This window comes from Schistocerca serialis, chromosome 6 (assembly GCF_023864345.2).
Source record: "Schistocerca serialis cubense isolate TAMUIC-IGC-003099 chromosome 6, iqSchSeri2.2, whole genome shotgun sequence".
Classification (NCBI taxonomy): Eukaryota; Metazoa; Arthropoda; class Insecta; order Orthoptera; family Acrididae; genus Schistocerca; species Schistocerca serialis.
The window spans coordinates 292145412-292217500 of record NC_064643.1 but is presented as its reverse complement, the minus strand read 5'-3'; the positions used below and the strand labels follow the sequence as shown (position 1 = coordinate 292217500).

General features: G+C 37.6%; 1 protein-coding gene across 2 annotated transcripts; it reads left to right on the top strand.

The window, feature by feature from the left end:
- Window positions 1–24468: 24468 nt before the first annotated feature.
- On the top strand, window positions 24469–66953 carry LOC126484263 (transcription factor SPT20 homolog). 2 transcript variants are annotated; one of them, XM_050107684.1, is made up of 7 exons: window positions 24469–24569; window positions 30290–30744; window positions 32631–32793; window positions 50068–50367; window positions 55707–55748; window positions 61737–61861; window positions 66703–66953. In XM_050107684.1, exons 2-6 carry the CDS (start codon window positions 30298–30300, stop codon window positions 61850–61852), a joined length of 1068 nt encoding a protein of 355 aa, XP_049963641.1. In that variant the 5' UTR covers window positions 24469–24569; window positions 30290–30297; the 3' UTR covers window positions 61853–61861; window positions 66703–66953. The 2 variants fall into 2 exon arrangements, with proteins under 2 accessions (XP_049963641.1, XP_049963642.1); XM_050107685.1 differs by lacking the exon at window positions 61737–61861.
- The last annotated feature ends 5136 nt before the right edge of the window (window positions 66954–72089 follow it).

Sequence of the window (72089 nt, the reverse complement as noted above, 5' to 3'; positions counted from 1 at the left end):
AACATGTCCTACTAACCGGTCCCTTCTTATCGTCAAGTTGCGCCACAAACTCCTCTTCTCCCCAATTCTATTCAATACCTCCTCATTAGTTATGTGATCTACCCATCTAATCTTCAGCATTCTTCTGTAGCACCACATTTCGAAAGCTTCTATTCTCCTCCTGTCCGAACTATTTATCGTCCATGTTTCACTTCCATACATGGCTACACTCCATACAAATACTTTCAGAAACGACTTCCTGACACTTAAATCTATACTCGATGTTAACAAATTTCTCTTCTTCAGAAACGCTATCCTTGCCATTGCCAGTCTACATTTTATATCTTCTCTACTTCGACCATCATCAGTTATTTTGCTCCCCAAATAGCAAAACTCCTTTACTACTTTAAGTGTCTCATTTCCTAATCTAATTCCCTCAGCATCATCCGACTTAATGCGACTACATTCCATTATCCCCGTTTTGCTTTTGTTGATGTTCATCATATATCCTCCTTTCAAGACACTGTCCATTCCGTTCAACTGCTCTTCCAAGTCCTTTGCTGTCTCTGACAGAATTACAATGTCATCGGCGAACCTCAAAGTTTTTATTTCTTTTCCATGGATTTTAATACCTACTCCGAATTTTTCTTTTGCTTCCTTTACTGCTTGCTCAATATACAGATTGAATAACATCGGGGAGAGGCTACAACCCTGTCTCACTCCCTTCCCAACAACTGCTTCCCTTTCATGCCCCTCGACTCTTATAACTGCCATCTGGTTTCTGTACAAATTGTAAATAGCCTTTCGCTCCCTGTATTTTACCCCTGCCACCTTTAGAATTTGGAAGAGGGTATTCCAGTCAACATTGTCAAAAGCTTTCTCTAAGTCTACAAATGCTAGAAACGTAGGTTTGCCTTTCCTTAATCTTTCTTCTAAGATAAGTCGTAAGGTCAGTATTGCCTCACATGTACCAATATTTCTACGGAATCCAAACTGATCTTCCCCGATGTCGGCTTCTACCAGTTTTTCCATTCCTCTGTAAAAAATTCGCGGCTCTGTTGTGGTAGATTCTCCTGAAAACTGTACGTGTAACACTGCGTCTCTTCCGGAAACTGATTATCTTCCTCGTCACTGAGGCGCAGAATCAATTATTCTTGCTGTGCTCCTCAGCGACGTTCTTCTTCAGAGTTTTTTTAGAGATTGGGTGCAAAATCTGCAAGTCCCTCTGACTAAATGATCTTCGTAAATTTTTTTGAAGTCCTGTAAGCGAGCTATGAAACAATTATCTCTACATAAAAAGCTCTGTTTTATTACAAACGTAGTACGTCATTCAAGTATAGCATTAAATGTAGAGGAAATGAGTCACCGTGGACCAGTTTTCCACACAAGCAACGTAACATTTCTCGCCTGGCGCCCCCCCTCCCCACCAATTTCCGTCAGATATTAACTACGTTTTCTTGACGTCTTGGTAGCACCTTTAAAAGTTTTGGTTGGTCCCAAGCGACGGTTTGGGTCTTCAAACGACCCTGTCTATGATACATTCGATACTATAATTCAGCACTGCAGCGTCTCATGATATAACACATAACATCTACTGCATTATAAATGAATGCAACAAAAAGCAGCTCACCGGACAACATGTTTTGCCGTGATCCTCCACTGCTGACGTTTAATCATCGCAGCGAAGTGCTAGTAGGTTCCACGAAATTAGCGCATTAAAATGATTTAACGTAGACACGTGTCAGAATCGTAGAAAGGAGCTATCGTATTTGGACATGCCCATGGCCACGCTTTATATGAAGTTACCCCATCTGTTGATGTATGAATGCGGATTGTCCAATGTATCTACAAGGAATTGTGTACCATTCGCTGCTATGTAATGTGGCATGAGAACTGTGATGATACAGATTCGAGCAATAACTGAAAATTTATACCAGGGCTGGGATGCAAAGCCGGGTCTCCTGTTCACAGCAGATATGCGCCTGAGGTGCTATTGCAATCCAGTTGTGGAGCTTCTGCAATGATGTTCCACTTTAGGGGGAATATCAGGTGGGCTGAGGTGTGAACTGGAATTTAGACTGAGGAGGTAGGTGTGCGACGGTAGTCTGCAGTTGTTCAGTGCCACTACGCCAGGGAAGGGTAGTGGTTAACATATCTGCCTAGTGAGCAGGAGACCAACGTTTGAATCCCGGCCTTAGTAGAAATTTTCATTCGTTGCTTCAGTCTGCATGTAAATATCATAAAATTTTGAGACTTGAAAAGTTGTCCAGAACCATATAATTTCATTTGATAAGAACTGTGGTCACAGAAAGATCCTAACTAGTCAAAGACAATCGATTTCAAACCGAGCAGGAATTTATGCTGCTGGGAATGCAGGTTCATCTCAGCCAGTTTTCAGACATTGCAAAGGAAAATTACATGTACTACTACTACTACTACTAGTAGTAGTAGTAGTAGTAGTAGTAGTAGTAGAACAGTAGTAGTAGAAAGTACTAAGAGCACCAGTTTTATTCATCCAATACTGTTACAAGAATATTGAACATGTCGTGGTATTGCAATTAAAGAACCAAAAAATACCACAGTATATATATGGGAAGATGGATAGGCCGTAGAGGTGCTGTGGAGTATCCACCACGTTCCCCAGACCTAACTCCTCTGGATTTTTACCTGTGGGGAACACTAAAGGACGTCGTTTATCGACAAAAGCCACGCACATTGGATGAACTTCGAGAATCCATTGTACATTCATGTGCAAATATCCAACTGAACACGTTGCAGTCAGTAGTTCGTACTGCAGTTCAGTGGCATCGTTTGTGTGTGGATGTTAATGGTGACCATTTCGAACACCTACAGTGATATTTTTAAGTTGGACTTTAAGCTACACTTTCACCAAAGATCAGACAATTCCATCAATTAGTTCGCCAGTTATGGACTTTTAAACAATGGATACATTTTTTGGACCCCTCTGTATATAGGCATTTACATGCTTGAACATCTGAAATCAGGTGCCTCGCAAAAATACCACTGCTCACAGCTTCCCATAAAACAGCACATCATCTTCAAAGGCCCAAAGAACACAGAGCCCGAGTGGGGGCATGTGTGTTGTGATGAGTTGCGAGTTTGCCTTTTTTCATAACGTCGACTACACCGACAGCCCAACGAGGCACTTAATCCGCGGTGAGGAGGGTGTGCTGAAGAGGGTTATATGATATTTGGAGGCTTTTTCGTACCATGAATCCAATCAAACTTACTATGAACATGAACCAGTACATTTACTTCTACACTCGTTGGCCAAGTGTTGGCCTTTTTCAAGATCTTTACGGACATTCTTCTCCCCCAAGAATACGACAGCCAGCCATGTTCACTGAGCTGCATGCATACATTCCTGGTTTGATGAACACTAAGGCACCCTGTCGCATCTTGATTGGGCATCTAAATTTCCAAGTCTTAATCCCATGGAAAATGTGCAAAACTCTCTGGAATACCAGATGAAATGCAGCAGTCAGTATTCCCACAGTTTGGCAGCTTTACAGGATCTAATCACCAATGTGTGGTTTCATCTGCACAAGTCATACCACGAGAGACTTGTGAATTTCGTTCCTCGTCGAAATGAGGCGATTATGAAGAATGAAGTCCATGTTAAACAGCGTTAGCTTGACATCTCCTGGGGCTGACAGATATTTCATCTGATGTGCTTATGTACTCGTACATAATTAACTGAGTGGCCGATTGTCACAAGACGGGATGTCCTATTTAAAAATGAGCAATATATACGCCTGGATTTGTGGCTATACATGGCGTATGGCGCGAGTTTAGCCACAATATGAGAGAACAGATGTGTAGTGAAAGAGTTGCACATAGATCTTCGACATCACAGAGACAGTTTTCACATATGAAAACCGCCACGCACGGCAACAACAAGCGTTCAACGAATGGAAGTCATGTCACCTTCTCAGAGTCATATGGGGCTGTGTGACAGATAGCAACTGATCTATATGTGAGGTATCAGGAAACCATTTCTACCAGAGGTGTGTAGAGACAAATTCATCGCATAGGCTTCAGTATCTGATGAGTTACATCACATCCAGTAGCGTCCTCTGTCTTCTGGCCACTCTGAGTATGCTGTATTGGACGGGGATGCAATGACCACAACTGGATGGCGGGAGCGGTCTTTATGTTTGCTAGAAGATGATCGACTCTTACCTGCGGCGTCCTGGATTTGTATGATAACAGTGACTCCCATCTTAAGTGTCGTAGGAAAGCAAGGGAGACAGACTGCAGACCAACATAAGTGTGAACAAACAATTCTTTATTATTCTCTTAGGCTCGAACAATTAATGGAGCAAGTCTTCATCCCTAGCATGGCCTGGCATTGTCCTGTAATACTCAAGCATCGGTGTGGCAGTGGTGGTGCAGACAGCTCTGCAGTGAACCCATGGAGTTGCATGGCAGCTTGCTTATTGACACTGCTGATATGCCAGTTGCTTAGTCGACAGAGGTGGTCACAGCTCTGTGGCTGGCCACCACCAGTAGGTAGTGAAGACTTCTTACATTGTAGCCCAGTGTCCCAGTGATGTAGCAGAGGAATATTTTGCCCAGAGTAAAACTCTGAACGTTGACTGGACAGCAGCGGCGGGTGGATTTTAGACTCCAGCGTCACAGAGCCAGGAGGTCTTCTGTTCACGTTTCAGACAACAAGATGGCGGCAGAGTGGAGGGTGCCAAGGGTGCAAGTTGTCAGGTGACTGTCAGCGGTTTGAGGTTCCGTGATGGTGGTGGCACCTGCGTTGTGTAATAAGTATGGTAACAACTGCCACAGGCTGAGCGTTACAGCACAGCAGTCCCAATTACGACTGCGTCAGTAGTATGTTGTCAATCTTGCGGTGGCAGCCGATGCACAGCAGGTGATGTAACATAGGCTTGCAGTACCAATAACCCACCCATTTGGGTCCGGGTGTTTAAATTCAGCTGTCTGAAGCTGACAACGAGAAAGACGCCCCACACAGAAGTTTCCCAAATGGTTGTCAGTGTCGTGCCCACACGTTTTGCAACAGGGAAGGAGGTCGCCATGGTTTTGACTGGTTTCAGCTGAGTTGCTGTGTCAGCAGCTCATTGACTGCAGCAAGGCTCTGAGCTCCTCCTTCAGCCTTTGTTGTCACAAGATTGTTAAGCTTGTAACACAACTTTCATTACCTTTTTGTGGCAAACGTGTGAATTACAACAACTTCAGTCCATGGTTACACATATGTGAATTTCGAGAATTCATGTCATAAAATTAATAATTGTTTTTTACTAACTCGGGACCTATATCACATGTCTGTGTAGGTTGCGTAGTTTCAAATTTTGTCGTTAAATCGCACCAAACTCTGCTTGGAAGGAAGGAACATTCGGTTTAATGTCCCATCCACATCAAGGTCATTAGAGATGGAGCACAATCTCACATGGGGTGAATGGGGAGGGGTTGGTCATGAAGGAAATCGGCCATGCCGTTTCAAAGATACCATTCCATCATTTACCTGGAGTGATTTAGGGAAATTATGGAAAACCTAAATCTGAATGGCTGGACCTGGATTTCAGCCATTGTCCTCCTGGATGTGAGTCCAATATGCTAACCACTGCGACACCTCACTTGGTCAACTCTGCTTCCAGTGCCACTTATGACATTTTTGAAGGTATGACTCAGCTGAATAGAGAATAATCCCCAAAATGTAGTTATGAAGGGTTTACTTCAAGCACAAGAACGATATAGAAGAAGTGAAATAATTACACACACGTCAAAAAAGGTTTTGCATCACTCCAGTTCCCAGAACTCTTGAAGATAGATATTGACTGTGGATATTGCATCACAGACTGTCCCTTTGACTGTTCAGAGATGTCACTAAACCTGCCCTAAGATGTAAACAACAATGCATGAGCAGCACCTATTAGATGGAGGGGGTCTGACAGCCGATCAGTTCCAGTCATTCCACCAGGAAGGACGTACACGGCTTGTGTTGTCTGAAGTTCAACCATACCTAGACAGTCAATACTGTGGCTCAATCACATCTGCGTTTTTACTTTGTGCCAGGAAGGGCTCTCAGCAAGGGAAGTGTCCACGCGTCTCGGAGTGAACCAAAGTGATGTTGTTCGAACATGGAGGAGATACGGAGAGATAGGAACTGTTGCTGACATCACTTGCTCAGGCCGCCCAAGGGCTACTACTGCAGTGGATGACTGCTACCTAGGATTATGGCTTGGTGGAGTCCTGACAGCAACAGCATGTAGTGGGACGAAATTAAGCGTAACCCATCCACCAAAGTCAGCCCAGTTTGCAGGTGACTATAAGTTTAATTTAGTTTTTGTTTATGTGTTTTCTTATTATTTGTAATAAATGTGAATTATCTAAAAGTTTTGTATTTTTTTTTATGTGTTTCATGTACGGAGAGATCGGCGCAACGAACGGGGACAGCATCTTCGTTGCCGCGACCAGAGAGGAAATTGCTGGCCGCTATACGTCGCGGGTCGACAGCCAAGGAGCAACAGAAGATCCTGGAACCGAGTTGTTGCGTCGTGTTTCTAAAAAATTAAAAATGAATTTTTATACTCTTTTTGTACAACAATGACGTCATAATGAGCTTAATCTTATTGAGATGTTAGTCACTGTCTGTCAACGCTCAAGTTCACATCTGTATGTGTAGGAAGCTAATAAAATAGTGTATGCTACTAAAGTTGAAACACGTTTCTTGAAGATTTATTTATGAAGAGTTATGTGAACGGATTAATAATATATTTGACAAGATTATTGATTCAGACAGCGTTGGCCGAAACTTTGAATCTAAAAGGTTTATTTAATGTGTGATTCTGATATCGATTAGGTCAAGATAACGTGTGTCGATATAATTTTCTGAGGAGAAACAAACGAAATTTAAATTCGAAAAAGTTACGAAAACCAATTGGCCCAAGTGATGTAATTCTCTGCACACGACTCAACTGATGTTTTCCAGTTTCGTTCAAGAACCATTCTATGACAATTTAAAAAGAATATAAATCATTTTTGAAGTGAATGTAACTGACGTGGGTGACGAAGTCTGCACATGGTCATACATATATCAAACGAAAACCTAAAAATACGTCGTCACACCGCACCGTGGCGACCTTAGAAACGGGACTTGTGTGCAACTAAGGCACACAGGTACGAAACAAAACATCAAGAGTCCTTCGGAAGTCAACGCGAGTTTTCGTGGAGCCTTCACCAGCCAGCGGCGCCTTCGTGGGTGTGGGCATCTGACGGAGCCGCAGCCAAGCAGTACGGTCACGCAGTTGTTCCACGAGAAGGCGCGTCTGTTGGGCAGCAGCTGAACGCTGCAAACCCCGACAACCTTTTTTCTCCCTAAACTAATAGGCCCAGTACGTCAGCTGCGGGGCGTTCCTCCGGCTGGTATTAGAGGTGTTGCTGAGGGCTTCGCCTGTCTACGGCGGTGCCGGGCGTGGTTGCAGCCAGCGACGTTTCCGGTGTTCGACTCAGCGTCCTGCCGGTTGCAGAAGCGGGGTCGCAGCATCTCAGCGGCTGCATCGACGGCTGTTTCTTCTGCAGCCCCATAGCAGCACACTGATCATCGAGAACTACAAATTACAATATTAGTGTCCGGTGAGTTTGTTTCAAGTTGGAAGTGGAGTGTTGTACATAGGAAGTGTGCTTTTACAGGATTGTTGATTACAAGTTTGCGTGTGTAAATAGTTAATATCTTACAATAATGTCGGGAAGTGAAATGTCAGACGAAGAGCAATCTATGTCCGATAGGAGCGTGAGATCCCTTTTTAGGGCGATCGCTAAATTGAAACAATCTAACGAAGAATCTACTGCTAGATTAAAAGAGGAATTAAAACAGTCTAACGAAGAATCTATGGCTAGATTAAAACAGTCTAACGAGGAATCTACTGCTAGATTGAAACAGGAACTAAAACAGGAATTAAAACAGTCTAACGAAGAATCTACTGCTAGACTTAAAGGGGAGCTAACAAAATCAACAGACAGGTTGCAGGAATATCTTAATGAAACCAGTCGAGAATTAAGTGATAAAATAGAGTCTTCTAAAGTTGAAATGCAGGAAAAATTAGTAGGACTTAGTAATAAGATTGCTGATAATTGTAAAAGGTTAGAAGAACATATCCAGGAATCGCGCGAGGAAAAAGCTCGCATGCGACATGATATTACTGACTTATCCGAGAGACTAGATAGTGTCAATATCTTAGTTGTAAATGAAATACAGAAAAATAACGATATGTTACGAGATGAATTTTCTATGCAAACAGAAACTGTTCGCAGAGAATTATTGAAATCTATTAAAGAGGTCTCTACCAAACCTGTAGAGATTTCTTCAATAGATAATGTAGAATTAGAAACATTAACTCATCAAGTAGAAAAGGACCATACCGAAATCGAAAACATGAAATTTTTAATTACTGAGATATGCAGTAATCTTGAGACTGCCAAAGATAATAATATTGACGAAGGTACAGAGCGTTCACATCGTGAACACAGTGAAGAATCGATATTAGCTAATCGCGTATCCAATACAGAAATGCGGATACAGGAAATTACGAAACGGTTATCGGAATTAGATAATAACGAGAACATTTCAGGTAGCAGAGGTAATAACATAATCAGAGACAACAGTCGCATCGAATTTGCTAGCACGGACGACAACAATATGAATAAGGCAATCACGGCAAGCCAATCCGATGCAACTCCGTCTCTGCAATCTAAACAAAATCCGACTATTTCTCTCGCAGAATGTCTGGATCATATAACGGCAAATTCAAATGTAGCAAGTCGATTTCCTGTATTCAAACCAGGAGGCGAACTTCATCCTATAATCTTTATAAAAGCTTTTGAAACATCATTATCTCCTAAATGGAGTAATGAAAAACGCATTCAATTTGTAATAGGACATTTAGAAGCAGAAGCTGCGGAATGGGCAGTACTGCATAGAAATGAATTCAGGGATTGGGATGATTTTGTTAAGCAGTTTAAACAAAATTATTGGTCAAGAGGAAAACAACAACACTTAACTTTAGAGTTGTTAGACCCTCCTCCATATTCTAAACGGTGGGGAGGTTATAGGAATTATTTTGAATGGCATTTAAACCGTGCTAAATTAATTGAAGAACCAATTATTGAAAGTCATTTAATACGAGTCCTAATTAGTAGGTTACCGTATTACGTAAAGGAAAGAATGATAGAAAGAGAATGGTCACAGCCGTGCGAATTGTTAGGATATTTAGAGCAGTTAGATATACTTAATAGAGAAAGGGAAGACGAGAAGTTTAGATTTGGTAGAAATGACAATCCTCGAAATAATAATAATGATTCAGAACCACGAAAAGCTAATAACAACAATCATAGTCGGTTCTGCTATATAAAACGTCAATCTAAAGATAAAGAGAGCCAACAAAATCGTGGTAATAACTCTAAAGTGCGGAAATTACACAATAACGATCAGGAGATAAATCATCCTCAAGTAATTAATGAAGGTCAAGTGGTAGGTGACGTCATCATAGAACGTTCGGAAAACTAGTAAAGTCCTTTAGTACGGGTCAACTAAAGGGAACTATTGGTCAAGATTACCCAAGACCCAATTGCAATTTATCATTAAGCTGCCAAAAGGACGATGACTGGCAACAAGATTTACTTCAGGAAGACAATCAGATAAGGGAGAATGTAACATATAAACCCGTTATTAAAGGTTATATTAAAGACACCGAAGTAAATATTATAGTTGATTCGGGTAGCGAAGTAAGTATTTTATCCAAAGAATTATTTCAGCTTAAAAGAAAATATTGGAATTTCCCGACTTTACCTGTAACTGGGGTGAAAATTATAGGAGTTACTGGTAAAAGAAGTCAAAATATTACTGAAGAAGTTTATGTAACTTTTGAAATTGCTGAACAATTAATTGCTCACTCTGTACTCGTCGTAGCCAACTTAAATGTGGCCATAATTTTTGGTATAGATTGGCTGTGTAAATATAAAGCTATATTAGATTTTAAAGATTCTTCCTTAACCATCCATAAGGAGGCATGTACTTTTAAAGTGAGGTTCTCTAATAGTCAAGTACCTGAAAATTGCTACGAGTCCTTACAGATTAAGTACGCACCGACCATGAATCTATTAACAGATTTTAGTGATCTTGGGTATGCAGTATACCAATGTCAGGCTAGTAATAGTATCGAAACCGAAGTGAAAGAAAAATGTTTATCTACGAATTGTCTATCCGAGCAAGAAAAGGAAGAGTTGGAATCTTTGATGTTAGAATTTAGAGTCGTCTTCTCAGATGAACCGGGGAGAATTAAAGATTACGTTTGTAAACTTAAGATTAAAGATAAGAAACCATTCTTTAAGAAACCTTATCCCATTCCAGTACAATTCAAAGAACCGGCTAGTAGAGAAATAAGTAAGATGCTAGAACAAAACATTATCGAACGATCATGTAGCGCTTTTAACAGTCCGTTGTGGGTAGTTAAGAAAGCTACTGGTGGGGTACGACTGGTTCTGGATGCCCGTGAATTAAATAAAATTATAGAGATGGAAAGAGACAGACCTATTCCTATGGAGGACGTACTTCTTAAGATCGCTGGTTCTCGTTATATGAGTACAATGGATCTAACCTCTGGCTACCATCAAGTAACATTACACCCGGATTCACGGCAATATACGGCTTTTCTTTTTGAAGGCAGATCATATCAGTTCCAAGTTTTACCTTTTGGACTTAATATATCAGTGTCAACTTTCATTAGGGCATTAGATTCTGCTTTGGATCAGCAATTGTTACAAAAGATTATTTTATATGTAGATGATATTTTGGTAGCTACTAAAACGTGGGAAGAACACGTAACGATATTACGGGAATTGTTTAACCGTTTAATTGACAGAGGAATTACTTTAAAATTATCTAAGTCTTACTTCGGAAAGGAGGAAGTGAGATTTTTGGGGCATATAGTGGACAGTAAAGGTATTAGGCCAGACCCAGCACGTATTGAAGCTATTGCTCGATGCCCGAGTCCTAGAAATCGGAAACAATTGAAATCATTCTTAGGAATGGTAGGATTTCTGAGAAGATTTCTTCCAGGGCAGGATATTGTTAATCCTACATTACTAGATTTATTGAAAGAGAAGTCAGTATGGCTCTGGGGACAAAAGGAAGAGGAAGTTTTTAATAAGATAAAAGGAGCGTTAACCAAAGCCAAAATGTTATACCACCCAGATTTCGATCAGGACTTTGGTATGTGTACGGATGCCTCTGATTATGGTGTGTCGTGTGTAATATTCCAAGGTGATCTGACCAATGAAGAGGGATTATATCGGCCTATTGGATTCGCTAGTCGAACTTTAAATAAACATGAAAGAAATTATTTTGTATCCGAGAAGGAAGCTCTCGCAGTGGTATGGGGTTTTCAACGATTTAGAGGATTATTAATGGGAAGAAAAACAATGGTATATACTGATCATCAGGCTTTAATTTTTTTTGAACAATTGCCGGTTACTTCACCGTAGGCTATTACGTTGGGTATTATACTTGCAAGAATTTCAGTACGAAATTAGGTATATAAAAGGATCTCAGAATGTAGTTTCAGATGCTTTGTCAAGGCTTCCCGTAGGAATGGAGAATATTAATATTGCAGAAGAACCAGGAACAAATTATCATGTTTATTTCCTTTTGACTAAGGAGAACGAACGTAAGGTTAAACGGATAGTAACTGCTGTTAGATGCAATCAAAGAAATGACGATCAATATAGGGACCTTATATTGTACATAAGATTGTACATCCCAAAGCATTACTTCTTATGGAACCTTCATCAGGTGTAATTAAAGGATTATATAGTGTTGATCAAATGAAACTCTTCATTCCTAAATAAGTTAATATTTAGTATATGTTACATACGGAAGAGCGTTCATAGTTTATTCATGTGAAGTTTTTCGTGATAGTTACGTATTATTTTAAAGAATAGAACAGAAAGCTTAAACAAGTGTTCTGCAATAATCTACTGGTACTTCAAAAAGAGAAAGATAACCAAAAAGGGGGATTTATATGGAGGAAACTTTGCTCTTAGGTCAAAAGGAATTTTGCATATTTTAAATTTACTCGGATAGTAGGAACCAAAGGGGATGGTTAATAGTTTTAGGGACCATGGGCGTCCAGAGCTATATGGCTCACGAGAACATAGCAGAGTGCCTTTAATAGAGGTTTGTAATAGTGTTAATATAGAACACACCAAACGGGGCTCTCTCGCTTGTTTCTCCTAAATAAATGGCCATTACCCAACAAGGTGTCCGAAGGTAAAGAAAGCCGTGCCGAGATTCTAAAGAAAGTTTTGCTTGATTTCTTCTTGACCTCAGGCATAAATAAGGCATTAGGGAAGAGAATGACGTAAAGTAAATAGTACTATTAGTTATTGTGAGAAACTTATTAGTAATATACATTCTTGAAAAGAATAACTCTTGTAAATAAATGAAACTGAAACTAATCTATCACAATTTGAACGCTCTGTCCTAATGTACAACGTTTAAGAACGTACTAAATTAGTATTTATTAGCAACTATTAACTGAAGAGGAGCAATCTCCCTATATTCGGTTACGAATTACCATAAGAGCACAATTAAGAGTAAATGACAAATAGTCACAACGATATCGTATTAAAAGGATTAAATCTATCTAATAGCAAGGACTCTAGGTTACGTAAAATGTGAGGAAAATGTATTAACAGTTAAATATTGTATATTGAACAGTTTTAATTCCGGTTAAAACCTGACAAACTGAGCTTGTGGGTGGGGTATGTAGTGGGACGAAATTAAGCGTAACCCATCCACCAAAGTCAGCCCAGTTTGCAGGTGACTATAAGTTTAATTTAGTTTTTGTTTATGTGTTTTCTTATTATTTGTAATAAATGTGAATTATCTAAAAGTTTTGTATTTTTTTTATGTGTTTCATGTACGGAGAGATCGGCGCAGGTATTTTTTTTTATGTGTTTCATGTACGGAGAGATCGGCGCAACGAACGGGGACAGCATCTTCGTTGCCGCGACCAGAGAGGAAATTGCTGGCCGCTATACGTCGCGGGTCGACAGCCAAGGAGCAACAGAAGATCCTGGAACCGAGTTGTTGCGTCGTGTTTCTAAAAAATTAAAAATGAATTTTTATACTCTTTTTGTACAACAATGACGTCATAATGAGCTTAATCTTATTGAGATGTTAGTCACTGTCTGTCAACGCTCAAGTTCACATCTGTATGTGTAGGAAGCTAATAAAATAGTGTATGCTACTAAAGTTGAAACACGTTTCTTGAAGATTTATTTATGAAGAGTTATGTGAACGGATTAATAATATATTTGACAAGATTATTGATTCAGACAGCGTTGGCCGAAACTTTGAATCTAAAAGGTTTATTTAATGTGTGATTGATATCGATTAGGTCAAGATAACGTGTGTCGATATAATTTTCTGAGGAGAAACAAACGAAATTTAAATTCGAAAAAGTTACGAAAACCAATTGGCCCAAGTGATGTAATTCTCTGCACACGACTCAACTGATGTTTTCCAGTTTCGTTCAAGAACCATTCTATGACAATTTAAAAAGAATATAAATCATTTTTGAAGTGAGTGTAACTGACGTGGGTGACGAAGTCTGCACATGGTCATACATATATCAAACGAAAACCTAAAAATACGTCGTTACACTACAAGCACCATGTTAAATAATGCTTTTCAAGCAGCCACTGGATGTTGTGTTACGACTCAAACTGTGCACGATAGGCTGCATGATGTGCAACTTCACTCCCGACTCCATGGCGAGGTCCATCTTTGCAACCATGACATCACGCAGTGCAGTACAGATGTGCCCAACAACATGCCAAATGGACTGCTCAGGATTGGCATCACATTCTCTTCACCGATGAGTGTCACACATGGCTTTAACCAGACAATCATCAGAGACATGTTTGGAGGCAACCCGGTCAGGCTGAACGCCTTAGACACACTGTCCAGCAAGTGCAGCAAGGTGGAGGTTCCCTGCTGTTTTTGGGTGGCGTTGTGTGGGGCTGACATACACCACTGGTAGTCATAGAAGGCGCCATAATGGCTGCACAATAGGTGAATGCCATCCTCCAACCTATAGTGCAACCTTATTGGCATCATATTGGTGAGGCATTCGTCTTCATGGGTGACAATTCGTGCTCCCATCACGCACATCGTGTGAATTACTTCCTTCAGGATAACAACATCGCTCAACTAGAGTGGCCAGCATATTCTCCAGACATGAACCCTATTAAACCTGCCTGGGATAGATTGAAAATGGCTGTTTATGGACGAAGTGAGCCATCAACGACTCTGAAGGATTTATGCCAAATTGTCATTGAGGAGTGGGACAACCTGGACCAATAGTGCCTTGATAAACTTGTGGATAGTATGCCACAAGGAATACAGGCATGCATCAATGCAAGAGGACATGCTACTGGGTATTGAAGGTATCGGTGTATACAGAAATCTGGACCACCATGTCTGAAGGTCTCGCTGAATGGTGGTACAACATGCAATGTGTGGTTTTCATGAGCAATAAAAAGGGTGGAAATGATGTTTATGTTGATCTCTTTTTCAGTTTTCTGTACAGGTTCTGGAACTCTCAGAACCGAGGTGATGCAAAACTTTTTTTGATGTGTGTATGTTCATGTGCGTTTAATAACAACAGTTTTTTAAAATTCCATTAACAAAATTCTTAATATGTGTTATAAAATATGTTATTATCTACTGCTTAAGATCTGAAGAAGGTTCACATATGTGTTCCTTAAAAATCTTAGAAGAAAATAAAAAATACAATTAAAATAATGTAATTTAGAATGTACCTGTGAAACATCAATAAAGCATCATGTTGAAGAGGTTAAAGATTAATTAACCTGTAAATGTCTGTTTCATAGCAAATACTCCTAAACTAGGTAAATTGCACGTGGTATCTGTGGATTCAAACAGGGCTCCTATGGGCATTGCGTTTCACTATTGTTGCTTACATAAGAAGGCTGAGACATACAAATTGATAACCTCTACAGTTAGGATGAGACTCTCAGCTAATTTAATTACAAACTGTTCTCCTTTGTTCAGTGTGCCAACAGCACCAGTTCCTGTCAGATCACCGAAGTTAAGCACTGTCGGGCTTCGCTGGCATATAGATGGGTTACCAGTTGTGTCTGCCGAGTGCTGTCGGCAAGTGGGGTTCACTCAGCCCTTGTGAGGCCAGTTGAGGAGATACTGAGAAGTAGCTGCTCCAGTCACAAAAAACTGACAATAGCCAGGAGAGCAATGGGCTGACCACATGCCAGTCCAGAATTCACAGTCAGTGATGCCTATCGGATGAGCATGACACGGCAATTGGTCAGTACTGTTGGGCATTTCCAGGCCTATTTGGATGGAGTTTTGTTCTGTGTGAGCTTGCCGGCCAGTGTGGCTGAGCAGTTCTAGGCACTTCAGTCTGGAACCGAGCGACCACTACGGTCGCAGGTTCGAATCCTGCCTCGGGCATGGATGTGTTTGATGTCCTTAGGTTAGTTAGGTTTAAGTAGTTCCAAGTTCCAAGTTCAGATGTTAAGTCCCACAGTGCTCAGAGCCATTTGAACCATTTTGTGTGAGCTCAATAACACAGAAGAGAGAATGACTCACAAACCAACACATCAGATGCAGATAAATCAATGGATCAATGCATTCTTGGATATCACTCTCTCCCCCCCACCCTCCCCCCCCCCCCCCCCCCCCCCCCCCCACACACACACACACACTTTTGATGTACTTTTTCTCTTCCACTTTCTAAATATTCACATGCTGACCCCATGAGATAGACTCAGTAACTCCCGTTTATTTTATTTGAGAAAGAAGTGCATTTACAGCATTCATACATTATGCCTACCACACCATCAGGTGTTGCACCTCTTGACAGATTACATCCATCTCACACCAGGCCAGTGTAAATAATACCAACTAAAAGAAAGCAATGAACATCTGTTCTCTGCGTTCAATGATACTACATACACAGCTGGAATGGTAGTTGCCCTTTTGTTTGTTGGCCAGATTCTTCATCTGACAGAGATTAAAACTGTGGACATACTGTTTCCTCTGTGGCTCAGAGCATACCATTTCCACCAACTTTCTGGGCTGATCATTAGAAGACTCTGCTACCACACTTGATCAGGTAGCAGTTCCATCTATCAAGTTCAAGATGTTCTCCTTGTCATTCCTGACATCCAAAACCGCACCCTCTCCCACACCATGTAAAACATGTTTACGGCAGTTGTCAATTTGTTTTTTAAACATTTAATCTGAATACTATTGACAATTATGTTTACCTGACAATTGTATCTGGTGGAAGGTGCAAATGCTTCCCTAAGAGATAACAAATAAAATGAAGGAAGATGAAGTTTATTGTTTAAAAGTTAAGTGTTTAACATCCTGTTGATGATGACATCATTAGAAATGAAGCAGAAACTTGGATTAGGTTAAGGATGGGGAAGGAAACAAGCAGTGCCCTTTCAAAGGAACCATCCCAGCATTTGCCTTAAATGTTTTAGGGAAATCACAGAAAACCTAACTCTGGATGGCAAGAGAGGTATTTGAACCATTCTCCTTCTGAATGTGAGTCCATTGTGCTAACTACTGTGCCACGTACATACAGAATAAAATACTCATTGGACTGCTACACCTTCTTTCTCATAAGGAACTGCAGAAAAGTGAATGATAATAGTTTACTTTCAGAAAATCAAAGAAAACACTCAATTTTTGGCGATCAATAATTTGTATTTCTTCTTAATTTTGTCAGTCAGTGACATTAGAAGGCAGTACACACATTAGCAATCAGCTTATCTCGAGATGATAGATGACATTACTCTGTGCACTAGCAAGTCACTCAGTGAGTTCATCCTGTGCCATGATAAGTGAGCCATTAGCAGTCTGGTAGGCCAACCTGGTAGAGCAAAGCCCGGCAGGCAGCCTGCACGGTGATACATGAGACACTGACAACCAGGCAGGCTGGTAAGCTAGCCTAATAGAGCAGAGTCTGACCAGCCAGACTGCATGGAGTGGGGCCCGATGACACATAGCTGGACTGAGAGTACACGAGCCAGCCCTCCTGAGTCATTCTGATACGGGTTGGCAATATGCGATGGACACCTCTGTAGGCAATTTTTCTAGTACTCAGTGTAGGTGGTTCAACTCTTGAGAATGATTGTCTATGTCTCAAATAGCTCTAGGTTTATGTATTCCATAACTACTCCAGGCCAACCAAAGGTTACTGAGAGTGTGCAAACAGAGGTCTATATGAACGTAAATTGGAAATAATCCTCTAATGTTCAAATACAGTATTACTGGAGTGCTACTAGACACAGTCACATTGATTAAGTATCTAAGTGGAATGTTGCTAAGCGATACAAAATGGAATGAGTACATAATGATGGTAATGGGGAGGGGGCAAATGGTCGACTTTGGGTTACTGGGAGGATGTTAGTTATCTATAAAGGAGACCACATATATAACACTAGTGTGACACATTCTTGAATACTGCTGGAGTGTTTTAGGCCCCCACCATTTCAGATTAAAGGAGGACATCAAAGAAATTCAAAGGCTTGCTGCTCTTTTTTTTTTTTTTTTTTTTTTTTTTTTTTTTTTTTTTAGTTTTTGCTGGTAGGTTCAATCAACACAAGTGTTATGGAGATGCTTCATGAACTCAAATGGGAATCCCTGGAGGCAATCTGCAAGTGGATCAGAAAAGGGCATGGCTACTTGTGGTACAAGGTACTCTCACTATATACCATATGGTGGCTTATATAGTATGTATGTAGATGTAGACTGGTTTCCTGCACACTTCAGTAGAGACTTTCAGGAGCTGTTAGATACTGTTAAGGTGTCCCAGCTCTAAGGAGGCTGAAGCAGACATAATGTATCCAAAACAAAAGCACTACATTAGGCCCTCAGGTGGTATTAACCACATCTGTATAGAATCTGGTACCAAACTGGTGAATAATGCATAGTGTTTTAGAAATGTCTACATGACTACAGCACTGACCAGTTTCCACAAATGATATTCCACCCTCATGTGATCTGTGCTATAGCTCAGTCATTCATTCCTCATGTGAAGCAGGGTTTTCAAGGCTATGGGTGAGACACTAGTGACTTCGCAACTGATACCACAATTATAATTTTAACAGTGGTGCCCTGAACTACACAGTATTCAGTTACAGTCAATGTTGGCTGACTACAGTCCAAAATCAGTAAAACAGTGCTGAAAGTGATCAAACATTCACGGCATCTGACCTCACAAATTAAGCAACAGTTCATGAAATAAATCAATTTTTCACCAAAACTACAATCTTGCATTATTCATTCTTATCAAATCATTGAGGAAACTACCAAAAGCTTCCTTTACAATCCAAAACAAATATTCACCTCACAAGACCCATTAGCAAATAACACATCAGTCATGTTCAAATTCCATCACTTCTCGTATAAAACGTAGCACAATATGAAGTTGTGTATGTAATGTGGGACAAACTCTTTATAAAACAAAGAAAAAGAGAGAGTGGTAGAGAAAATTTATTAAGCTATGGTAAAGCCAGCGAGCAAAACACAGAAATAGCACTAATAAGCATATGCAAAAAAACACTGTAAAGCAGTGTGTAAGAATAGTTGTCACATCATGTTATTACTGTTTTTGTAGAGGAACGGTAAGGGTCATGCAATAAACATGTTCCCCAAAAAATCAATATTGCCTCTTAAGGTAACACCCTCACTTCCCACAGAACAAACTAAGAATCCCTCTTCATCAGTGATGTGCACCTCAGCATGAAGCAAAAACTTGTTCTACTTGAAAATCTTGTTGATTTCCTTTATTACATCACTTACAAACAACTGGACATGACAGACTGTAACAGAATACATTAATCATGGTATAAGATGCATAAATGTACTCTAACATAGAATATTTAGTGCGATAAGAGTTTCATTGATAAGTTAGCTCCTTAATAGTTGTTCCTTCATTATGCTACTACTCCAATATTTTTCAACTTTGATCATCTGCCTCTTTGACATACTCTCTTCTGATGCTGGTGAGAAGTCTGCTATACACATGTAACTGAATCTCATTTGTGTGTTTTGAAAAAGTAGTTACACTTGAAAGCAGTTACAATGTCAGACACCATAATAAAGTGAGAGATGACAACCATAAATCCTTGCTCCTTAAGTTGACGTAAAATAAGGTTGTAGTCTTTGTCACCTCTGGATAACATCACTCCTTGAGAATTGGAGACAATGGGCCTTAAGTCCCACTTTGAACATGGTGCAGGTTTTAGATGTTTTGAATTCTTTTCCCAGGTATGTGTTTGAACATGAGAGAGCTTGCAACTGAAGTGAATACATTCAAGGCAGGTGGGGCTTGTATGTGGAGAAGTTGGCTACATAATCACACCCAAGTTCAGGTGTTATAGTTTTGATTGTGTGATTCTTTCCTCTCTACTTGGACCAATCTAGCCAAAACATGTCATTTATTTCCTTTAGCCTTCTAAAATAATTTATAGCTATACAATGAGATTACTCCACTCAGTTGTACCTTTGTCTATTTATGGTAAGTTTCTGAATGGTAACTCCAAACTGCCAATAGCCAGTTTCCATCATAACTCAAGTGAGAAAACTACCTGTCTAATGATGAAAATGTCAAAGTATCTTACACATTTGCCCTTCTTCTCTTTTGCATTTTGTCCTTTGATTATTTTGTGTTAACAAAAATTTATGATATTTCAGCTGGCAATCAGGAAGTGGTGATGGTCATACAGTGTAATCCTATGTTGAGAGTTCAGTGTATTCAAATAAGGATGTAACATGGCATTGCTCATCTGCCACTTTGAAATCATAATTTGTTTTTATTTATTTATTTATTTATTTCATGTTCCATAGATCAAGGTAGCAAGCGAATCTGGCGGATATGCCATGTGTCAAACTGTACAGGGTTCAAATATGACTTTCATGGCAATAATGATATAATGTAAATAAAATATCAATTACAAAACATATACTGAATTAATGCAAAATTTTGTTTCACTATGGAAGATAAGTAATATTTACAGAAACAGAGTTATATTAATTATTACAGTAAGTAAATACATACATGAATACAAAAACCAAATTTTCACTTGCCTATGACAGTGCCCAAAATAATATGTGAGTGATAAAAGTTAGAACATAACATATATTTGCAAAGATGAAAAATAAGACACAGACATCGTAGATTACATTGTTCTTGAGTGGAGCAAGACAATCATGTTAAAAAGAATTTATTACATAAAATCTATTAAAACAAGTTACGCAGCAATTGTAAGGTTAGAAATGATAAGAAGATGAAAAATATGACACAAACACTAGTTTACACTGATTGATTAGCAATGGATCACAATATATTTCAATTATAGATTATATATAAGTAATAAAATCTATTTCTAACATAATTGTAATTTTGGCATTCTTATTCATTTTGTGTCAGAAATTCATCAACTGTATAAAAAGATTTCTCTGTTAGGTACTATATGAGAATTTGTTTGAATTTGTGCAGTTGTTTATGAAGACATTTAATATGTAATGGGAGTGTATTAAACAGCTTAGTGCTGGTATAATAAATTCCTTTATGAACCAGACTAAGATTTTTCAGTTCAATGTGTGGATTGTTTTTGGTCCTTGTGTTGTAGACATGATATTTATTGTTGTCCTTGTACAGAGAAAAGTTATTACAGGCAAAAGTCAACAAGGAAAAATATACTGTGAAGTGATGGTAAGAATCCACATACTTTGAAACAGGTACCTGCACAAATGCTTATGGTAGACACCACTCATTATGCATTATTCATTATTCTAGTCGCTTTTTTTCTGCAGTGAATTGCTCCCCCCTTCCCCCTTCCCAGAGTTGGTTTCCCCCAGAACATAATCACATACAAAATTAATGAATGAAAGTAGCCAAAGCAGGAAGCCTTAATGGTGTCAGTTTCAGCTGCTGAAGTAATAAGCAGTAGTGCAAATATTGCTGAGCCAAGTCTTTTGGAAAGATGAAGAATGTGAGTTGACCAATTACATTTGCTGCATATATAAGCACCAAGCAATTTTGTATCCTCAACTTTCTGTATCATTTGATCTCTACACTTTATGTCAATTTCTTTGAGGTTTCTTTATGGAGTATGGAACTGATAAAAACAAGTTTAAGATTTCAGTGAAAACTTTGTTCAAGACTATTTTCTGACAAATTATCAATGAGAATTGTGGTATCACCTGTAAAAAGGGTAAATTTACTCTTTGTATTGGAACAAAGAGGATGGTCATTAATGAAAATAAGAAATAGCAGTGGACCTAAAACAAAGTCTCATGGCACACTGCAACTTACGGTGGCCACTCAGACAAAGCATGTTCCACAGATAAGCCTTTCAGCATCAGAATCTGCTTTTGATCCTTTAGATATGACTGAAGCCACAAACACAGTAATTTCCAAACTAAATACTTTGCCATTTTCAAAAGAATTGGATCATTTACATGATCGAAGGCTTTCAAGAAATCATAAGAAAATAGCTACTGGCGACTTTTTTTGTTTATGTCTTCCAAAACTTGATTGGTAAAAGAGAAAATTGTGTGTTCAGTAGAAAGACCAGCACAAAAGCCAAACTGGTTTTTATTGAGGATATTATGTAATTTTATATGATCAACAGTCATTCTGCAACCATTATCAGTCACCTTTGTTAGAAAATCTGCTACTGTCAGCAGGTTAAAAGACTCAGCTATATGTTCTAAATCTTCCTTACTACTGCTCTCATTAAGAAAATACACATTAAAATCATCTGCCATTATTAAAGTCTTGGACTTTGAAGACAGGTGGGATAAAAGAATATCTAGCTGTCTCAGGAATCCATTCATGTTTCCTGTAGGAGGTCTATACAGCACTAACATCAAAACTGACAAGTCATTTATATTAATCTTTACTCCATAGGTTTCAGTATCAACAACAAACAATAAACACCTTCCCTTTCCTCCTAGTTTGTCTTGCTCAGTTGTTCTTATTGTGATCAGTGATAAAGTGTCTTAATATATTTCATTAAAGCTATGCCAACACTCAAGTTTTCTCTTTTATTTTATATATTTATGCATCATAATATGCATAATTATTAGAGCTACAGAACACTTTTGACATTAATACACAAGAGAAAACTTTAAAAACATTACTTTATCCCAAAAAGGTTATACTTAAAAAAAGGCACTGTCAGATGTTTGTTCAACAAACATCCAACAGTAAAACTTTGAACATAGCTGCTAAGGTTCAGTGACCATGTCAGAATTATATTAGAACAAATAAGCCCTCGGTCGCAAATATTAAGTCAAAATTGACCAGGTTTCGACGCTACTATGAGCGTCGTCTTCAGAATTAGACTAACTGTTCTAAAACATATTAGTTATATAATACATTAATAAAATTAAAGTTTGTACTGACTGGAAAAAATGCAGTACTTACAAGTCACACATTAAAAAAGATCTAAGCCGGAAAGGCGACGTCATGAATAGTTGTGAGATGGCGAGCCGCTAAGGGCTCCAAGACTTGTTGCAACCCTTGTTCACAGTACGAGCAGCCCTTAGCGGCTCGCCATCTCACAACTATTCATGACGTCGCCTTTCCGGCTTAGATCTTTTTTAATGTGTGACTTGTAAGTACTGCATCTTTTCTGGTCAGTACAAACTTTAATTTTATTAATGTATTATATACCTAATATGTTTTAGAACAGTTAGTCTAATTCTGAAGACGACAATCACAGTAGCATCGAAACCTGGTCAATTTTGACTTAATATTTGTGACCAAGGGCTTATTTGTTCTAATATAACATCCAACAGTTTTTTGTTTAAAAAATGAGTTACTAGCTCATCCTCCATGTGGAAACTAGAGACATGTCCACTCATACCCTAGGAATATACTCACCTCCTGATTTGCTCTGCCAGTACATTAACTTCTTCATCCAGTTTTCTGTTTTTTGTGAGGCACACCTTTCCTTTCATTCACCATAATGGACAAGTGTGTTCTTTTCATCCTAGCTGTGATTTTTATGAAAGAGAACTGCATGTGAACAAAGTATACACATCATTCATAGCATTCATAGCCTGTGACTATAGTATGTGATGCAATGGTTAAGCTATTGGACTCATATTCAGAAGAGGAATTCAGTTCATCATCCAGCCATCCACATTTAGGTTTCCAGTGACTGGCCTACATCACATGAAGAAAATGGTGACACAGTTCCTTAAATGTGACTGTGTGTAATTTCCATAAACCTCCTTGTATAACCTGAGCTTGGGCTTCACCTCCAGATAAATTAACATTTTATTTTGATTTTCATGGCTTTGTTCCTCATATTTATGCTGTGTGTCTGTGTCTTGCATGTAAAGAAGAGAATACATTACATGTCAAATTAATATTGAGATTTCTTATCTTGACATTAGCCCAGATCTTGGATGATTTTAAATACCTATGACTTTCAGATGCCATATCTTCCCCTCCCCCCTCCAATATTAAATCCAAATTTATTCCACTCATGTATCAGAGATTTTTTTCAGAATGATGAGTTAATGTAGTTCTAAAAGACTGTGTACCTCATGGTGATTAAGTAAAATATGGCTAAAAAATTAGACTTAATAAAGTGATTAGTGAGAATCCTTATTTCAGCTATTAGAACAGGAAAGACAAATAGCAGCATCACTTTTAAGCCAAGAGACAATTAAATTCCATAATCTTCCTGGGTTCATAATAAGTAACTTTCCTTGTAAACCATATCAAAAGATATGTGACACAATTATTCATTTATTATGTGACTGACATCTGTAAATTTTTCAACAATATTTCTTTCATTAAGACACATATATTACCAGAGTTAATCATTAGAGAAAAAATTAAGAAGAAGGACTGACCTTTCTTTTCTCAAATAACAATTTGTCTCTATCCTTTGGCATGTTATCTCCCTCCCCAATGTAAAGGTTGTAAAAGACCACAAATGCGCATTTCATTTTATTTCCAAATAAATATTGCCCTCTCTACTTTTTATCTCAGGGACCTAACCAAACAACACCACTTTGTTTCAGAAGCATTGTTATATGGTTTAAGTTTCCAAGCTTAAGAAAAAACTGGGGCTTTCATTTTCTCAGCCACGAGGGCTCACAGAAGTATATGAAACATGAGCTGTATTTTAATGACACAATGTGGAAATAAGGAAAGCTCATAAAAGATCGTGTTGGCTGGAATGGTGCTGACCAAGGTCATCATTTCAGTTTCTTTCTCATTGCTACGTCAGAGGTTCTTTACCCCCACCATCTGCCTTAGCTGCATCTGATTGGTTGCTCCTTCTCAAAGCAAGCCCATCTCATTGGTCAGGAGCGGCATTGTCTCAATGCTGGAGGTGTTAATATCTGTGGAACAGATAAATTGGTAGGTTCAGTTTGAAGAGCCTTCAGTATTTGCTTTTCCTTGCAACTAGTAGTTGGAGAGTACAGAGGACTAGAGCAGATACAGAAAACTGTAAGTTGTATTTATTACATGCTTTGTTAATTTGAATTTTTGTCTCTCTTTTTGTTTACATCATAGCACTTTGCCGTAACAAGTTGGATAACAGATACGAAAAACTTCACAATCATGCAATTAATGCTAAAAAGATGAAACTGAAATATTTGTTGACTGAGTTGACATTTGTTTTCAGAATAAAATTAAAGGTAACTCTATTCTGTTGTTGAAAATAACCCTTTTGACACAGCTTGTGCATATGGTATATTTTCATATGACAGCAATGATAAAATTCTGAACATGTAATGCTTTTTACAGTAGCCTTTAAAAGTTTGTTCTTGCCACTTATTTTTATTATTTGTACTGTCAATGAGGAAAGAACATATTTCTAATATGTATAAAAAAAAACATTATGGAGCAATACTCAGTATATCCCCTTTTCTGTACTTTTATTTCTAATTCAGAAATTTCGAAAATAACATTGTACAATTTATGCTTTTATTAAAGCATGGAATATTTTTCACAGTTAGTGCATGCAATGGAGTTTCATTCAATGTTTGTTTCTGGATGATGACATATCTTAACAGCAGTAGATAATTCATATATTTGTGAATGGAAAAAAAAAAAAATTCTAGGGGAGGGGCTGAGTCACCTGCTTGCCCTTGTCCCTTGCTGGGTACAGTCTTGGTCTAGAAGCTGCTGGCTATCTGCATGAACTTTAATTTTTTTTTATTCCACGCAATTATGCTACAACTGTGTTGTGTGTGTGTGGGACAAGGGAGTAGAGGCAGAGGCAGGGGGGAACTAGACATGAGTTTCAACTGATACATTGTACTTTTTCGATCTAAGGCTTATTTATGTATTTCCTTGTAAAAATTATCTTTCTTATTGTTTCATGACAATAAACATAGCCATTCAGAAGCTCCTGTGTCTTAAAGACACAGATGCCTTAGACGCAGGCACTGATGCTGTTACTAATTCAAGATCTTAAAAAACTGTCCTGCATGACCCCCTTTGTCAAACTCCTTACTCACTTCAGATCCTGTTCCAGCATTTTAAGGTTGTTCTGCCACACTTACATTGTTCCAGAAACAACTCATATCTCAGTAGATTGTGTATAAACAGATAATAGATGCAAATTCATTTAGTTACTCTAATTGTATGCTATATATGCACTTTATTTCATTCTCCAGAAAGAGCTGTGTGTCACCAGAACACAAAAGTCAGCAGCATAACTAGAACTGCATTATGAATAAATATCACAGTTTTACTTGCACCAAAAACAGACCAATCAGGAACAGATGGCAATGTAAAAAAGTAAATATTAAGCATTATTGGAATGTAGATAATTGTCTTAGCCTGCAATCTCATTTATGCAATCAACAATTACATCTGGAATACTCCTGTGAATGCAACTCACATTTATATGAATATCACGTCACTTTTGAAATAATACATCAAAACATACTTGAATCATACTATCAATTATATGAATACAATATAATTGGAGTTCACTTATGAAAGTGAGTATCTTCACGTAAAGGAGCAGTTGCTGCATTTTCCGTCAATTAACTGTGTAGTACATGTAACGGTTTTCATTTGATGACATCAGATCAGTGGTTTCTTTGACAGCTAATTAATTAAAGCATCCAGAGTGAATGAAATATTATGCATTCAATGTCAGTGTATTTCTGCATTTTGCTAAACTTCTCTCTTTTTTATTTTTATAGATAATACTTTTAAAATATTGTATCACAAGATAATTGTACAAAAAAGCTTCTATAGAACATAAAAAATGTAGAACATCAAAAATCACGTAGTGCAAATAAACACTACAGTATCTTCCTTCAGAATATAAAAAGGACTTTAAAAAAAGATTTTTTGGTACCATTATATGTAATCAAATAAGTTCAGCATAATACATGCAGATGTATTATTCATATGAAAACATCAATTCAAAATCACAGAAACTGAATAAATACTTCTTGACACATATAAGCAAAAGTTGTACTGTTGCAAAACTAATAAAATGTAAAGTGTAACAGCTGTCCATGGAACACACAGTCGGCTTTCAGATCCTGGAAACTCTAAATGTGCAATAGTATAACAGTATAGAGGTAACTGACAGAAAATATTTTTAACATGGTCAAAATGTGGGAAAGGATTAATATATTTTTGTGGAAATAACTGCAGATTATCACATTTCATTCAAAACTGATTGTTATTGCCAGTGAAACATGCAATTTAATATCAAATTCACTAACTTAAGAGTATAAGAAATCAAAGGTCGATGTTGAGGCTTTAACAAAATATTTGGTTACCTACATACTTCATTATTTTTATGGTTCATTTTGGCCTACTGACACTTTGTGTATAACTTCTGAATTACATTACAAAATTAACTGATAAAAAATAAAGGAGTGAAAACATTTATTTTTAAATATTCTAGCATTATTATCTACAACTGCACAACTCGAAATATGCCAAACCACATTTCTTGGTTAGTGAGTTGATTTATTATTCATTCCTTTCACTGTTATACTGATACCAATTTGTTTTGATGAGAATGCATTGCAACTTTATGATGTATTAATAACTGGAATTAATGTGTTGAAACTATTATTAATTAGTTGCAACTCTGTTTTCAATGGTCTTGCTACATCACTTCAAAATTTATAATGAAGCAAAAACCATGATACAATAATCTGTCATTCCTTTAGCATAATAAGTAGCATACACAAATTTGGGTGAACAAATCAGCAAATGATACTGTGGCTTGTAAAACAATTTTTATTCGGTTGCTCTTAAGTACTGGTACTTAAATAAAAAAAATTACATATAATGATAGAGTATTGATACTTTTGTGATGGAATAACTAAGACCTTTCTCCACAATAATAAGAATCCCTTTTAATATGAACATAAAGGTCATGCTTAGAAACTGTGATCTTCATAGGTACTATTTGTTTTAAGATGATGCCATACAACAGGAATGCTCTAAGGTTGTAGCTTCTTAAGCCTTTCAGATCCGATCAACACATGTAGAGGTAAGGAAAAATATGCTAAAATGAGCATTTTAGACAAATCAACTGAGTGACAGGACCAGTTCGATTTGTTAGCAAATTGTGAACCCAGGTTTTTAGAGGAACCTACTTTATCACTACCTTTTGGTATTATATCAACTTCATCATCGTGAGGCACATGAATTTTAAATCCATTAGAACTAAACCAATTTAGGATATTCATGAGTACTTTATTTACAGATGCATTGTTTCTCTGAGTGGTTTTATTTTTTTACACCATATCATTACCAACTTCTCCTTGATGTATACTAGGATCAGCACCCAGAGATTCCTGCAGAAACCACTTTAAATATCTCAGTGCAATGACAGTACCTAGCATGTAAATATATAGCTGTTTAATGTATGCTAAAGAAAATCTGGACAAATTCAGCATGAGATGTGATGTACACACCCACAATACCAGAAATAGTCGCTTGTTGGATGTTCCTTTCTCAAGGCTATAAACATTTGGGTATAAATTTTTTTAATAAGTTACCATACTCAGCTCATACAGCCCCATTTAATAAATTCAAGAATGTATTGCAAAATTGGTTAAAATGCAGTGAATTCTATACAATTGAAGAATTCCTAGGAAATACTCACTATAATACAAGCTTTCAAGATTTTAAACATGGCTGCAGCAGCAACTGTTAAAATTCTTCACAATAAAGGATGGCAGCCAAAAACAGTTGCAGGATAGAATTTTTTTATTAAAATTCTTGACCAAGGTTTCGGTACATATAAATATACCTTCATCAGAAGTAAAACTTCTAAAATTACATCATGCACTGGAGAATAATAAAACAATTATGCCAAAAGGCATCGTCAGTAATTAAAATATCATCTCCATTTGTATAACATGTGTAATGGGCACAGGATCAAAGCGAACAGTTTAACAATGTTACTTCGCCTATGAACTGTTGAGACACGAGTGTGAAGGCACTAAGGCGGTGAATAATACAAGCTTTTAATACGTGATAAAGAAATGTTTTCAATCCTTAAATAAGCTAAATAATTCTGTGTATGTAAGTGTTTATTGTGCTTAACTGTACTCCATTGTAAACTTTGATGAAGCCAATTGTATGAAAAATACTGAAAGGCGAATAAAAATATTCTATTCTATTCTATTGTATTCTATTCTGAAATCTGTTATTTGTTATGTGATCAAAATAATTCTCTATTTATTTTAGTCACTGCCATCATTTCTTTATATGAGCATTTCTTTGGAACATGGTATTATACAGTTTGGTCTCCAAACTTTTCTTAAACACAGTCATTTCTTGGCTTTGTCGCTCGGTGCTATTTTGTTGAAAATTGACCTAGTGAGACTGCACCTCTGTAAGGATACAGGTTATATTATGAAACAGTAAAAAGAGCAACCATCTGCTGTTCTTTATTAAGAAGAAATTGCATTATTACCAATCTGGGACCAATTGGTTCATCATCAGATTGTTGTTCATGTATATAATTTCGTGCAGCTTATGCTGAATACACGTTTCCTGTTTTTCATTGTGGTGAAAGTTCTTTGCAATCAAAAATCCTGTTTTATTTTATGGCACTGTTGACTATTTATAAAGAAATTCATATTTTGCAAAATAACATGCAAGATTCAACATTTTTCTGAACTACAGAGAAACAGACAGTGAAGAACACCACATACACTTAAATATTTCAGCAACACAGAATGCTTAGTGTTAATCTGCTTGACCATTAATTGTGGACCCTTTTCCAAAATAGGTCCTTTTTATCTTTGCACCGTTAGCTACACCAGCCCTGTCTCTGGTAAGGCTTCATTTATTGTGGACAGAATCATCTGTGAGGTACCAGTTGAGGCACAATCATCATGCAGCATTTTATGCAAGCATGACAGCCCCTAAGTTATCACTGAGACTCAAGGAACTTAGAGAACCTGTACAGGTACCAAACACCCTAATAAAAATCATACGGTTAAGCACAATGGGCATGACCTTTGTATATGCATTACCATGTAGATAATTCGTATTCCTAGCACCAGTACTTCGGAAAATAGTCATAAGTGGCAACCCTCTGGTTGGCGTTCATCACCCACCTGCCACAAACTTCCACCTGTTAGTCCTATTATTGTTTATTTCTTTTCCATAAGCCTCATTTCTACAACCTGCTTCTTCTGGCATTACAATTATTTCCACATATTTGATTTTCCTCTTTCAACCCTCTTTTATAGATGATCAATTCTTACTCCTGTTCTGTCTTTTTAGTACCACTTGCTTTTTTTTTTCATTATTCTCCATTGTTGTCCCATTTTGTCTGATCAGTGCTTCAATTTTTGAACATTACCTCTCTTATCTGTGAGTAGTCAACAGCACTGGGAGTCATTTCTCAGTTTTTCAAATCTCTTCTGTTAGTTATACTTTTTTGCTGATTTTGTTATTCTCTAATTCAGATGTCTCTCTCTTGGCCTTGAATCTTTGAGCCTTTTCTAATTGATTTGAGGTTAGTTTCAGTTCTTTTAATCTTTACTTTTTTTCCAGAAAAACAAACACTTGAGTTCACAAATTAGCACTTTTTTCTTTCTGTATGTATAGATCCTGCTGTGTGTTATATGCATAAATTATTTCATTTCCATACAGGTTTTATTTTAGTTTACTTTAAATGACTATTTTCACTATAAATAGTTTGCACTGTTTGTTTTTTCTAGCAGGAACAATGAATGTAAGCAGGACCAAGACATCTAAACGCACACAGAGACGATTCAGTGTCTATCAACAGCAATCACCAAAATCAACAGAACAGCAACAGAAAAAACTAAAACAGGAGAAACTGCAACAACAGCAGGACCAGCAGCACCAGGACCAGCAGCAGCAACTCTCACAAGAACAGGTACATGATCAAAAAGATCGATATGAAGAAAAAGAGCTAAAGCAAGAACAAACAAAAATGGAACAGGAACAAGAACAAAATCTAGACGTGGAACAGAAGCTAAACCCAGATGAAGATCAGGAGCAAGAGCAAACTGAAGATCCACAGCTGAAAACAGAGCCATCCCAGGCAGCAAAAAAGGAATCAAAAGATACACAAACAAGAAAGGAGCAGAATTTCTGGTACTGGCTCCCTCACCTCACTGACAATTCTCCATGGGAATGTCTTGTGAAGGTAAAAGACCATGTTAGTAGTTAGAGAGCTGAAACTCTTCAGTATTGTAAGAAAGGCAGTGTGTACTAGTCACTTGCTAGCTAATAAAAATTTAACATACTTAAAACTCACCATATTTTGAGGTAGCCTTCGCCAACTATTTGGCAGTCACAGACAAACTGAATTGAGTTCAAAGCATAGTCCCTCAAATACGTCTCACTATAAAAGTGAAAACTTGTGCAATAAATTTGATGAACATGACCCCAAGTTTAACATAAAACAGTCTTTTGAACATTTGTGATAAGTAAATCTGCATTTCATATCAGATCTAGGTACCTGTCTCAGATATAAACTTAGACAGAAATGTCAAGAAATGGAAAGTCAGATAAGAAGAAATCGTTTACTCTACCCAGAATTTATATGTTAATTATATGTTACAAATTAAGACATACCTGAAGTGAAAATGAAAACTACCAATTGTGCTCTTCAAGCATGCCACAGGAACTAACAGAGCTTCAACCTATCACAAACTTCACTGAATTAATTACATCTAATCGCCAGTTTTCTCTGAAAGGGCTAAAAATGTGAACAAATAGCATTTTATTATTGTTTTAACAGTAAATCTTCAAGAATGGCTTCTTTGTCAGATATAGACGGGTTACCAGTAGTTCTTACGTGAGCTCTGTCTGATGATATTTGTAGAAGAGAAACTCTCTCTTGAAGGCAAAGCAGCCAGTTAATGTATTCACTTATCCAGTGATTCATTCATTTATTTTGTTCTGTAGATCCCATCAAGGAGAACCATCATGGGTTTGGAATGAATGAAGGCATACAATTAGTATGAGACAAAGCCATCACAGAAACTTAACCTGCATCGTGTATTAGTAATAAAACTCTCACTATACTGCCTAACGCTATTCTCACTTATGACCTTTAAAATCAATGGAATACATTAGTACGAATGCCGCTGCTTTGAAAAAAGGTGCTACCTTCTCAGATTTAATATATAGCTCCTGTTTTATCTGCTTTTTGTGGCTTACTGTCTACCGATTACAATTTTTCAAGAGTAATACTTTCTCATCCATAAATACTGACTCCTATTTATTGCATATTATTACTCATCATACAGCTTCATAACGAACATTGCTACTTGCCTTGTAGCTAATATAAATTTTCAATCTCTGAATCTAAAGACTCAGATAATTTGTAGAAGGAGTCACTGATGAGGTATGTTTTTAATTTTCTTTTGAACTGGTAGGAATTCCGAATTTATTGCTTTATATTAGACAGGAGCTTGTCAAATACATAACTTCAGTCTGAACCCAGGTCATGGAGGCAAAGTTTACAAGAAAATCATTTCTGTGTCTGTATAGTGACTGTCTATATCACAGTTTAGTAGAAACTGATCTTCATTTTGGCAAGAAAAACCAGTAGGGAGTATTAGGAAGTGAGCCTAAGAAATCAAGATCCTTAAAAAAAGACTTCAGCAGGATTTACTTTATCTGCATTACACAATATTCTTACTGCTAACTGCTGCTGAAAAAACACTTATTTACTTTAGGTGCACCATACCAGAAGGAAATTTCATAACACAATATGGCGTGAAAATGTGAAAATATGCCAAATAAACTAATATAACTTGATTTGTTCAATATTTCTGAAGAGCCTTGATTGTGATGGAATTTATGGTAAACAATGTTTGAAAGAGTTATTGTGTAGCTCTATATGATTTTGTCATATTTCAAAATATCAAAAATTTCAGGTACAAAATGTTCAAATGTATGCAATTTTTATTTTTAAGCTCACACACTGAGAGAATAATTTTACTTTATATATCTTTTTTACTGTATTGAAAGTACTGTCAGAAATTGCATTTTCTAAAAATGTATTTCCTTTTATCATTGCAGGGTAAAGGCCAAGAAATTTTAGAAACAGTTTTCAGCAGTACATCAGGATCTCAGTATACAAAATTTACACGCCGACAAAGAGGTATTGAGCAAACAACAGAAACTGCACAGCACAGCACACATGGCCAAACCACTCCAACTCAGCCTCGCACCCAAAGTTCAAGTAATGTGAAGAATATTAACTGTTTCTTTTTTGGGCTTCTATAAAGATGTGACTTCCAAAATTTCTTAATTTCATTTATTCATTTGCAAACACTTTCCATTGTATGAATGTAATTCACAATGTGTGTAATAGTTACATTTTTCATGAAATACAAAGAATCAAGAAACATGTTTCTGTATGTAAGGCAGTAACTAAAAAAAGAAAAATCAAACAAATGTTGTGGTGGACAGGGAGTTTTGTAGTACCACATTCTGCTGCTAGAAGAATAGAGAGGAACCATTCCTGAGTCAATAACTCAAGCATCATTGCTAAGGAAAGTCCTGTTTGGCTTGTATATTTTTAAATTTCCTAGTTACAGTTCTTTTGTGTGCTCTTCATTTTTTAGTGGCTGATTCTCATGCACAGCACGCAGACACATATTTTTGTTTCTTGCTTGGAAAAACTGGCACAGGAGCTCTTAAAATGTTAAAAAGAGCCTTCAAGGATAATACAATGAATAAGACTCAAGGGTTCATGTCATTTTCCCATTTCAGAAGTGGTGAAATGTCAATCAATAGGAAATCTCACTCTGGTCGCCCTTCCCAAGCTCAGTATCATGAAAAAGTTAAAAAATCACCCTGGAAGATTCAGGGTTGTCTCAAGTGACTTGGAGTTCAGTTCAGCGAATTTTAATGAAAGGTTTGGTGATGAGAAGAATGACTGTCAAATTGGTTGGTTGGTTCCTCCATTTGGGGGAGCAAACCCAATAGTGAGGTCATCGGTCCCATCAGATTTGGAAAGGACAGGGAAGGAAGTCAGCAAAGCTCTTTCAAAGGGACCATCCCAGCATTTGGCTGAAGTGATTTAGAGAATCACAGAAAACCTAAATCGGGATGGCCACACACAGGTTTGGAGTGTCGTCCTCCCGAATGTAAGTTCAGTGTGCTAACTACTGTGCCACCTCATTCACTGACAAATCTGCTGAATGAATATGACATCAGGTGGAAGTTTCCTGCGATCTAAAATAAGAGTTCTGAAATGATCTAAACATTTTTCCCAAGGTCATCCCAGATGACGAAACATGGTGGTGTGGTTACAACCCAGGAATGACACAATACTCAAATTGCTGGAAGACTTCAAGTTTGCCCCATCCACTATATTGACTGTTGTCATAATGATTAGTATCTTTCTTATTGTTCAGTGAAATGGCTCTGTTCTCCCACTTGCTTGTGGGTGAAATATGCTTGTCCATAATTTATGAATATATAATAAATAATAACCTTGCTTCATTAACTCTGACATGAAATTGGTACCCTGATCCATAATCAGTCTCTGTTGAATGTCAAACTTCAACAACCAATTAGTCACCACAGACTGAACCACTGTGTTGCTTACTGGTTTGGGACAGCCACCATCCCCACATAACATGAAAAATGGTCTATTATAATCAATATATAGCAATTCATAATATGTCTATACTGGTCATTTCAAATGGTTGATTAGCCTCCGGTAATCTTTGCAGTGGAATACACTGATGGCTCAATTCACCCCACTTCGCACACACTACATAGTTCTTCACGTACTGCTGTACATTCAGCTTATGTGTTTGCCATCAGTATTGGTCAGTTACTCTCTGTTCCCTGGTTTTATGGTCCACTAACATATGACTGTGTGGCCATGTCAATACTTCTTCCTGCAGCATAGCTGGAATCACAACACAAGGTCCAAGTTTTGTTTTCTTACATACCAGTCTGTTGTGCACAATTAATTGTGGGCGCATTGCAGATAGTTTACAGTCTTCTTCACCAGCTTGTTGTTTCTGCCACATTGTAGTGATGTACCACACTCATTGTAACACTTAACATTTCAGCTGGGGCCATCCACATTCTCATGTGTTCTGCCTGGTCGATGGATTACCTCAAAATCAAACTCACTTTAAGTAATAATTTATCATGTGTTGTTAAATTTCTTATCATACAAATAGTACTGGAATTACATTATGTCATTTATAAGGCTCAGTATTTTCTTCATTGTTGTAGACCAATTTTTCTCCACTTTATTCAACTGGTATGAGGCAGAGGTAACTGGATGCTTTGCTCTGTTCACTCCTTGATTCAGTGTGAAGTGAAGTGCATGACTACTTGTGTCAGATGACAATACAATTGCCTTCTCATAATTTGGACAAACTAACACCAGACTGGTTATCAATGTTTCTTTTAATTTACTGGCTCTTCATACTCAGATCTGACAAAACTTTACTTTCTTTTTCAGTAGATGAGTAAGAGGTCATGCTATCTCTGCAAATTTTGGAACAAACTTCCTCTAATTATTTACTAAGCCTGAAAAACGATTGTAACTTCCCTTTCATACATAGTGTTGGAAAATCTTGCATTGCTTTTACTACTCAACGTCCATCATGACTCCTTCATGACTGGGAGTCACATGCACTGCATGTAACCTCTTAAATGCCTTCCTTAAACATAGAATATGTCCCTCCATATTCTTTGCAAAGACTGTAGGTCATCCAAATATATCATACATTGCCTTGGTTTTAAATTTCGCAAAACTTCATCTAACAAACACTGAGATATGGCTGGCACGTTTTTTAATCCAAATGACATTTGCTGAGACAGGTAATTTCACAAAGGAACTGCAACTGTTGGTTCTGGATGGTCCTCCAGTGCTACTTCTAACCTATCATAGCCACTTCTTATATCTGTGGTAGAGAATTAAATGCATTGCCTCAAATTATCCACAGTTTCCATTATTTTTTGGTGTGGATAAGCATCCATAATTGTGCAGTTATTGAAATATCTGTAATCACAACAAAAACTATATCCTTTTGTGCAGAGTACAAATTTATCCCATCCATATTATCTTCCTCTAAAATCTCCAAATTGGCAACTGTCAATCCTTCAGACAAGTCCATGTCTTTGGTTGCAAAGTTATCTATTCTGATGGGCACTACCTGCTCACTGGCCAGCTCCTGTACACATACCACACTTCTGTGCACAAAACACCTTGCCTTAGGTAACTCATCATTCTCTTTTAGTGGTTTGTAATATTTTATCATGCAAATTAATCCTTAGTGGCCATGCATACAATCTAATTGGTTCCTCTTTCATGAGCAATGAACTTGTTGCAGTGTGGCACAGAAAGCAGATTTCCCCAGCTAGAACAATGCCCCATTTAGTTCTACTACATGCTGTCTGAGGTCCATTTTAGTATGATGCTCATGTAAGATATCTAACCCTACAACTGCATAGTAACCTTCCTCTCTATGAGTCAAAACTTTCAGGCATCCCTTTAATTGTTTTGCCTCCATCCAGACACCCAAGCTAATGCACATCTCTACCACCCACCGTACATAACCTATGATGTAGTGCACCCTACTTCCTTTTTCTCATGAGGTCCACATACACCTACATCAATAAAAACTTATATTCTCTTCCACGCACTAAACCAATTAAGTAAAATTCCACTTCTGCACACACTTTAGGTGTGTTAAAATTTAGTGCGCATGCCACTGGACCCCATTGTTGTTTAACAGTGGGTTACCATTCCCATTCTGTGATACCTTACCACGCCCCTTATTAGACTTCTGTCTACAGTTTTGTTCTCGATGGCCTACTCACCCACATTTACTACACTGCAGTTGACAGCACTCTCATCGTACTTGGCATGGTCATCCACAATGGCAAAATTTGTCTTCCACAAAGAAAATTACCTTATCACAGACTCGAGTCACTGTTTCTATTTCTTCCGATGGTGTTGCCATTCTTATGGCTGCAGCTAGGTCTTTAGGAAGCTCTGCCCATTTTTATGGTACATTAAATGGCAAACAGTGCAAAATGCATCTAATGCTTCTGTTATTCCTCTTTCAGTAGGAACATATTTGTATCATTTCTTTCCATTAGCTCATATATTAACTTTAAGCTTCCTAATCCTCTCCACAAAACTTTCAATTGACTCCCCTTGTTTGTGACACATAATTCAATTTTTTTCCTGTAATATCTATTACTATTCTTCCTCCTATATCATTGCAATAAGCCTGTCATCAGAATTTCAAATGTGTGAGCATTCCTCAATTCTTCATGATACATCATGTACATTTTGGCACCTTCCACCAAATCTGACTTGGCCATATGCAGCAACTGTTCCTTGGGTAACATCCCAGCTTTGGGGCTACAAACAGGTAGTCTGTAAGTGCTAACTGATCCTCCCCTGTTTTATCAACGAAAGGAGAAACTAGCTTAGTGGCACTAGCACCTAGGATAGGCATTGAGATAACGGATGAGGATCTGTCCCCCTCATTGCATCTAACTGCTTATGCAAGTCCATGATGTTTGCCTGCATTTGTATCATCTGGTTCAGAAAGGTCTGAGCCACCTCCATAATCATAGCCTTCTCTATCCCTGGCACACTCATTGCAAAGCCTATGCCCACAAAAATAGGAAAATAGAATAGAAAAGGACTTAATATTAATACTAGCATTATACTTCTTGCTACAGACACCTGTAATCCTCACATCTCGGTATCAACCATGAGCACTCTCTACATTCTATTGTGTAATAACCAGGTCCACAATACTCAAAACAAATTGTTGTACACACCTATCTGGGTGCAAACCACCATCTGTTCCTTAGTGTGCCCCCTAAAGTCACTCACTTGAACAACTAAGTCCATTTTCACCAGTTGAACCTTCCATCCAACCTTGCAATACATACGATTAGACATTTTCACTGCAATAATATGGAAAAAAGTAAAAAATAGTCTGTTTCAAGTGACCACATTGAAATGATGCTGCTGATTGCTGTCCCTAGACATTGCTTGTTGTTACTGGCTATCTACTGACATCAAATGTAATGATAAATGTGTGCAACATTATTAATGATATTGGCAATGTGAGCATCATTATCAGCCAGGATGATCACTTCTGTGGCAGAATGGTATGTATGGGACAGTGGGTTGCATTCTACAAGGGCCGTTTTCTTTTTTCAATCTCCAATCGCTTAGTGTAGAAGCTACGCAAGTGACAGAAAGTGGACATGCGCTGTAGGCTACTGTGTAACTCTCGCACTACACCCTCCACCATTGCCAACCTCAGGGTATCAGTCTGCGTTGCACTACAGCCATGTAAATATGGCTGCCGCCATTGTTGCTCCCGCCAAGTGTGAATTCCAAAGTGTAATTCAGCTTCTGCAAGCAGAAGGGAATAGTACAGCACAAATTCTTTGGAGAATGAGCTGAGTGTGCGGTGATAACTTCATGACTGATGGTGTTGTGCGTGAATGGTGCCAAAAATTTAAAGATGGCCAAATGACGTGCATGATGAAGGGGACCAAGGACGCAATTCTGTCATTACAGCCGACATTGTTGAACGAGTTGACAGAATGGTTAGAGAAAATTGTAGGTTCACCATAACTGCTTTGTCTATGGAAATTCTGGAAGTTTTAAGATCTGTTGTACACTCTATCATTACTGAACATTTAGGCTACAAAAAACTTTGTGCTCGTTGGGTTCCAAAACTGTTGATGGATGCCCACAAAAGTCACCAAATGGTGTCAGCCTTATTAATGGTGTCTCAATGGTGTGTGTATTCACTCAGGCACAGGCTGCTACCTCAGCATAACACCCAGCAGCATGCATGCTCAAGGCAGTGTGCATGTGTGAACTAGGTGGTGGTGCTATCTCCATGGAAGGCCACAGCCAGTACAGTAGCTGTGTTGACTTAAGGAACTGCAGACCTGGGGCGATCTTTTCTCAGTAGCAATGGCTCAAGACATGGAACCATCAGGTCTTGTGAAAGATTGTGGACCAGTGGCTACAACAGAGGTTCCAGACTTTTTTTCCTCATAGACCACATGCCAATTCTTTCTGCTTTGCATTGACCCCTGCCTTTCATATATTGAATCTTTAGAAATTCATCAACTTCAAATATATTTTTGACAGCTAATACAATGATAATCACTTTGATAGGTTTAGCTTTATAAACGTAGCAAAAAAAGTTAGAAACAGGATAGGTTTTCAAACTTCCTGGCAGATTAAAAATGTGTGCTGGACTGGGACTTGACCCCAGTACAGCTCACAATTTTAATCTGCCAGAAAATTTAATATCAGTGCATATTTTGCAGCAGAGTGAAAATTCATTTTAGATTGTGTTAAGTTTTATTCATTTCTTAATTTAAATGACACAAAACACAAATCTACTAAAATTAATACATAAATGCTTCAGTTTGGTTAGGTTTAATTTTAAATCTCCTTGGTCAGTGACTTTCAGTCTGTTTCAAGATTGGCAACAACACTGAAACCACTTCCAATCAGATACGAAAATGGAAAGGCTATCAAATAATGCATAATACAGGATAAGTAACAAGTTCACATCTCTCAAGCCTGAATTGCTGACATCACTTTCTAACCTACATCTTGAGTTCATCATTAGTATTTATTCCAGTCAGTTCTTATTGTAACATTACATCCATTTCTTCAATATCAATGTACAGATTGATAATCCACTGTGGTCTTCCCACAGTCAAACCATCCTCAAACCTAGTTTCACAGTCTGTGAGAATGACATTTAAATATCGAACAAAGGTTGAAATGTCATCATCCTAGCAGTTTTTCTGTGGCAAATTGGAAAACTGAGAAAATTCACATCATCCTGTGTTTTGCTTCATTAGTTTAATTATGACAAGGAAAACTGAGATGGTGGACTCTGTTTTTATCTAATTTAGATAGTTACCAAGTAATCACAACTTAACCTCATTAAATCTAGTAAACAATTCTGTTAAATGAGCAATACCTGGTTTCCCCTTAATTGAATTTTCTTTTAAAATTGGGTCTTTCATATTCAGAAAGTCTAAAACAGTCTACAATAGTGAGAATAAGTCTGTCAAATGTAAGTTTTTTTTGGCAGCCATTGTACTTCACTGTGAAGGAATAATCAGTTAGTCCTCTTCATTTTCTTTGAGAAATTGAGCAAATAACATAGAATTCAATGTTGTCTCAAATTTTGTGTACTGTGTTAATGACAAGTTGAAGAGACGGATGCAACCAACCACTCAGGTTGTTAGCAACTGTACGTTGTTGATGGATGACTCAGTGTACTGCAAGCAATGTGGGTACATTATTTTAAAATAGCTTATAAATCCAGGCAGGCCTGATTTAAGGCACAAGTGACACAAGCTACTGCTTCAGGCACCAAGTTGAGAGGGTTTCCAGATGCACAACAAGTGTAAGATTTCTATAAGGGAAACATAACAGTTAGTAGTGGCTGCTTTGGGCACCTTGGTGAGACAGACACTACGGGCATGCAAATGCAATATTTGGACACAATAAGTTTTACAATTAGTAGTGAAAACTGACATGGGTGAAAGCATACAAGGGATAAGAAGGGAGAGGGGGTGCCAAATGATAAGCCACTTGTGTGGAAAAATATTCTCGTATGGGCCCTGACTCAATGATAGTGTCAAGACATGGCAGGTGCTCCATCTGCTGCTGCTAATCTATTTCACAGAGGGATCACTTTTTCCATGACATAATCTTTCATAACATTAAATAATGATTCAACTTGAGTGTCTGTTGTCACAATTCTCACAAAGAGCAGTTCATCATGGATTTCTGGTCCATAACAAAATGAATGTATGCCAATAACAATGGTTAATAACCAGGTAAAGTTGACTCATTCAACTCTATGGAGAAATAGGTCTTTTGCAGCTAATTATACAAGGTGCTTTCAGTATCATAATTCATTCCATCAATACATCTTTGAACTGTGTTTTTGCTCAAAGGAATTTTTTTGAGAATTTCATAAAGTGGGCTTGTGTAGAACAGTTTTTAAAATCTCTTCAGTGGCTAGCAAAATTAACTGCCCCCAGTAGCATGCAGTTTTCCAGATTTTTCTATAAATGGGGAGATATTGTAAGATGCCTGCAAACCATCGAAATGAACATACCATCAACAGTGGGTCTCTTTGGAAGCTTTTCTTTAAATATTTGAAAGTATTGCAAATCTTGAGCTGTTTTGTCAGTGTGACACCTTCTCCAGCTTGGGTAGTTTCATAACATCATTGATTAACACTTTGTTGCATAAAAGGCACATAGGCTCATTTGTCCAACAATGGTAGAAGGAAGCCCAACTTCAAATAATTGACACTGTACTGTTGCCATGTTTTGTGAAATTTATCTACGGAGAAAAATTAAGCTATTTAAGTAAATAGGACATAGCAATAAAAACCAACCCTCTGAACATAAAGTCATGAACTACACAACTGAAGAAATCATAAAACAAAATTCAATAAAAAATAATTTACTCACTTTTCTCTGCACTCCCCAACCACATGACAATGATTAACTTTAATATACCTAACTACAGTCTATTAACAAAGAGATGAAGAGGGCTTTCTAGTTATCGACCAGCGAAGTTTGTAGAAGTCAGCTGACATCGACCTGTTATCAAGCTCGGTGATGTAATACAGAACCTTGAGAATGTAGCGAAAGCAAAGTTACTGTTGTGCCACATTGTGTTGTGTTGCAAATTAATACATCTCCTGGTAAGTGTCAAAGTGGTTCCTTGTCTGTCAGGGGAGCACCAGATACTTCCTCCAGTTGTTGGAGTAGGGAAAGGGCCAGTACTTTATAGAGTAGAGCTAGAAAAATAATTAATAATGCCAGCTAGAAATTTTCTCTATGCCATCTTGTATCTTCCTAAAGTCACTCAGCTTTGACATCTTACCATACACCACATCATCATCAACAAACAACTGCAGATTGCTGCACACCCTGTCTGCCAAATCATTTATATATATAGACAAAAACAATGGTCCTATCACACTTCCCTGGGGCACTCCTGATGATACCCTTGTACCTGACAAACACTCGCCATCACGGCAACATACTTGATTCTATTACTTAAGAAGTCTTCAAGCCACTCACATATCTGTGAACTTATTCTATGCGCTCAAGCCTTCATTAAACGTCTGCAATGGGGCACAGAGGGAAAATCCAGCTTTGTGAGAGGAATTCAGAATTTTGGTAGCATACTACATGAATGGAATCCACTCTGGTGGGCCTCCACTTACATCTAATGCACCCCATTTATTATTATTATTATTATTATCATCATTATTCATCCCCCCTCTCCCTGTTTCGATGTAGTAGTTACAAAAGCTGTTTACAGATGGCACAGTAATCACTATATGCAGTGCTTATAACTAGTAATCCAAAGCCTAGAATCATCAGTTTCACCACTGAAATGTGAGAGAAGTTTATCGTACTGACATAAGATGCTGAAATCATGTATTTGATTAAGCCACACGTGTTTCTGATACTGGAATATCATATGTTAGAATACAGTGTTCTGGCAGCAAGATACTTTTTTCAAACAAGATTTAATGGTACAAAATGACCCAATGCAAAAACCATTTGCAAACGCATTACAAAATTCAAATGGACAGGCAGCATGGCTGATGATTTATTGGTCCCAAGTCAACTGTCGTTACTCCTGAAAAAAGGTCACCAGAGTTTTGAATTATTGAGTAACATCCTAAGAAATCCATCCAAAGAATTAAAAAGCAGAAACTAGTTTGAAGTGTTCCAGTACACGAGCAATACTGACAAACAATCTACACATGTTTCTATTCAAAATTCAGTCACCAGGTCATACTCATACCTCTTATACAATGAAGGGCTGACTTTGCATATCATATTCTCATGCAGACAGATAATGACAGATTCAAAGTTGCCTCCATCTGGCTTGTAGATGAAGCATACTACCACCAGAATGGATTCATGAGTAAACAAAGCTTGTGACTTTTGCGTACTGAAAATCCCAATTTTTGTGAAGCGAAACCACTGCATTTTTCCAGAATTACTGTTTGGACTGTGATATGCAGCAGAGTTCACAGCTAAAGTTTAATTTGCTCATTTGGGTTTCAAAGAAGGCAAACTTTCAAGCAAGTGTAACAAGTCAAGTTACATATAACAAAGAAAAGCACCTATTGTATTAAACTTAAGGCAATATAGTTAGCAGGAAATTAATTGCCTTCCTGGCTTATATTAAATAGGTGCTGTTTATCTCCTACTGCATTTTTATGTCAGTACTGTTGTGGTTGGCAGGAGAGCCAACACCGGGTTACTAGAGGAGGCCGAAAGGCACGCGTTTTAGCTCACGCAGGCTGGCGTGAGGTCTGGAACAGGACAAGGAAATTAGAATTTAGGAAAATGGACGTAGCTGGTGGAATACTTAACTTTAATCCGTTAATGAAGAATGTCGGTCTTGACGGTACATGAATCAATATCAATAGTAACTGATAATGGCGCCTTGCTAGGTCGTAGCAAATGACGTAGCTGAAGGCTATGCTAAACTATCGTCTATTTGTTATAGTGAAACAGTTATGTACAAGCACAACAACAGAGGCACATTTACAATGAACACTGCAGCCAGCTGCGCAGCTAACATAAATCTTCAGTTCTTGAATTTAGGTAATTAGTGAGGTTAAATGCCAAAACATATACTGCTTAATGGTAGGTCTATTTGTGGTTAATAACAAGAGTGAATTTAGACTGAACTCTGAAGTTCACAACCACAATACTAGAAGTAAAAAAAAATCAATATATATGCTAGTCCTATCTAGGATTCAGAATAGAATTTTATAGCCTGGTGCAAAAGCCAATCACAGGTTGTCTGTAAGTTACACATGTTGTCACATATTAAGACTATTGTGCAACAAGAGTGGTGCATTGTCAGAAGATGGTACATGTTCTGGGTTTCCTACAGACAACATTCTGCTGCAATAGGTAATAGTATAAAAGTGTGGGAGTAAAACGGCAAAGCATCTGGGTACATACATTAAAGCTGAAATATAAGCAGGGCAGTACAATTCTTGTTGGCAAAACATCTAAGTTGTTCACAGACTCACTGTGAAATCTTAGCAGTATATGGACCAAATGCAATGGCATGTTCAGCTCTATTGAAATGGTGCCAATAATTTGAAAAGACCACACAGACATGGGTGATGCTGACTGAGAAGGGAGGAAATTAACATCGACCACAGACAATAATGTTCAGGCAATCAAGCAACTGATTCACAGCACTCATATACTTTCCAATAATAAGCATGTTCACACAGAATTTCTCAAGTGGCTCTGTTACCAAGGAGAAGATTTCTATTGTTGAGTAATAGAATAATTGGTAGAATGTTCCAACAATCGTTTACAAAGATTTGGTGGATACATCAAAAAATAGTTTCCGGTATCTATACCAGTCTGAAGTGTAGTGCAGCATTCAATAGAAGTTACTTGACGTGCCTTAATTATGTGTAACTTACTTTTGAAAATCCTCTGGAATTCCATATGACATTATTTGAATGTAAACTAAGGGAGCTTTCTGACTGTTTCATTGCCAAAATCAGCGATCACATACAGAACTGAAACTCACTGAGTTAAACAGTCAAAAAGACAGACAATATTTGATTTCTGAATCAAGTTCTTGAAAGAATAGTCATTATTCATAAGAGAAATTAATTCATAGGTGTAGGGCTGGATCTTGGTGAATAATTTATGTGAACAAAAAACCACATCATCAAGTATACTGATAGAAACTTTGGTGATGGGCAAGCATGAGGCTTATATCTGTTACATCCCCAGCCCCCCTCATATTGCCTTCAATGATGGGTACATTCTCGCTCCAAGCATAGTTCATGTCCTGGAGCAAGTGTAGTGCTCCACCCAAGATGGGTACATATCGTAAGCAAAGCATCCACTGTTCTCTGCCCGTATCAAAAACAGTTCAGTGCTGTTGATAGACATATCTTTTAATTTTTTCATCAATTCTATCTTCTCACCAGTCCAAATATAGAATCCTAGGTTTTACGAAGGTTCTAGCTACAGTCATGGTTGTAGTATTATATAAAATGAAGGTGGAGGGGGAGAGAAAGGAAAGGAAAGGGAAGGAACTATTGATATCAGCAGCGTCGGAACTTCATGCTGGATCAGTGTTTATGAGTGAAGACATATGCAGGACCAAGACTTGAACTCAGGATCTCCTGCTTACTAGGCAGTTGCGTTAACCACTCCACCATGTGGACACAGTATTTATAGCAAATGCATGGACTATCTGGCACCCTCTCCGGCTGACTCACATTCCCACTCACATTCCCACCTTTTCATAATCCCCACCCATATCCTCCATGTTCACTAATTTTAGACTCTGCCAGAGACCTAACACAAATGTGTGTCCACACTGAAGGTTGTGGATTAATTGCCCATTGAGATGAATCAAGGGTATGAATTTGCGGGGGCTGTTCTTTCTGCAGAAAGAACAGACGCCACGCATTCATATAAATGGGTGAAACAGTTATACAGAGATAAACAGATAAACACAAGATAATAACTAATGGAGAACTGCATCAAACCACTTTAAAGACTAAATACTTCATCTACATCTACACACTACTCATAATTAAGTGTCTGGCAGAGTGTTCACTGAACCACGTTCAAGCTAGTTCTCTACCGTTCCACTCTCAAACAGCGCATGGGAAAAACTAACACTTAAATCTTTCTGTGTGAGTTGGTGATTGAAATTGCCACAAAAAAAGAAAGCTGACATTCAAATGATTGCCATCCCAATTACAATATCATAGCTGTGGCACTCTCTCCAGTATTTCATGATAGTACAAAATGAGCTGCCCTTCTTTGAACTTTTTTGATGTCTTCCATTTATCCTATGTGATGTGGAGCCTACACTGCACTACAATACTCCAGAAGAGGACATACAATAATAGTGTAGGCAGCCTCTTTAATAGATCTGTTGCATTTTCTCAGTGTTCTACCAATAAATCATAGTCTTTGGTTATCTTTACCCAAAATATTATCTGTGTGATCATTCCAACTCAAGTTATTCTTAATTGTAATCCCTGAGTATTTAGTTGAATTTACAGCTTTTAGATTTGTGTTATTTATCATGAAACCAAAATTTAATGGATTCATTTTATATTCATCTGAGTCACTCCCAGTTTTCATTATTTAGAGACAACTGCCACTTTTCACTCAATACTGATACCTTGTCTAAATAATTTTGCAGTTTGTTTTAATCATCTGATGACTCTATGAGACAGTAAATGACAGCATCATTTGCAAACAATCTAAATTGTTTATGTAGATCATACCATAACATTATTAAAATAATATTGTCTAAGGAAGATCAACATCAGTAAGTGTGTCACATGTTGTCAGACATAACTCCAGAACATACAATCCTAAATATGTTAAAACACAATAAAAATGTCAGTTCTTGTTTCTTGTAAACCAGTCATGAAAAATCGTACAGCTTGTCAGCAATCCAAGTGGGATCAGTGAGTTCATCATGTTTCACTTATGTTAGTGGTGATTAATGACCAATAAATACAAGAGATGAAACAAGATGAAGCCAACATTCATATTTAATATATAAGAAACTATCAGCCTCGATTGCAGTAATGAAATCAACCTTTACCTAGGTTTCAGCTCAAATAATTGAGCCTTCTTCAGAAGATATACCTGAATTTATAATTTGTCTATGAGGGCATGGTCTAGAAATAAAACTAAGACAGCCCATGCCCTCTTAGACAAATTACAGATTCAGGTATACCTTCTGAAGAAGGCTCAACTATTTGGGCTGAAACCTGGGTAAAGGTTGGTTTCATTACCGCAATCGAGGCTGATAGTTCCTTATATATTAGATTATCACAATTGCTGACTATGCTGCAATGTTGAAAGTACAAAAACATTCATATTTAACAGGCATCACATGAACATTGTCTGTCAGATATCATGAACCATGGACCTTGCCGTTGGTGGGGAGGCTTCCGTGCCTCAGCGATACAGATAGCCGTACCGTAGGTGCAACCACAACGGAGGGATATCTGTTGAGAGGCCAGACAAACGTGTGGTTCCTGAAGAGGGGCAGCAGCCTTTTCAGTAGTTGCAAGGGCAACAGTCTGGATGATTGACTGATCTGGCCTTGTAACAATAACCAAAACGGCCTTGCTGTGCTGGTACTGCGAACGGCTGAAAGCAAGGGGAAACTACAGCCGTAATTTTTCCCGAGGGCATGCAGCTTTACTGTATGATTACATGATGATGGCGTCCTCTTGGGTAAAATATTCCGGAGGTAAAATAGTCCCCCATTCGGATCTCCGGGCGGGGACTACTCAAGAGGATGTCGTTATCAGGAGAAAGAAAACTGGCGTTCTACGGATCGGAGCGTGGAATGTCAGATCCCTTAATCGGGCAGGTAGGTTAGAAAATTTAAAAAGGGAAATGGATAGGTTGAAGTTAGATATAGTGGGAATTAGTGAAGTTCGGTGGCAGGAGGAACAAGACTTCTGGTCAGGTGACTACAGGGTTATAAACACAAAATCAAATAGGGGTAATGCAGGAGTAGGTTTAATAATGAATAGGAAAATAGGAATGCGGGTAAGCTACTACAAACAGCATAGTGAACGCATTATTGTGGCCAAGATAGATACGAAGCCCACACCTACTACAGTAGTACAAGTTTATATGCCAACTAGCTCTGCAGATGACGAAGAAATTGAAGAAATGTATGATGAAATAAAAGAAATTATTCAGATTGTGAAGGGAGACGAAAATTTAATAGTCATGGGTGACTGGAATTCGAGTGTAGGAAAAGGGAAAGAAGGAAACATAGTAGGTGAATATGGATTGGGGGACAGAAATGAAAGAGGAAGCCGCCTGGTAGAATTTTGCACAGAGCACAACATAATCATAGCTAACACTTGGTTTAAGAATCATGAAAGAAGGTTGTATACATGGAAGAACCCTGGAGATACTAAAAGGTATCAGATAGATTATATAATGGTAAGACAGAGATTTAGGAACCAGGTTTTAAATTGTAAGACATTTCCAGGGGCAGATGTGGACTCTGACCACAATCTATTGGTTATGACCTGTAGATTAAAACTGAAGAAACTGCAAAAAGGTGGGAATTTAAGGAGATGGGACCTGGATAAACTAAAAGAACCAGAGGTTGTACAGAGATTCAGGGAGAGCATAAGGGAGCAATTGACAGGAATGGGGGAAATAAATACAGTAGAAGAAGAATGGGTAGCTTTGAGGGATGAAGTAGTGACGGCAGCAGAGGATCAAGTAGGTAAAAAGACGAGGGCTAGTAGAAATCCTTGGGTAACAGAAGAAATATTGAATTTAATTGATGAAAGGAGAAAATATAAAAATGCAGTAAGTGAAACAGGCAAAAAGGAATACAAACGGCTCAAAAATGAGATCGACAGGAAGTGCAAAATGGCTAAGCAGGGATGGCTAGAGGACAAATGTAAGGATGTAGAGGCCTATCTCACTAGGGGTAAGATAGATACCGCCTACAGGAAAATTAAAGAGACCTTTGGAGATAAGAGAACGACTTGTATGAATATCAAGAGCTCAGATGGAAACCCAGTTCTAAGCAAAGAAGGGAAAGCAGAAAGGTGGAAGGAGTATATAGAAGGTCTATACAAGGGTGATGTACTTGAGGACAATATTATGGAAATGGAAGAGGATGTAGATGAAGATGAAATGGGAGATATGATACTGCGTGAAGAGTTTGACAGAGCACTGAAAGACCTGAGTCGAAACAAGGCCCCCGGAGTAGACAATATTCCATTGGAACTACTGACGGCCGTGGGAGAGCCAGTCCTGACAAAACTCTACCATCTGGTGAGCAAGATGTATGAAACAGGCGAAATACCCTCAGACTTCAAGAAGAATATAATAATTCCAATCCCAAAGAAAGCAGGTGTTGACAGATGTGAAAATTACCGAACTATCAGCTTAATAAGTCACAGCTGCAAAATACTAACACGAATTCTTTACAGACGAATGGAAAAACTAGTAGAAGCCAACCTCGGGGAAGATCAGTTTGGATTCCGTAGAAACACTGGAACACGTGAGGCAATACTGACCTTACGACTTATCTTAGAAGAAAGATTAAGGAAAGGCAAACCTACGTTTCTAGCATTTGTAGACTTAGAGAAAGCTTTTGACAATGTTGACTGGAATACTCTCTTTCAAATTCTAAAGGTGGCAGGGGTAAAATACAGGGAGCGAAAGGCTATTTACAATTTGTACAGAAACCAGATGGCAGTTATAAGAGTCGAGGGACATGAAAGGGAAGCAGTGGTTGGGAAGGGAGTAAGACAGGGTTGTAGCCTCTCCCCGATGTTGTTCAATCTGTATATTGAGCAAGCAGTAAAGGAAACAAAAGAAAAATTCGGAGTAGGTATTAAAATTCATGGAGAAGAAATAAAAACTTTGAGGTTCGCCGATGACATTGTAATTCTGTCAGAGACAGCAAAGGACTTGGAAGAGCAGTTGAATGGAATGGACAGTGTCTTGAAAGGAGGATATAAGATGAACATCAACAAAAGCAAAACAAGGATAATGGAATGTAGTCTAATTAAGTCGGGTGATGCTGAGGGAATTAGATTAGGAAATGAGACACTTAAAGTAGTAAAGGAGTTTTGCTATTTGGGGAGCAAAATAACTGATGATGGTCGAAGTAGAGAGGATATAAAATGTAGGCTGGCAATGGCAAGGAAAGCGTTTCTGAAGAAGAGAAATTTGTTAACATCCAGTATTGATTTAAGTGTCAGGAAGTCATTTCTGAAAGTATTCGTATGGAGTGTAGCCATGTATGGAAGTGAAACATGGACGATAAATAGTTTGGACAAGAAGAGAATAGAAGCTTTCGAAATGTGGTGCTACAGAAGAATGCTGAAGATTAGATGGGTAGATCACATAACTAATGAGGAAGTATTGAATAGGATTGGGGAGAAGAGAAGTTTGTGGCACAACTTGTCCAGAAGAAGGGATCGGTTGGTAGGACATGTTCTGAGGCATCAAGGGATCACCAATTTAGTATTGGAGGGCAGCGTGGAGGGTAAAAATCGTAGAGGGAGACCAAGAGATGAATACACTAAGCAGATTCAGAAGGATGTAGGTTGCAGTAGGTACTGGGAGATGAAAAAGCTTGCACAGGATAGAGTAGCATGGAGAGCTGCATCAAACCAGTCTCAGGACTGAAGACCACAACAACAACAACAACATCATGCAGTGCTCTTTTGTGAAGTGCACTAGCTTTCTCTTATCCTTTTTCCTGAAACACGTTCTCTGTTCATTTTCTGAAAATCCCTCTTCCTCAAACTCTCTCTCAATAAATGTGCAGTTGGGCATTTTTGCTTTCAGTGCTCACTTTCAGTTTTGCATATAATTCTGTTACATAACTTCCTTGTAACATTTGCAGATCCATCTCATGAAGCCAGACCAACAGGAATGCAGCACAGGCCTGGTACCTCAGCAGGATGTAGCAATAATGTTCCAGGAACAAGAAATGTTTCTCAAAGTGGACCGTCTCATGGGGGAATGACAGATCCACGAATGTTTCTTCCATTAATGCAGGCAGCTCGCAGTATGGGTTTTGATCCTAACATGTTTTCTCGTTTGGGGTTATCTGCTCCTGCACAGAATCCAGCTGCTCCAGAGGGATCACAACGTCTACCAAATATTAATTTCCTGCCACCAACACCATCATCACTAGAGTCTAGTGAGTATCAATGTTCTGTGAATTATGATTGTTCCAAATGCTGATGAATTGGCAGCAATTTGAATTCTTCTGCAGTTATACTCAGTTTACACTTAAAGTCATATACACTGGGTTATTGTAGGTAAAACTTCTGATTTCTTTCCATTTTATTTTGTAAATGTGGTATAAATGAAACTACTGTCTCTACCCTCTGGCATGCACCTTAATTCCTCATTTTGCAATACAGTGTGCAAGTTTGACTTCTTGAAGACAGTGCTTTGTGAGCCATGGTTCTTACTCCCACTATACATCATGCTACCAAATGACAAGCTTGCCTCCACTGTGGAAAATTCAGTTTTAACAAATGTGTAAAGCTTTTAATTTTGAAACAAAGAGACTTAGGAAGTTCCATTTTAATCTGCGTGGGCTGCATATAAACATGCTAGGTAATAAATATGTTTTCCTCTAAATATGTAAAAAATATGGCAAAGCTCAGACTAAATAGCACCCTATCTCTGTAAAAAGAATGAAAAAAACAATAAATAAACAAAATGAACAATACACTCTACATGAAAGTATGAAAAAAAAAACAGACAAAAACGTTTCTTGATGTGTGGCTTAAGATAAGCCAAAATGAACTTTTTCCTTAGAACAAATTCAGCACAGGAAAATCCCAAAGGAAATGCCACCAAAAAGGAACTACCAATCATGTGCTATCTTAGAGATTTACAAATCCAGAGTTCAAATTAAACTAATGAAATTTAATTATCCCAGTCACTTCCCAAATCATCAGAATATCTATGAGAGAAATTATATTATGGTAATGTTTATCCAAATCTTGAGACTGGATGATTTTAGTAATTTCGTGCTGTTAGTGTCATGTATTCTAGACTAATCCACAAAGCAGAGAATAAAACTACTTGCTGCCTAATCACTATATCCCCTCCCCATTTCTCCCTTATCCACCCAATCTTTTCTGCTTGTTGTTCTCCATTTAATTATTTTCATCTTTTGTCTTTCATCCTATTGATCTGTGCTTTTTTAAAATAAACCTAGTTTTTTGACACTACAGCTTGAAATTTGTCCTCCAATTGTCTTCATATTTTTTACTTACTTTTATTCTTCATTATATATCCTCCTTTGATAGTGAGACCTATACTAGATGGTAGAAAAATCCCTACCTGTCTCCAAGCACAATGTGACCCCTTTTAAACTTCATCAGCAGCTTGCATGGTGGTGTAATGTCTCTATGATGCTTTCTTTGTGTTCCTCATTTGAGCTGACTAACATCTGATGCTCTATGCTTCTTCTGCTTCATTTCATCTGTATTTGCCCCTTATTTCAGATTACCACAGTGCTTGTGCTTCGGGTGATTCTGGAGGTAATGGTGTATAATGAGCACGATGTAGAGGCTGGAATAGCAATTTTAACAGCCATGTCATAAATATTAAAAAGCACATTCCATGACAATATAAACCTATATTGACACATGATAAATGTGACATTAATAGAGTTTAAGCAGTTTTCATTAAGTGTATAATTAAATAATACAAGAACCATTTATCTTACACTGTGATTAGATACATACATAAATAAACAAAAATATATTATAATAAAGTATTAGTTATTATAGAATATTGGAGAATAATTGTTAAATTTCCATAAAACAAGTTCCCTGTTTCACACTCTTGCCAGTATAGTTCTACTCCCAGGAAACTCAGGAGCACTCCAGTCATTACCCAGTACCACCAGGCCTTGACTGCTTCAGTAATTACTCCACTAAGGCTACAAATTTTTCAAGTGAAGCCATCAAATAAGATTCTCTCTCCTTCACGTACTCCCTGTTTCACCCACTGCCATCTTCCGCTAGTCTTATCAACTTATACAACATACTTTTAGAACATTCCACGATGACCACCTACACTTCTGCAATTATTTGTACCATAAAACCTGACTTGTACATACAGTAAGAACAAATGCCACAACACACAACATTAAAGCTATGACCAAAATTCAAACTAATCATGTCATTTATGGGCATACATGTTTTCATTGCATTGCTTTCTATATATGGAATACAACCCCCACTCTGATATAATGCACGAATGGATACAATGAATGGTCTGCCTTCGCGATGAACAGCAACCAGTTGCTGAGTGTGCTCTGCAGTGTAGGCAAAAGGACTTTAATACCTATTATATAACATGGGCCACTGGCAACCACCTCCTCCCCCCCCCCCCCCCCCAACCCGCCTACCCTGCTTCAATTTCCTTGAACTCAATAGAATTGAGTGGGATCTTGTGCTCCAGTATATTACATTACATTAATTATATTCTGTACATGCCATTGTCTCCAAAATGTGGATAAAAGTCAAAGAAGCATATTTTTCTTAAGTATAATACAACTAAATGATTTAACTCGAGAAATTGTTTTATTATAGTGTTAATATTAATTATAAAATAACCTAAAATACTTATTTTGAGAATTTCTGTGAAGATTCCACAGTATGCACTCAATGTGCTCTGGCAAGTTGCCGAATATTTGTGTACCTCTGTATTTGATGGCCAGTTATGAACTCATTCACAACCCCAGTGAAGGGTAGTACTGTTTCCAAGATTTAGTAATCCTGTCTGTGCAAACTCTTGGTTTGTCCCATCCCTTTATCTAGGATGAACTATGATCTTACCATTGAACCTAACCCACATCTACCTAGTTCTTTATATTTTCCCTTATATTTTCAACCTAAAGGGAGAGCAACAGAAACCTCTCTCCAGTGTTTTGTTGCCAAGAAAATCTGTCATGGATTTTTTATCACCAATGCAGTTCACCATGTGTCCAATCAGGTGCTTCATCCTCAATTGGAAACACTGTGTGAGAAGTATTTGGACTTTTTTTCATAGGATGTGCTACAAATTTTTCTGCTCATATTTCTTTGAAATCCACAGCTCGGCCTCATTTTTATCATGCACATCGGGGAAACTTTGCCTTTATGGTGACCTCAGTACTACTGCCAACACGCAACTGATTATGGATGTGTATCCTCTCCCACACCAGGAGGAACTGTTGGCAAAAATATTGAGTGGCTAGTACTTTTCAAAAATTGGTTTGTCTGAAGCGTATCTGCAGGTACCTGTGGACAAAGAGTCTTGGCAAGTTCTGGTTTTGAATACTTCTTTTGGTCTCTATCAGTATTAGCACCTTCCTTTTGGTGTGGTTAGTGGCCCTGCTACTTTCCAACAGTTTACAGAGCAACTGACTATGCCTGTCCCAAATTGCATTAATTATAAAGATGATATTGTTGGCAAGGGGTCCACATTGGCTGAACACTTGAAAAAATTGTGCACTTTGTTCTCCGTCTCACAGTCTGCTGGCTTAAAGTGTAACTTTGCAAAATCTCAGTTTTTTCCACCTTCTATTGTTTATTTGAGGTTCAAGGTCTCACAGGATGGAATTCACCCTCTGCCAGACCACATCTCTGCTGTGACATCTATGCCTCGTCCCTCGTCCATGAAGGATCTCCAGACATTCTTAGGGAAGATAGCCTACTACCACAAATTTGTGCCAGAGTCGGCCACATTGCCCAACCCACTGCATGCCTTGTTATGCAAGAATGTACATTTTTGCTGAAGCCTAGATTATGAATGTGCTTTTCAAATGTTGTAATCCAAACAACTCTCAGCTCCTTGTTTAGCCAAGTGTTCTCTGGACCAGCACATAGTGTTGGCAGCACAGTATGGCCTCAGCTTGGTCCTAGCACACTAATATGCCAATGGTGCTGAACAACCTGTAGCTTTTGCCTCTAAATCTCTCACTCCAGCCCAGCATCATTACTCTCAGTTGGGAAAAGAGGAGCTTGCCATAGTCTATACTCTCCAGAAATGTAATGTTGTTCATATCGCTCCGTATTTCACCTTATTACTGACCATAAACCTTTGCTTTCCTTGTTTAATCCTCATGGTTCCTTGCCTGGCAAGGCAGCACACTGCCTACAATGCTGGGTGCTGTTCTTGTCTAGCTACAAGTACAAAATCTATTTTCAACCTATGTCTAAACCTGCCAATGCAGATACCTTGTCCACTGTACAAGAAACCTTTTACTAGCAGTTTTTAGTACAGAATGAGATGAATGTGATGTAACAAAGGGAAAGGAGATGTGCCAGTCACATCACCTGCAAGGATCCCGTTCTCCTGTGTGTCTTCCCAACATTTTCACAAACAACAGTTCACTTCAGCCACGTAGGTTTATTACTCTGAAAGCATCATAATCATCATATTTGAATGTGGCAAATCCCTAGTGATGTTCCTTATGTCAAGCTTTACTGCACATTCAAGGTTCATTATAAGTTGCCAATGCCACCACAAAAATAAAAATAATAACAGCAATGATAATATAATATTCTTTGATAGAACACTCTCACCTAAAAAAAAATAATAAAAATAAAAAAATAAAAATCATAGCTCCACACAGTTTTAAGTATCCTGGTCATTTCATTTGCACAATTAAAGCGGTTTTGTACAAATTCTGACACTACCTGTCACCCAGCTGGAGAACAGTTTTACGATCTTTTAACAGCATGATGTCAAGTCATATCTTGCATTTTTACATCTTTGTTATCAGAGTGCACTTGATCTTCGTGGGCTGTTCACACGGTTCTGATGTCAGTGTCAAATGTAGTGTAGCCACTAAAGGCATTAAGACTCCTACGTGTTCTGTGTGATGTAACACACTTAACATCAGGTTTGACGTTAACAAAATCATCTGGGCAATTGCTCACATCAATAATGCAGTTTCCAACTTCTCTCTCTCTCTCTCTCTCTCTCTCTCTCTCTCTCTCTCTCTCTCTCTCACACACACACACACACACACACACACACACACACACACACACACACTCACTCTCTCTCTCTCTCTCTCTCTCTCTCTCTCTCTCTCTCTCTCTCTTTCTCTACCTCTATCTATCTATCTATCATCTAACTCTATCTCTTTTCAGTGTTGTTTCAGCTCTCTGAGACTGTAGACGAGTGGGAAGTTGCGCTTGCGTGAGTGTGTGTGTGTGCATCTGTGTATATGAGTCTATTGCTGACAAAGGCCTTAATGGCCAAAAGCTATGATTGCGTGAATCTTTTTATTGTGCCCATCGCAACTCAGCATCTCCGCTATATGGTGAGTAGCAACTTTCCTTCTCTCGTATTGTTACATTCTATCCTGGATTTTCCATTGTTTGATTCTTTTAACTTGAAATTATCATAATTTTAAAAACTCTGAAAACATTAAAAACAAAGAAAAGAAGAAACACATTAATGAAGCATAATAAAAGGTACATATATTTATAGAATTAACAAAATTTATTTGTGTTGCAGGTCTAAATGAGACACTGAATATTATCCAGGAAATTATTGCAGGTACGTATAAGGTGCTTTTTCTGTGTATCTCAATCTTTTCATCATTTTCAGCACAATCCCTCCAAATTTAGCTTCTTATACATATAAACATTTCTGTAACATACTTGTCTTTTTTTTTTTTTTTTTTTTTCAAAATTTGAAATATCTTCTGTGTTCAACATGTTTGTGAAATGCTATTTATCTTAACCAATGATGGTCAATTATCATAATCAATTGCATTAACCTTTGGAAACCATGTTAGCAGGAGGAATGCATTGTGATTAATTTGATTCAAATCTTATTAGTCATTTCTTCTACTATTTATGAGTATATGTGAACTCAGGGACGTAAATTTTGCTTAACTTTAATGTTTGCATTGAACAGATGTTGCCTCTGCTAAGTATCAGATGAAAACAGCACCTTAGTAGTTCAAGAGGATGAGCAGCGCCTTTTTACACCTTTCATAGTAGCCGCATTTCTCCTAATATACATATACATATATAACATAATCTAGAAGCTATTCCCATAATTACATCATCATTAGTAGTAAATTTTTGTTAGTATACTTTACAAAAATAGCCTGCAGTGACTGCTTCTGTTAGTTCATGCAGAACATGACTCATTGCACATTCCTGAAAGCTCTTGTTTATTAATAAACATATCGAACATGATGTGTGAATGAATGAAAAAAAAAGTTGGCAAATACCTGAGATCAGCATGACTATCAGCTCATATGCCTCACATGGACATCTCACAAAACCACGATATCTGAGGGTACAATGTCAGGCAGATGAAAAAATTGCACAGTTATGAAAATACAGTCAGTCTAGAAAGGAGACTGCTCACAAAATACACACACAACTCATCTTAGAATATTACTCAAGTGTGTGGGACCAATACAAAATAGGACTAATAGGGAATATTTAACATATACAAAGAGGGGCAGCATGAATGGTCACATGTTTGTTTGAACCACAGCAAAAGCGAGATGCTTGCACTGGGCTGATGGTTGATGCCATTTATCACATAAAACCCATTTCCAAAAACCAGTGAAACTGAGGTATCTATGAATGTACTACAGCCTCCTATGTATCACCCACATCACAACTAAGAAGATAACATCAAACTATTTATAGCATGCGCAGACACATTAGAGTAGACACTCTTCTTGCGTTCCACATGCAAATGGAACAGGAAGAGACATTATGTAATGAGTCGGTAGTGCAATGACTGCTGCTGGGTTGTGGGAGCTGTCTGGGTGTTTATCAGGAGGTGCTCAAGTCCCACTTGGGACCTGCAGGTGAGGGAGACATGAGGGCATTGACACAGGCTGCAGAGAAACAAACAGTGAATATAAAAGTACTTTATTACTCTCTCAGACTTGGACAATCATTCAGGTGAGCCCTTGATTCTGATGTGGCTTGATGTTGTGCTCATAATATTTCCTCTTCATGTGGCAGGCAAGGTAGACAAAGCAAACAGCATGCTGCATGCATGTGTCATGCTGAGCTTGGTGTTGCTGATATGCAGAGCACTGAGTCATCTGCGGCAGAAATAGATCCTGGCTGGAAGCGTGCAGCCATCAACAACACAAGAAAGGCATATTACATTGCAACTGGTGGTGTCCTGCCGGCACCATGGCAGGCAGTGTCGCCCACAGAGATGAACCCTGGGCTGTAGACTCCAGCAATGGATAGGGTGGTGGCAGTGGTTGCTGCACGCATAAGCCCCAAGACTGTGTCAGTAGATCCCATGACAATAACCGATACATTGCATGTGAGGTGCATGGCCCTGCCATGCTGATGGCTTGTTCGATGGCATCTGCCATGAATTGGGCCTCACAACATTTCCCAGCGTCTGGACTGATGACTGGCTGCTCATGGGATGAGGGTTTAAATACCACTATCTGGTGTTGACCACCTGGAAGAAGCTGTGTTTCTTTGTCAGGCAGAAATGTCTTGAACAGGTGTGACTGTTCTGGGTGTGGATATAATGACGTGATAGTGGTCTGAACTGCAAAAACTTCCTGAAGGGTGGTCAGTGACCCAGGCATTGACTCATGCTGGTCAGGCATCACGAACACACCTCACTCCTGCTGTGTTAGCAAGTCAATGACTGCAGCTGGTGGACACAATTGTGAATGTTCTAGAATCAGTACTTGGCTATGGCTTATGGCTCATGCTGTTACTCTTTCTTCTTCTAAGAAAATTCAGCCCTCTGGATTCCTATTTGTAAGTTGGCTGCAACATAAGTTCTGATACATTTAAAAGTAATTATACTTTCTATCTTCTACTTTACTCACAGTGTCATTTGTTTCTTTACACTATTTACACTTCTTTTATTGTCACTGGCATTGGTTTGTGCTTTGCTCCATCCTTGGGCAGTAAATTCTTTGTTGAACAGCAGTTTCTGGCTCCACTACATGAGAGGAATAGGTGTCAAGATGGATTCCTAGCACTACAAACTGGTTGCATCTTATCTAAATCTCATTGTATCATCTTCTACAAGTATACACTCATAACTTGGTACCTATAGCTAACAACTATTAAGTAGAATACATGTACTATGGGCTAAGCACTTCCTTAATCTGAAAACTGACCTACACAAACTGAATGGTATGTGCACTGCCATATTGTTTGGCAATAGTCGCTTGCATGAACTTTATGATTTTCACATTGTCATTTTGTACCGTATTTTTGCACCTTAGCAATTCAGAAAAAAATTATTTACAACTGTAAGTGAGCCATGGTAACCTTGCTTTGGCAGTGTTCTCAAGATATTGTGTCTAGGGGATCTATCTGTACTTCGATAACCTACCACTTCTTTCTTGTTTTATTAATTCTTTACTAACTCCTCTCACTCTGGGAGATTTATCCAATGGCATCACTTCAAGAGTTCTCTGATACCATTGACCCAGCTACAGGCACTATACCAGCTCTATCTGCACTGTACAATAATCCTATAATTTTCCCAGCTATAGGCACTTCTATACATCATCCTAACATCTGATAGACTTTTCCGATATATCAGATCTTTTTCATAGTTGCAATTGTTGGTGGATCTACCGCTATCGTGAAATTGCTTCTCAAGGGACATAGAGTGGTTTAATTGAGAATGTCACAGCCAATGATGCATCATGCATTTTTCTGTTTTGAGACATTGCCACATGACATGAAGACAGTGAGACTTGATCAACCAATACCACTGGGACTCTTTGTTCTTGTTCTAACTCATCAGTGCTGTACTATGGCTTAACCTTATTTTATTGAGCTATTTTCTCTAGGTGTCAAACTTTCCATATTACATCTCCTAATATTCCTGACTTACACTTAGAAACCATGGCCTTAATTCTACATGATAACTATGTTTAATTACTGATATACATGTTACTCCCGTCATCCTTACTCATCCTAAAACATTTACTCAATACAATTCATATTTAAAATAAAAACCTTATGGCTATTCTGAACTATCCTTAAGAAATTATCAAGTTTTCGCAGTATCCAAGGCTTCCTCTACCTGAGTCAGGTGTTGTCTGGCTGGCATAATGCCATTTCTGGTGGCATACCCAAACAATTACATCATGTGACTTGACACATGGGGCCTTATGCCCTGGTAAAATACAGTCAGTGGACATTACCAGAGTTATGGTTTAGCCCTCAATCCATTACCAAGTACTACAATAGTATCTAATCCCAACATCATGAGGAAACTGGAGAAGGTAAAACCTAGGAATGTAAAGAATCCCACTTTAAGTGAAAATTAAAGTCCAGACTGTTACTTACATATGTTCCTGCACAAGTTCAACCACCATTGAAGTTTCCATCTGCTTCCATCATCAGAATGTAGCTTAACTTCTTCTTAAAACTGAAACATCACTTTCTCTTCTCCCTGTTAATGCTTCTTTGCTTAGTCTGTTAATAAAGCTCATATTATCTGCAAAAGGTACTAATTCTTCCCCATAATTAAAATAAAATAATGTGGCTGAATCCTGTTGAATGCCCGTTAAATTAATCCACATCCAGACTATATTGTGTCCCTATTCATGTTACTTGAACTTTCAACACCCTACTTCTTCAATAGGAATTAAACCAGACATGTGCTGAACCACGTAATTCGTCCCATGATTCATTTATCACATAAAATAGTGTAACTGGCACAATTCAGTGCTTTGTGTAAGTCAAAGATGATCCCAAATGGTGATATTTTATCTTTTAAAAGTTTTATGATGTGTTGAGCGAACATATAAATAGCTGTCTCAGTAGAGTAACTCTTTTGAAATCCAAACTGTGAGTAACTAAGTATTATTACTGAACAGATGATCAAAAACTCTCAAGTATATTTATGTCTGCATGACTTCTCTGCAATTCATACGTAAGTGCTTGGCAGAGGATTCATCAAGCCACCTTTAGACTACTTCTTTACCATTCCACTTTTGAACAATGCATGATAAAAATGAACACAAATTTTTCTGAGCAAGCTCTTATTACTATGATCACTTTTCTATAGGAACATGGGCATCATCAAAAATTTTTCACATTTCAAGGAGAAAGCTGGTGAATGAAATTTCATGAAATGACCTTGCCACAGCGAAGAATTCCTTTACTTTAATTATTCCCACCCCAACTTATGTACCATACTCGTGACACTCTCTCCTCTGTTTTGCAATTACAAAATGGGCTGCCCTTCTTTGAACTTTTTCGATAACCTCCATCAAGCCTAGCTGGAAAAAAAAAAAAAAAAAAATCGCATACTGCTCAGTCATACTCCAGACATAGTGTAGGCAGTCTCTTTAGTAGATCTGTTACATCTTCTACATGTTCAGACAATAAAATGTACTCTTTGGTTCATCTTCTCCATAACATTTTCTATGTAGTCATTCCAATGCAAACTGTTTGTTATTGTAATACCTAGGTATTTAGTTGAATTTACAGCCTTGAGATTTGCGTCATTTATTCTCTAACTAAAATTTAATGGATGGCTTTAGTAGTAGGGACCTCACAGTTTTTGTTGTTCAGGGTCAATCACCAATTTTTTCACCATACAGATATCTTGCCTAAATCATTTTGCAATTAGCTTTGATATTCTAATAGCTTTACCATAATAAACAACAAGATCACCTGCAATTCAGGGGGCTGCTCAAATTATCTCCTAAACTGTTTATGTAAATAAGGAACAGTAGAGACCCTATAAAACTGCCTTGGGGAACACCAAATATCACTTCTATTTTACTTGGTGACTTTGTGACTATGAACTGTGGCCTTTCTGACAGAATATTACAAATCCAATTGCTCAACTAAGGCACTACTCCATAGCACGCAATTTGATTAGAAGTCACTTGGGAGGAAAAGTGTCTAAAGCCTCCTGTAAATCTATAAATATAGAATCAATTTGAGATCCCCATGACTACCATTCATCACTTTATTCTCTTCTTCAAGGTAACTTGTAGTGTTCGAACTTCGCATATTCTCCAAAATCCTAAATCAATGTCAACGATATGGGACTGTAATACAGCAGATTACTTCTGTTTTCTTTCTTGTGTTGTGGTGTGACCTGTGCAACTTTCCAGTCCATAGCTCCTTTCTCAGGGAAGAATGGGTGGCACATTGGGAAAGGATAGAATGGAAGTGCAGGTTGCTCACACCACAGTGGGTCCCTGTCAACCTGGGGTCTGGGTGGCCTGTCTTTTCTCTCTACCCCCCGCACCTTACTCCTCTATCCTTTCTGAAAAGGAAAATAATTGTTCTAAAATATAGGATAGTTTCTTGTACTTTTATGTGGGAAAAATACCCAAGAATATGGAAATTAGGATAACTGTAAAATTAGCAAAAAAGTGATAAAGCAAAACAAGTAGTATAATCATGTGTTGTGTTAACATTACATGAACCAACTTATCAAAAGCTATATCTGTGAGCTAATAAAATTATGTATCTATCTGATAACTTTCTTGTGTTTAACAGTCAGCTACATTTTGCCACTTTAACTTGATGTTAACGTATATGTCTGTAGGGACTGTTGCTCTGTGTCGCCAGCGGCCAGAGCTAACAATAGGTCAAATAAAAAGAAAAATTAGAGGATTGTTTCATCAGATGATTACTGAACCTGCCAACAAACCTCAGCAGTAAGTGAAGGAGGTGAGAAACCAAAATCAAAGCCTATTTTTTTATTCACTATAAAGTACTCTTATAAATATTTATTTGCCTATCTCCAAGAATTAAATATACAGAAATATTTTTCTAACACGTTACATGCTGCTATGAAATCTGAATGACTAAGCAAGAGCAGCAGTGGTTTTGAATGAGGATAGCATCACCATATAAAGGCAACAGACTAAATGTCATTATACTAAAATATACTAAAATGTGAGATCAAACCATATTATTTCTCCTTTTCATTATCCACTTTCAGTATGCCCTTGTATTCTGCTTTCAGTACTTCCTTCCCCATGAAGAGTGAGTGCTCTGCTTATTAACAAATCAGTTAAAATATAATACAGTGGAGAAACTGAGTCACAGATAGGCACCATAAAAATACAGTCAGAAAGCGAGCTAAACAAATTGGCAATGATATGTGACAATGGGCTTCCCATTGCAATTCCATCTGTCTGCTCCTAGTTCTGGTCATTGAATGAAAAGTAAGTGGAAGTCAACACATGTCGAAATAGGTATCATGATCCAGCACCAACCCTTACTCAATCAACTGTAATGAGCTAGACACAGTAACATGAGTGAAGAGAAAGTCCATATAAAAACTTACTCGAATATCAAAGTCATTGAAATGCATCCACTCTAATCAAAGTAAGAAATCCATTGAGTTCTTAATGTGCTGCTCACATTGACCTATTATAAGGCACAAGAGAGTAGTAAGTTGTTTTGCTACACAGTATGTTGGAGCACCAAAGTAACTCATGACTGGAAGGAGAGGAACCCTTCGTTGTTGATCTCAGGGATGCCATATAAGCTAGGGGGAACAGCACAATAAGAATTGAGACTCTTGATAATTGCCTGTGACAAGGACCTTTTCTTCAGGAGGTTGTTCGTCTTTCTCTCACCACTTTTTGTGGGGTTAGCACAAAGCCTACACTATGCTGAATCAGACAGTAAACACTGCAGTCTTTGAACATAATCCTGCTTTTCCAACACAACTATGGCATTGCCCTTGTCTGTAAGTAAAATAACAATATCTGGATCAATTCTAAGTTAATATAAAGCAGCCCTCTCAGCCACTGTTATATTGCTCTTGGATGGTTGTGCTCCATTCAAGACATACCATGCTTCACTCCTAGCCTCCTCTGCTACATAAAGAGGTAGTTTAAAAACAGCCTGTTCAATAGAACTAATAAAATCAATCACTGGTACACACTTGGCAGACAGTGCAAAATTTAAAGCTGTGTCATCAAAAGCTTTCTCTGTGAGATTTTATCACAGATATGTTCAAATTTCACAAATGCTAGGCAGTTACAGAATTAAATATCCGGTATACTGCAAGCAGCAGCACCATCCAGCCAATCCTAAGGAAAAGCCAAAATTTTTGAGGCAATCATTAAATGAAGCCAAAAGAATCCTTGGAAACAAAATCCAGCTGTCAATGAGTGTAATGGATCCTTTCACGAACTAGAGCTAGGCCAGCTTGCTACTTGATGTGACTGGTGACATGAGAATTAATATGATGCACAACTTTGACAAACAGAACAATATTTTGATCATGACATCTCAGCAAAAACAACAACGCACATTGCAATCTTACTCTACTGCTGTGAATTTTATCCAACCTTTGCAAGCAACAATATCACACTATTCTGAACTTATCTCAATTTTACTATAATGGATGTTAAATACAATATATATATAGGTTGCCTAACTTGCAAAAGTCAGCTCAGTTCGAGTTTTAAGTAATGTCCCATTGCTTTAACAAGGATAATTAATTAGTTGCATTTCAGAAAACACAGACTGAATTTATCTTATTCACTAACGTCTTGTGAATAATGAAAAAGTTTATATTCAAATTATCTTTGCTTTTAAATGAGCAATTTACAAACAGCTAGATTACATTATGCAAATATCCATGTTTCGTTGATGGTCTTCATGGGTATGCAATCGAATTTCATCATTCTGATGACACAGTATTTTGACAGCCCAACTGGGTATCATCTTCAGGTGAGACTGTAGATGCACAGTATGCCAGAACTGAGGAAACATCAGATACAGCAGCTCCTCTATACACCCTCTGCAAAGCAAAGAATTGCAGTGCACTCAGCAGTAGAAACTAAAAAATGTGATGAATCGCAAATGAAGATGCACCCAGTTAAAAACCATACCACTGTTGTTTTTTTAACCAATAAAATAGGACTCCACATCTTGCTTAAAACCTTTATCTCTGTTAGTAATGTCATCAGATAATCATATTTTAATGGATTCCTTAAGTACACAATCCCAGTACTGGGAAGTTGGATCAATAATTTGCATCTCTTTCAATGATATGTTATGCCCTACATTGAGACAATGTTGAGCAATGATAGATTTTCCAGGCTAGAGCAGACATGTATGATGCTGACTGATGTTGATGTTCCACACATCGGGCATGAACTGTGTCTATCCAATATAAGCCTTTCTGCAATGACAGGGAATTCCATATACTTCAGGCTTCCTCAATTCCAAATAATCTTTAACTGATCCCAGAAGGGCTTTAGTTTCAGCCAGAGGCAAAAGAACACTTTTATTATCATATTTTCTGAGGATACTTAAATTTTCAAAGAAATACTCCCTGAAAAGGGTAAAAAAGCAGTTGTGTTAGAAGTGTCCATTGTTGGTTCACACAGTGGTCCAAATTGGAAAGCATGAACCATTTGATGATTGTTGTTGTTGTTGTGGTCTTCAGTCCTTTGATGCAGCTCTCCATGCTACTCTATCCTGTGCAAGCTTTTTCATCTCCCAGTACCTACTGCAACCTACATCCTTCTGAATCTGCTTAGTGTATTCATCTCTTGGTCTCCGTCTACGATTTTTACCCTCCACGCTGCCCTCCAATACTAAATTGGTGATCCCTTGATGCCTCATAACATGTCCTACCAACCGATCCCTTCTTCTGGTCAAGTTGTGCCACAAACTTCTCTTCTCCCCAATCCTATTCAATACTTCCTCATTAGTTACGTGATCTACCCACCTTATCTTCAGCATTCTTCTGTGGCACCACATTTCGAAAGCTTCTATTCTCTTCTTGTCCAAACTATTTATCGTCCATGTTTCACTTCCATACATGGCTACACTCCATACGAATACTTTCAGAAATGACTTCCTGACACTTAAATCTATACACGATGTTAACAAATTTCTCTTCTTCAGAAACGCTTTCCTTGCCATTGCTAGCCTACATTTTATATCCTCTCTACTTCGACCATCATCAGTTATTTTGCTCCCCAAATAGCAAAACTCCTTTACTACTTTAAGTGCCTCATTTCCTAATCTAATTCCCTCAGCATCACCCGACTTAATTTGACTACATTCCATTATCCTTGTTTTGCTTTTGTTGATGTTCATCTTATATCCTCCTTTCAAAACACTGTCCATTCCATTCAACTGCTCTTTCAAGTCCTTTGCTGTCTCTGACAGAATTACAATGTCATCGGCGAACCTCAAAGTTTTTATTTCTTCTCCATGAATTTTAATACCTACTCCGAATTTTTCTTTTGTTTCCTTTACTGCTTGCTCAATATACAGATTGAACAACATCGGGGAGAGGCTACAACCCTGTCTTACCCCCTTCCCAACCACTGCTTCCCTTTCATGTCCCTCGACTCTTATAACTGCCATCTGGTTTCTGTACAAATTGTAAATAGCCTTTCGCTCCCTGTATTTTACCCCTGCCACCTTTAAAATTTGAAATAGAGTATTCCAGTCAACATTGTCAAAAGCTTTCTCTAAGTCTACAAATGCTAGAAACGTAGGTTTGCCTTTCCTTAATCTTTCTTCTAAGATAAGTCGTAAGGTCAGTATTGCCTCACGTGTTCCAGTGATTCTACTTAATCCAAACTGATCTTCCCTGAGGTTGGCTTCTACTAGTTTTTCCATTCGTCTGTAAAGAATTCGTGTTAGTATTTTGCAGCTGTGACTTATTAAGCTGATAGTTCGGTAATTTTCACATCTGTCAACACCTGCTTTCTTTGGGATTGGAATTATTATATTCTTCTTGAAGTCTGAGGGTATGTCGCCTGTTTCATACATCTTGCTCACCAGATGGTAGAGTTTTGTCAGGACTGGCTCTCCCACGGCCGTCAGTAGTTCCAATGGAATATTGTCTACTCCGGGGGCCTTGTTCCGACTCAGGTCTTTCAGTGCTCTGTCAAACTCTTCACTTTGATGATTAGTATATCAATTTTGCCTGAAAACAACCTTAAGATATTCCCGTTACTGCATCAACTTATCAGAATCCAAAATAGCATAGGCTCTCTTACCACTTGTATATAAAATTCCTGTGTATTGATGTCGGAGATGATAACTAGTAGCATGAAGGTAGTGGTCCATATGTGTTGGTTTACAGTATACACACTGTGTCTCAAAATCCTGTTTTCTTTTTTGTGTATTAAAAGATCTGAAAAAGTTAATTTGCCATCATTTTCAATTTCCTTCAAAAATTTGATGCTTGGATAAATGCAGTAAAATTATCTAAAAACTGATGAAGAGCTTCCATTCCATTTGGCTAAATGCCTGAAAAATCTATGCAATCACATCCATGTTTCTTGGCTACAAATATGTTGCAAAGAGCCACAGTACAGACATGTTAGCAATATAATTAATTTTCGAAACAGTTTGAATTCCACATCTGGTCAACACCAAGACAATTAGAGGTGAAGTGCATTCCAACTAAAATGAAATTAAGAGAATAAAAATATTTATTACTCATTTTTGCATTATGTATTTGTTACAAATATCTTGCAAATTAATTTACTTCTAATTTTAGATTTTTTCTCTGTTTACAGGTGCCATGATGACAATACTCCATTTAAGATCATGTGGGAAATTTTGAAAGCGCAAGTTTTGCTTAGCTGTTTGCATCATTCTGATGTGTTTTTACACATTTCTCACAATATTAACTCACAGAACATTATCAATATATTTTGTGAAAGCTGTCAACATATTCAAATACTGTTTCCTGAAAAGTGTGGACACTTAAAAGACAATACTAGCATTTGTGTCTAATCATTCCAAATAGGGTTGTGATGTATGCTAAATAGAGTGAACATTTCAATTCAAGTTAATTGTCTCCATTTTAGTATGTTATTGGTTTTAATGAAGATAATACTTTAAGTGTGTCAATATTAATTATATAATTTCATTTGATATTGCAATACTAGTTTCAGTAATAGAATTTAAAGTTTCTTTTAACAGTCTGTAATGTAGGAATTCACTAATATTAACACCAATATTAACATATTTTTTCAGTTGAGTACATTATTTTAGGTAGTCGCAGTGCTTGTCAAAACGCAACTGATAAATATTTGAAATTCAATTGATTTTAATAGAATTCAAAAATTTCATCTTCCAAATTGCACTCTGAACTAAAACACACACACACACACACACACACACACACACACACACACATTGGTTTACATCTGGTATATGTGACTAAATTTTAATTAAAACTGCTGTTGCTTATGTCTGCAAATAGATGAAATTAATTTTAATCAAAGAGTGAGATCATACTCTGCTGAATAACCATATGTCACATTGTTTTGTTGGAATGAAAATGACACTAATTGAATGTAGCATGGAGAGGAGAGGTGAGAGGGAGTCACTGATTTTTTGAGTTGACAGCTCCTTTACTAAAAACAAAATGTAGGCTGGCAGAAGATTAGAGTGTAAGTAAAGGAGTCAAACACAAAGGAGGCTTGACTATCAAATTCAGTGTGGATCTTCATACAAGTTATTAAAAGTGCTTCATATTTTCATCTGTCCTACTTGCATCTGATTTTATATTTGTTACAATGCTTGTCATATCTGTCTAAGCATATAAACATATATTTCTGAGCTTACTAGACCTACTCAAAACTGGGCACCTCTATTCACTTTAGTGATCTACTGAGAAAACAAAGACTTCCTTTTTTCATAAGATCCATTTTTACCAACAATTACTTCACATCATGTGGCCAGACAGACAAATCACAGCTGCAGTAATGGGAATGAAAGTAGTTATCTCTTATGCCAGCTGGCAAATCATTAATCCTTCAAGCAGGTATGTTGTTGTTGTTGTGGTCTTCAGGCAAGAAATTTTTGGAGAAGAAACCATCTGGTTTCTATGTTCCTTCTCCATTCTGGTGCAACACTGTTGTTTATATTAATGAATGTTAAAAGGGCTGTGTTTGCAATGTCCTTTTTGCACTTCCTAAACTGCTTTACTGCTTTTTCTCTCCAGTATATGCTTTCTTTCCTGCAATTCTTTATGTAATAACTTAGGAAGCTTGATGTTTTGTGGTATGTTCCAAATGCCATCAGTAAAAATCCAGTATGCCAGTGAAATGACAGAATTCGGATACAGTTCCTGGATGTTCTAAATTAATTATCACTTGTACTCATTTTGGGTTTGGTTTGTACCTTCTGGAGTTATCACATGAGATAAAATGATAATTTCTTAAACACCAAAAACAGTTTTTCCATCATTAATCCTTACACCAAACTTGTTCAGTCACTGAAACATGATAGTTAAATGTTTAGCGTGTTCTTTTTGAGAGCCAGAAGCTATCAGTATGTCATCTAAATATGCAAAACAGAAATCTAAATATCTCAGAACTTCATTAACAAATCTCTGAAAGGTACTGGGCGCATTCCTGAGGCCAAGAAGCATGAAATTGAATTCATCAAGTCCAAATGGTGTGATCACAACACTCTATTCATTTTCATTTTCAGCTGCTGGGATTTGTTAATATGCATTGAGGGGACTGGGAGATTGACTTCAGAGAATATTTTCTTGCCCACAAGGATGGAATTTGCATAATTTATGTGAGGAACAGGACAGCAGATGTTGGTAGTCTCCACAAACACATGCTTTTTTGCCATGTGCAGAGGGATAGGCCACCAGGATTTAGAGGTGGCAAATTATATTAGGATTGTTTGGAAACTGAAATCCTTATTTAGCCAGTTTAGTTTTATGTAAATCTAACCTGTACACTGGAGGGCCACTGCAGGTTGCGATGTAATATTTTATTTCTCCTGGCATAAGGGTGGATTTTGTCAGTTCAGGTAACTTTTTAAGTAGTTCAGAATATTTACAACTAGTATGAAGCGAACTAACAGAATCATACAAATCAACTGCACATTGGAGTGGAACCACATCTGTTACTGTCAACTAATAATTTTCTTTTCAGATCTATTAATAAACTAAACCAACAAAGAAAGCCTGCACCTATTATGCCTTTGTTGTGTCGACTACACTGAAAGACCACTAAAAACTTCATTTTAAATTCAAGATTCAATAGCTTTGATCCATAAGTTTTAATCTCAGATCCATTTGCAGCATAAAGTTTGTAGCCTATCTATTTAACCTTATCCTTGGGACACACTGGTTTAATTGAAACATCAGAACCATAGTTGACCAGAAAACATAGCCCTGAAGTTTTATCTCTAACAAACAATTGATATTAGCAATCTGGTATAACTGTTGTGGCAGAACACTCAGCCATTACTGTGTTCACCAATTGGTGTTTCCCTCACTTTTCCATTTGCAAGGTTGGACACATTTCTCAGGTCTACAGTTGGAGCTGTAATGAAAATGAAAATAGTACTACTTTCTGGAACTATTTCATCTTGGCTTGCTGCAGCCTATGCTACAAGAACATCATTGCAATCAATACTGTTGCTCCCTACATCTGGATTTATTGACTTCATTTTCAAACTCTTCCACCCTTAACACAAGACCTTTCACTGACAAAATACTCACATGCCATAGGAAACTGACGGAAGTTCATGATTGCTTCACATTTCCAGAATCTGGTGAGTCACTTGTGCTAGTTTGTCCAAATTTTCTTCAGAAATTATTAAAATATTTCAGATGCTAACAGGAAGTTTGTCTAGCCAGACAGACTTTAAAATTTTATTTGAAATGTCCATTCCTCCACAACCTTTCATTTTCCAAAGTAAATGACTGGTCATCATATTACAAATTTATAATTCACTAACTAATTTCTTAATTCGATGCTCTTCACCTTCCTTAAAAGTCATTAAAGTCTTTCTTTAGCTAACAAACATATGTTGCTTCTGTCACTGTTTACAAGATTGCAACTATTTTCAACAAATCAGGGATCTAACTATGCTATGAAGTAATTGAATTTGGTTGCTTCAGTCTGTATTTCCACAATTGTTAATTTTGCATCAGCCTGACAAAACCATTTATCAGGCTTGTCATTTCAGACTGGAGAAAGTTTGATACTAGCTTTGTCCACTTCTACTGTAGTATCACTGTTTAGGATATTACTGTTCGCTTTATCTTTTATAATATTTGTTTCTCATTCAGATCATGTCAAAGTCACCACTCGTTTGGTCTTGTATAATTAAACACAAAACATAGTATTTGAAATTCAAAAATATTATTTGGAAACTTTCATTTGTTACAAGAACAAATATCACACAATCCAGGCACGACAGTTAATGTCTAGATCTCCTCCTACTCTGCATATTTCAAATGTCATTGTTTTCAAAGAAATATAAGAGTCAACACAAAGAACTATTTATAGGATTGCAGGTTATGAAAATAAACACAAACCTATGGCCATTATACTGTTCTCATGTACACATGAGTATGGCATTCTTGTGAAAGGATCATTTAACCTGATCACCATGAACATTACCCATAATGGAAGTTGAGTGCATCATAGCTTCTCATGCTTTCCCGTTTTCCACTGATAAGTGATTATGATTCCAAATGTATAACTGGAAGAATGTAACTTGCAAATATTTTTTAGCTTTATATTTTATACAATTATTCAACTTTAAAGTATCAAATAATATAGTCAGATTGGAATTCTCAAATTTGAAGTGATTTTATCCAATACAAACTGGCTGTTTGTTTGGTAAAAACAGTCTCATGATAACAGACTATTTGAAATATAGATTACAATGGAAGAGGAAGTAGAGGTTTAAATCACCAAATATGAAAGTAATTCTGTCAAGATATTGTTCTCAATTCTGTAGCTGTATGGATTCCCTGTATAAAGGAAATCATAAGCACAACTGTACAAAAAAGTGTGTTGTATGAATACTAATTTTGTCCATAAAACAATTCGGAGCTTAAATGCAAAATAAAAACATGTCGATACCAAATATACCAATGTAGGATTTACAAATCTGATACTTGTATGATATTCAGCACTTCATACAATTAATGGAAAACATCACACTGTATTGAGTTTTGAAAATACTGAAATAAAGTGTTTTCTTAAATATGCAACAGTACAACACTTTATTCCATAAGGATTTGTTTTTCTCAGAAGTTCTTGGTTGAAATACGCAATTTCGCTCAACCAATTTTTGTTGAATATGAGAGCATTCAGATTAGTTGTAATGTCATTGGGATGGTCAGTGTATGCTGACAGATTCTTCGTACATATTTTCAACACACAAACACAGTAAGTGTCATATTCCTGATGGAGGAGGGGATGATGAGAGGTGAGAAAACACTTTAACTTTTTAGTTTGCAATTTTTTATCCCAAATTAATTCCCAGAAATTATTAAACCATTTCTCTGTGCAACAGTATCTACATCTACATTTACATGACTACTCTCCAGTTCACACTTAATAACTGCAAAGGGTTCATTGAACCACCTTGAAACTATTTCTCTACCATTATACTCTTAAACAGTGCACGGGAAAACTAACACTTGAAGTGTGAGTTCTGATTTCTCTTATTTTAAGTAGATGATTATTTCTCCCTATGTAGCCTGGCATCAACAAAATATTTTCGAATTCAGAAGAGAAAGTTCATGACTGAAATTTCATGAAAAGATCTCACTGCAACAACCCCCCCCTACGCCTTTGTTTTAATGATTTACACCCCAACTTGCATATCATATTCACGACTCGCTCCCTCCTATTTCATGATAAAGCAAAATAAGCTGCTGATCTTTGAATTTTTTCAGTGACCTCTATCAAACCTATCTGGTACAGATCCCATACCACATGGTAATACTCCAGAAGAGAACAGACAAGCATAGTGAAGGCACTCTCTTTAATAGACCGATTGCATCTTCTACTCTAAGTATTCACCCAATAAAACACAGACTTTGGTTGACCTTCCCCATAACATTATCTATGTGACTTTTCCAAGTTTTGTTGTCCATAACTGTAATCCCTGGGTATTTAGTTGAACTGGC

Excerpts from the sequence above, each read along its gene's own strand:
- LOC126484263 (XM_050107684.1), top strand. The coding sequence starts at position 30,298 with ATGAATGTAAGCAGGACCAAGACATCTAAACGCACACAGAGACGATTC. Across the intron at positions 30,745-32,630 it reads CATGGGAATGTCTTGTGAAG|GGTAAAGGCCAAGAAATTTT; the intron begins GTAAAAGACCAT and ends TTATCATTGCAG. Across the intron at positions 32,794-50,067 it reads GCCTCGCACCCAAAGTTCAA|ATCCATCTCATGAAGCCAGA; the intron begins GTAATGTGAAGA and ends TAACATTTGCAG.